This window comes from Nicotiana tabacum, chromosome 10 (genome assembly GCF_000715075.1).
Source record: "Nicotiana tabacum cultivar K326 chromosome 10, ASM71507v2, whole genome shotgun sequence".
NCBI lineage: Eukaryota > Viridiplantae > Streptophyta > Magnoliopsida > Solanales > Solanaceae > Nicotiana > Nicotiana tabacum.
Window position 1 is genome coordinate 10,529,439 of NC_134089.1, and position 72,089 is coordinate 10,601,527.

General features: G+C 39.3%; 1 protein-coding gene across 1 annotated transcript; it reads left to right on the top strand.

The window, feature by feature from the left end:
* Window positions 1-20,883: 20,883 nt before the first annotated feature.
* On the top strand, window positions 20,884-23,444 carry LOC107795161 (uncharacterized). Its single transcript, XM_016617743.2, has 3 exons — window positions 20,884-21,689; window positions 22,073-22,618; window positions 23,125-23,444. The coding sequence occupies exons 1-3, from the start codon at window positions 20,889-20,891 to the stop codon at window positions 23,281-23,283; spliced, it is 1,506 nt and encodes a 501-aa protein (XP_016473229.1). The 5' UTR covers window positions 20,884-20,888; the 3' UTR covers window positions 23,284-23,444.
* Window positions 23,445-72,089: the final 48,645 nt, after the last annotated feature.

Consider the following 72,089-nt stretch of genomic DNA (forward strand, 5'->3'; position numbering starts at 1 on the left):
CCACATGATACGTAGGCAACTCATATCATGTTCGATCACCATTAAAAAAATGAAAAAAAATAAAAAAATGAAAAAAAAAGATGATAATAATAAGGACCAACTGAGTCCATTCTAACATGTTTTGTTTTGAATTGTGAAGAAAGTTAAGGTGGTCGGTTTGTGGTAATCTGAAAACACAAGATCCAAGAAAAAATGATAACTGACATCGAAGCTGTTACAAGTGCTCAAGAGACTCAGGATCAGAGGGTTCAACAAGAGTCTACTGTGTTTGAGAAAAATAGAATACTGAAACAGCAAATGACCGAAATGTGTCAAGCATGGGCTAGTAGTCAAGGACAACCTCGTCATGAGTCACAATTTGCTACACATCAAGAGCAGTACCACTCGTACTCGTTTGATCTTCCTGCAAACATTGAGAAGCCTGCCCGAAAGATGGTACAAGAAGAAATGACCCAAAGAGTGAAAAGCTTAGAACAACGGTTGAAAAACATGCAAGGGTTGGCAGGTCAAAAGAGTGTTGCCTTCAAAGATCTATGTATGTTCCCCGATGTCCACTTGCCGCCTGATTTCAAGACTCCCAAATTTGAAAGGTATGATGGACATGGGACCCCATAGCCCACCTGAAAAGGTATTGCAATCAACTGAGAGGTGCAGGAAGAAACGAAGAATTGTTGATGGCTTATTTTGGGGAAAGCCTTATGGGAGTAGCATCCGAATGGTTTTTGGATTAAGACACATCTCGCTAGTACGTCTGGAATGACATAGCACAGGCCTTTGTCAATCAGTTCCAATACAACATCGACATTGCCCCAGACCGCATTTCCCTTTCAAACCTGAAGAAGAAACCAAGTGAAAGTTTTAGGGAATATGCCATTAAATGGAGAGAGCAAGCAGCTCGAGTTAAGCCACCCATGGATGACCACGAGCTAATCACTGTCTTCCTTCAAGTGCAAGAGCCAGATTACTTTCAAAACTTGATGTCCGCAGTTGGAAAATCCTTCTCGAAAGCAATCAAAATGGGAGAAATAGTAGAGAATGGTCTTAAGACAGGCAAAATTATAAGTCAAGTAGTTTTTAAAGCCGCAACTCAGGCTGTCCGGGTTGAGTCTGATAATTTTAGCGACACAAATGAGAAGGTTGAAGAAATCATGATGACATTAGGGTCGAGAAGAGGTCCCAGAAGAACATCTCGAAGGTATGAGCAGCCTCCTCAAGTTTTCCATGACTCCCCTGAGCAGTATTATCCACCTCAGAACCCTCAATACTCTGTCGCTCCACCTCAGTATGTTGTCCATCCACCAAAACATCCTAGAAGGCAAGCACGAGCATCACGAAATCTCCAATAGCCTCCACAAAATTTTCAGGTGCCCTATAACCCACATCCAATCCAGAGATATAAAGGGGAACAAAGGTTGAAAGATAATTTTACACCAATAGGAGAGTCGTATGCAAGCTTATTTGAGAAGTTAAAGCATTATGACATGATTGCACATATTCCTCCAAATCATGTGGACCCACGTGCGAGAAGCTTTGACCCTTCTAAAAGGTGTGAATACCATTCCAATGCCCAGGGGCACAATGTTGAAAGCTGTCAGGATTTGAAAAGAGAAATAGAAAGGATGATCCAGGAAAACCTGATTGTGATCCAAGGTAGTGACATCCAGAATATTGCGCAGAATCCTTTACCTGCACATAATGATGCACACTTTGTGGGGATGATGCGTAGTGACAAGGAGTATGAGAATCCTCTCGGGAATTTGCTAACTAAAGTTAATGATTTTGAAATTGGAGAAGGCTCTGCTGATTCTGATGAGCAAATTTGTGGCTAAATGACAAGCTTAGCAATTGAAAAGTCATTCCCTCCTCACTAGGAAGGAATCTTGGTAGTTTATTTTGATGTTTTTTCTCTTATCTGGGTTATTTCAGGGTTGGGATCCAGATTTTATTTGTTTTATTGAGTCAAACCCTTCTATCCCTCTATTCTGTTTGTGTGAGTCTTGTCTGTCTGTTCTGTTGCCATTTTCATTATTTGAGTTATTTTAGGGTTGTAACTCGTATTTTAGGTTGCCTGTCTAGTTGTAAAACCCTTTCATCCTTTACTCAATAAAATACAGTTTGTTCTTTTGTGTCATTCTGTTCCTAGTTCTTTTCTCACTAGTTGTAATGACATGACATGCATGCGGAAATTTTGGCCAGATCTTAGGAACTGATTTAATCTGGAATTAGATAACTAAAAAAAATACTTTTGAGGATGAATAAAGAGTTGGAATACTTTGGAACTAAGGTCGAGTAAAATTCACCTTCAAATCATTGTGAAGATCGGGCTTGAGGATGTTTAATTAATTGATGTTTGTTGGAAAGTTTGACACTAAGGGATGAAAAAATGTCTTGTGACCACGGCACACCAAGAAGACAGACATGTTCGTCAATGTTGTGATCACAAAAAGATACCATATTTGACGTTCTTGAGGTTGGGAGGCCCTTTTTCAGCTACCCGAACACTTTATATCCTTTGCTACCCCTTTGAGCCTGTGTTATTTTCTTTGACTACCCTCTTTTGGAATCAAGTTTAGAGTAAAAAAAAATAGAAAAAAATCCATGTCTCAAGAGTACAAACTGGGGCAATTCTTAGAAAGTTAAAAAAAAAGATTTGTCAAAGGTCCATGCCCCAAAAATAGGAGCTGGGGCAACTTGTTTTGAAAACAAAAGAAAAGGAAAGAAAAAAAAAGAAAAAAAGAAAAGAAAGGAAAAAACAACAGAAAGAAAAATGAAAAAAATAGTTAGATCAGATATTTGAACTACGTTCGACCTGATTTCTTAAAAAATAAGGATGCGTAGGCAGCCTCACGGTTCGGTCTAACCAAATAAGAATTTAGAAGAAAAAGAAAAAAATAGAAAAAATAGAAAAATCCAAAAATCCCCAGCATCTGAAACTGGGGCAAAAATTTTATTTCATTTTAAAAAGAGTTGATTCCAAAAGTTGTAAGTATACAACCCTTTTTACTTTGAGTCTATTTTGAGCCTTAATGTCGGCCCTTCTTTCCAACCCTATCCAAAACCTTCCAAATAAAGACCTCCCGATATGCCTTCAAGAATGCCAAGAGAAGCATGCAATGAACAACGGTTGTCACGTGACATAGAACACTGTCAAGTTGCTCACACAAGAAGGCAAAAGAAAAAAGAAGAGAAAAAAATGAGAGAGTCTTACTAGTGAAAACCCTAACAGGCACTGTAAGGCGACAGTAAGCAAAGATAAATAAATGAGAGAGACTTGTTAGTGAAAACTCCTCGGGGAACCACTAGTCGAAAGTGAGTTATGAAGCTGATGCAAAGAAATGGAACGGATAGTCCCGACTTCAAAGATCATAAGAATGGTAAAAGGGAAGATTGGATTAGTTTGATAGATCAGGTCGTTGAGTCCAAAATGCATGTCATGATCATTAAGGCTAGTTATTGAGAAAAAAAATTCTTCCTTCTGTCCTTCTGACAGGGGCATTTCTTTTTAATATTTGTTTCTTTGCGTCATTGTGTCCTTCACCCTAAGTCAGTCCTTCTCAAAACAAGCAAGAAAAGATTTCAAAATCTGCTACCATCTTTTTAGTTGTACAAAGTAAATTTGGCCAGCAAACTCAGTTGTTAATGTCAACATGCCTTGAGGATTCATACAAAGGCTCCCCCAAAAGACTATTGTCAACTTACTTGGCACAAGAAAGATAACTGGTGATTCTCTTTGACAGACAAATTGCTCAAAAAACAGAAAATCATTCAAGATATCGGAAAGGGTCACTTAGGCAAAGATCTCCAGTTGAGATAAAGCTGTTTGAGCTGCAAATACAAAAGGTACTGGGTGTGAAACAATCAGAATTGGTGCAAAACAAAAGTCTCTTGAGACTGACTCAAGCTGATCGAGCAAAAGCCAAGTTGCTCAAGACTCAAGGCCACAAACCGACCACCATTTTCAAAACTGACAAATTTTTCTTTGTATGAAATAGGAACAAAGCTGTGAATGAAACCTGCCCACAGATAAATTTGTCAACAAAGTGATTCTGCCAAGGCAGTTAAGGAGACATATTGCTTCCTTTATGGACCTTGTCCATATGAAGTGCCTAGATAGTAGGAGGCAGAGCAATGGCTCGGGGTTTATAATCCAGATCCTTGATATGGTGGTTTCTGGCAATAAAACTCATGACATACCCAATGTGTTCACACTCAAGAAGTGGGATATTATCACAAGTAAAGATTACATTGGGGCCAACACTTTGATTGACTGTGACTATGAAGTTCTTACTTCTTCCAAAGAACCTAGTTCATCCAAGAGGATGCTCATGAATAGAAAAGTGAGAGCTTTGGAGTGGAGGAGTGAGGCTAAGGATGCTGAGATTGCGAGGCCCAAAAAGAGACTGGTTGAAGTAGAAACGGAGAGGGATGCTCTCAAATCTGAGCTTGCAAGGAGAAAGAGAAGAATAAAGGCATTATTCAAGACATGTTAAAGCTGCTTCAGGCCAGAAACCAAGAACATGGTCCTTTCTAGCCTTAAAACCTTCCTAGCCTAGTTTGTAACCAGTGACCTGGGTGGGATGTTTCTTTTTGTCTTTGACTCATGGTTCCGTAGTTTTATTTCTTTTTATGCTTTGTGGATGAATCTTATCAATGATAATCACTATTTTTGCTCTAATTGTTTGTTGATATTTCTTAGATAGCTAATATCCTTAGATTGATAAGATAAATGTGAATTCATGATTGCATTTGAAGTAGCCACAATGGCCATGAGTAAAATATGGTTATATAACTTAATTATGCAACTTTTTAATGATGCCAAAAAGGGGAAGATAGGTTGTGCTTTCTCTTGTTCTCTGAAAACAAAACACTCACATAAGAGAAGACATTTAGTTTGTGTCATTAAATTTTGTTTCCTAGTGAATCAGAGTTCGACTTGGGGCAATTCGTTTGGTGGGGAGTTCAACAATCTCCGTTGTGCTAAGAGGTACACAATTCGTTGTTCTCACCCTCGATTTAACATAATATTTTAATTTGAAATATAATATTCAAAGTAAACATACTACAATATTTTAAGAGATAAGAGTCTTTCTAAAATAGGAATTTGTTACTATATGGTTCTTTGTTCAAAGGATAGTATGGTCTCTTTCTAGCTTTACTTGGTACGTCGTTATGGAAGTTAGTTTATAGTTTTCTATCTCTACTTGGTGAACAAATTTTTCTCGGAGGAAAAGGCTACCTAAGTTGTCACGTTTCAAATCTCAAGGAAAAACTTATTCCATGACTTGTATAGTGAAAATCGAACTAACAAAAAGTCATTTATTTATTTCATTGGGTGATTCATGATTCTCTAATTTATAAACAGTTTAAATTCTAAGTAACAACTAAATTCTATATACTGATCAATTAAAAAATACACACTTAGATCACTCATTAGGTAATTACGAGTAAATATTTTGATACACATTAATTAATTTATAGCTTGATAAAAATAGTAAGTAGCGCTATCAAATTAAGATTCACGAGTAGTGTTAAAAGATTTGTACACTGTCACACACATAATAAATTTGAGAGATCTTTAGATTGTTTTAGCTTAACAATATGTATCAGAGCCAAATGTTTGACGGGACGAGTATGGAGATGGAAATTGATGGCGTATGGCTGGCCGGCTTAATGCCTTTGCCCGTCTATAGGCCGATTTACTACCTTTACTTGTAGCTTTAAAGACATATACATAGCCGCTTCTCTGGGCTTCAGTGAATATAAATACTCCGATCATTTGGGCGGCACACAGTTAATCTCCAAATAAGCCATAAATGGTAATGAGTTATGTGGGACTTAGTTCAAGAGGAAAATTATTGGTTGTTTGTTGTCACGACCCCAATTTCCTCCATAGGATGTCGTGATGGCACCTAGTCTCTAAAACTAGGTAAGCCGAACACTTACTGAATTAATAGAGAAATCAACCATCAAACAAAGAATATGAGATAAATCTTATACACAATTATAATTTCCAAAATCAGTAGTACAAGTCATAAGCTCTACTGAGTTTGCTAAGAAAATCTATAAGTACAACTGTTCTAAATGGAAATCAAACGATACAAAAATGAAATAAGAGGGTGACTCCGAGGACTGCGAACGCGATGATAGGTTTACCGTGAGTCTCCACAGCTCAATCATCCAGCTAATAATCAACAACAACCGTGGAACTTGGATCTGCACAAAAATGTCCAGAAGCGTACACCACAATGATACCCAATAAGTATCCGACTAACCTCGGTGGAGTAGTGACGAGGGATATTCAAGACACCTATTGGACTAAACAAATTGAACAAGTATGTAGATGAACTAACAAAGACAATTGTGAGCATGTGATTTTTGCCCTATATGAATTACTCTCATAAATTCAAAACAAAATAATTTCTTCAGTGTTGGCAATTTTGTGAATTTTTGTGACATTTTCTGTTAATTGTTTGCATTCGGCTGTGCATGTTTATTTTATTTTAATTAATGAAAAACACAAAAATACGTGGCATTTGCATATAGGATTTAACTTTATATTCTAGGATTAATTAGCAAATTAGTTGTTTTATAAAAATGAAAAATTACAAAAATTGGCTTAATGTTGCATTTTTAGCCTTTTACCTTTAAATTAGTAATTTCCTCTTTTAATTTAGGAGTAATTAATTTCTGTAAATATCATAGTAGATAATTAGCCTAATTTTAAATATTAGATCAATTTAGGGGTTAATTTGGGATTTTAATTAATTATAGAAAAAAAAAGGAATTTGCTCTTGAAAATATGTTGGGCTAAAACCAACCGCAGGCCCAATCGTTAAACCCGCCGAAACCTGACCCAAACCCGCGTCTCAACCCAGTCCAGTCACCCCTTCATCCTAAACGACGTCGTTTCGATATCCTTTAATCTCGACCGTCGAGGTTAGTTTATCTGACGGTCCAGAACTAACCTCATTTTGATATATAAGTGTACAAACAGCCCCCACCCCCTCTCATCTCCTTCACCAGACCTCATCGCTTCCGCCGGAACCGCTTGCCGGAAATTGCCTCCGCCGGCGGCGGTACTCCAATCGACCCCAAATTAACGCCATAAACTCCCTTTCTCCTCCTCTACCCAAATCTCCAAAATCCCTCCCTCGAATCCTAGCAGAACTCTTCAAAACTTGAATCGAAGAGGAAGGCCAAAACTCCAACTCACCCAATCGTCCCCAAATTAACACCACATAGCCACCACGACCCCCTCATGCCAAATCCTCACTTCATTTCCCTCGAATCTTGCCAGAGCTTCTCGAATCCTAAATCTAAGTTCGAGCCCTGAAAGTTCAAAAATCATTTTTTCTATCGGACCTGGTACATGCATGGTCATAAGGCACTATTTCTTCGAGTTCTGAATTGGTAAGCTCCTTTCACCCTTGTCTTTTCTTTCTTTTACTGTCTTATTCTCTTTCTCCTTCCCCTTTCTTTGGCTTAGTTTTCTTATGCTAATCTGGCTGAAACTCGACTAATCTTTCGAGTTTAAATTGGTCTTCTATTCACTATTTTTCTCTTCTTCGTGAAAGCCTGTTTTCTTATTTCTTTAGTCCGTTGTGTTAATAGCATGGCTAATTCTCCGATCTTGCTTTTCTGTTTTAGTCACCCAAGTTAGTTTAATTAGGTTATTTCAACTTAGTTAATTCCCTGCCTAGTTGTGTTAATTGATCAGTAATTTAAGTTGGTTTGCTTTGAAATCATGTCATGTTATCATGGCTTGCAGATTTTCTCTTCAAATAGATAAGTGTTCGTTTGGGCTTTGGGTTGTCTCTGGTCCATTTGGCAAAAAGTAGCTCGTCCAAATTGGTTTGGGTTATTGGGTCAATTCTGACCCATTTTTGGGTCTGGATTTCATAGGTAACAACAGGGTCATTAAGGGGTAATTTGGGTAGTCTATGCTTGGGAATCTTGTATAACTGAACTAGGAAGCTTCCTAGAAGCTGGGGTGAGGGGCTATTTTGAAATTCTGAGGTTTACACTAGGGGCTCTAAGCTAAAATAAAATTTTAGAAGATTTCAAGGGCAATTTTGAACTCATTAAGGCTGCCCTAGTAGCTTGCCTATAAAGGCATTGTTACTTAGAGCTCAAGAAGATTTTTTAAGGGCTGGAAATCCAGAAAATACAAAAACTGAAAACGGTTGAAGAGTTGTCCAAAATTCTTAGTAAATTGGAAATTTCTAATCCTTCCATTAGCTAGAATTCCTTGAAAAACTTCTGAAAATCACAAATTCTCATTCTGGGGTTGAAATGGATTGAATTTGGGATTTGAAAAATTCTGGTTTAAGTTTTGCTGTTTGGTTCACTGCTCCAATGATTTTTCTGAGTGGATTTCATTGTTTTATTGGCTGAATCTGGGCTGATTCTTGCTACTACTTACTGCTGATCCTTCACTTCTTTTGGTTTTGTTCTTTTTCATCATCAGATATGCACTGACTCTTGAAGTAGCATATGCGGTGCAAATATGAAAGGCATGTAATCAAATTGAAGAGATGATGAATGTTAGCTTTTGTTGTCAAGTAGCTGCTCGAGTCCATATTGTGTCCATGTGTTATCTATTCTAGTTGCATTATGTATGTTTTGTTCAAGTTGTTAATGTTGTATTTCACATTAAGGGTTGTATTTGGGTCTGCTTGAATATTGTTTGGGCGTAAGAATGGTCTCAAGTCTATGATGATATGTATAAGTGGAGAATTACTATTTCTTTAGTCTGATTTGGTCAAGCTTTGCTGAACCTTGGATATGTACTTCTTAGTCGTATATGTGCGCTCATCAAACTAGTCTCCATATGTTTCTCTTTAGTCAAATCTGATATACCATGTTTTTCCTTCTATTAGTTCTTCGTATGTAAGGTTACTCTTTTATGGTTTGCATAACAACTCAGTCATCCTTAGATTAGCTTAACTCTTTACTTCTTGTTGTTTTCTTGCTTAAAAATATTGATTATGTTCAGATGTGGGGAGGGGGTTGAATAAAATTTGGGTTCGTATATTTAATAGTCTCATGAGGTTCTGTTAGTTGCTGAAATGAGGTTTGATCAAGTGTGGCATCTCAGTAATTACCGTTAATTGAACCAGCTGAGAATCAATTGAACTCGGGCGATTTTCTTCTCCAATTATTTCGTCCAATTAGTTTTCCTTATGCAATTGGTTCATGTGACAAATTTCAATTAATTAGTATGGTCGAATTATAAGCCCAAGGTCATTAGAATTCCATAAGCTTTCTTTAATTAATGGATCGGGTCTTTGATTAATTGAGGTGTGCTAGTCAAAAACCAATAACAATTCATGGACCTCAAAACTTTAGCTTTGGATTTCCCTTTAAAATTGGAATTGAGGTGTGCCATACCAAATAAAATCTCAAGATGTGTGGCCCTCATTTAATTATTCCTTTTAAATCCTGAGAATTCGAGGCGTGCCATTAGTTGAACTTTCCATGGCCGTCCAAACTTGAAAGCGCGTAGTTGCTTTAGGCGCGATTACCTTCCTAAACTCGAGTGTGAATTTCATGTGACCCAAATCAAAATCTTAAAACGTTAAATAAAATATGTTTAGGATTGCGGGTGCATTTCATGTGGCGCGATCCAAAGACATGTTTTAAACGATGTTGAATCTTCCTAAAAATAATTAAAAATGGCTAATAAGTTAAAAATGTATCATAGGCTAAAAAATGTATTAAAATCAGATAATTAAGCCGAATATAACAGTTGAGCGACCGTGCTAGAACCACGGAACTCGAGAATGCCTAACACCTTCTCCCGGTTAACAGAATTTCTTACCCGGATTTCTGGTTCGCGGACTGTAATACAGAGTCCAGCTTTTCCTCGATTCGGGATTTGAACCGGTAACTTGGGACACCATAAATCTTCCAAGTGGCGACTTTGAATCTTTAACAATAAATCCCGTTTCGATTGTCCTTTAATTGGAAAAACTCCCTTATACCCTTCCGGGAGTGTAGGAAAAAGGAGGTGTGACAACAATATTAATATAAAGCTAGACAGGATAAGGAATACAAAACAATACTTGCAATGATACACTAGTAACAACAATAGGCAACAAGAAGCAGTGAGGTAATAATACTATAAAGTAACTAATCACAATCTAAGTCTGGAGAAAAACCAAATAAAGTGAAAACCAGCAACAACTCAATAAGTACAACTGTTTTCACACCAGATCTGTTCAAGCATTTCCACGAGATACCGAACCTCATAATCACGGGTCCCAATTCTTGAACCCTAATCACTTGAAATATTATGCCCACATATCAACTCATAACCATACGGACGGCTCATGTGCTAAGGGTAAACAACTCTCACACAGAAGGCCAGTAGACAAGGATACACGTAATGGTCAATAACGTCAAGATTCATCTTTTTAAACTGATATAGTTGATTAATCTACGTGTTTTCTTGTGAAAGTGTTCCACCGCGATCCAAGTCAACTAATAAGAACAAAGGACATGAATGGCACATAAGAAATGATCACCATGAAATATATAATGCAAAAAAGATAGCAACGAAGTTTGAAGCAGCAACCAGCACAACAGGATTAGCTACATAGAACTGAGCATATAATGCAATACGGAGGAGAATAATTAATAGTACGCCTTGTAGTCTCAAATCATAAAATGAATCATAATAGCATGGTAGAAACATCATACAAATAATAACAACCGCACGGCAGAAACCTCGTGCAATAATAACGACCGCACAGCAGAAACCTCGTGCAACAATAACGACCGCACAACAGAAACCTTGTGCCACAATAACAATCCGCACGATAGAAACCTCGTGCCACAATTAAATCCGCATGGTAGAAACCTCGTGGCACAATAACCTCTGCATGGAAGAAACCTCGTGCCATAATAACATCCGCACATTATAAACCTCGTGCTACAATAACATTCGCACGGTAGAAACCTCGTGCCGTAATAACATCCGCACGACAGAAACCTCGTGCCACAATAACATCTGCATGGCAGAAACCTTGTGCAAGCATAACATAGAATACCATAGCAACAACGACAATAATACAAGAATACAACAAGTAAATCAACTCAGGAACTCCAGACAAAGAGATGGAAGAACAAGCTCACACGGAAAACACAATAGGAAATAATGGTACAACATAGATATAACTCAATAAGGAAGAGGTACTCTATAACAAAGATTCCACATATGTACAATTCAACGATAAAAGGGATAACGCGAATCAATGGCTTTAATTAAGGGTAAGTCAACAATGATAAGGATAACAAAACTTCAATTAGAGTTGAGCAATTACGGAAGGGATTCAATAAACTCGATCAAGAATAAGCAGATCATGGGAAAGATAATAATAACTTCAATCAAGGATAAGCAATTACGGAAAGGATAACATAGCAAAAAATGAAGCAACAACTTCAGTTAAGGCACATAAGAGTTTAATCGACAACAAGGGTAAAACATGGAGCAATTAATTTCAATTAAGACACGTAAGGTAAATTTCGTAAATGGAAAATTTAACATAACAAAACAACTTTATATCTACTGAACATAAGAACCTAAGAGCCCTAAAAGGTCAAATTTTCACAAATACGTCTGAGCACATACTCGTCACCTCACGTACATGAGCCTCACATGACAGAATTAGCACTAAAGACTTAAATCCTAAGGGATATTTCCCCCACACAAATTTATGCAAGATACTTACCTCAAAGAAGATAGACTGTTACTCTAAAATGAACTTCTCGAGTGAAATTGCCTTCAGACGGCACAAATATAGCCAAAATAACTTCAAATCATAAATAAAACTCATAAGAAACAATTTCGTATAATAAAACTTCAATCTTTAACAAAAACTAAAAAGTCAACTTCCCAGGACCGCACCTTGAAACCTGATAAAATTCACAAAAACATCGATTCCGATACGAGTTCAACCATATCAAAATTATCAAATTCCGATACAATTCGTCCCTCAAATCATCATTATACCTTTTGAAAGATTTCTTCAAAAATTCCCATTTTCCTCAACTCAAAACACTAATTATAAGATAAAAATAAAGATAGAATCACGGAATATATTAAATTTCGAGTGAAGAACACTTACCCCAATTATTTGTTTGAAAAACCCTTGAAGAATCGCTCAAAACTTAGCTCTACCACTCAAGATATGGTAAAAACTGCCAAACCCTCGATTTGGAAGATATATTCTGTTGTCCAGTGATTTGTACATAGCAATCGCAAAACAAAACTACGCAAAAACATGTATTACGCGATTGCTAACTAACTTGTGTGATAGCGAAGAAGTAGCAAATATTGGTGCCATAATGTGCTACGTGAACGCGTAACAGGGGACGCGAACGCGATGATGGAAATTCAAACGTACGCGATCGCGAAAGACTACCTGCGAACGTGAAGAAGAACCATGCCTAGCTCCTACAACACATCTCGATCATGGCAGCATACACGTGATCACATAGAGTACCTGGACCATTAGAATACCAGCAACTCTAAATATGTCGAAATGGCGCGAAGCTCATCCGAAACACACCCGAGGCTCTCGGGACCCCGTCGAAATATACCATCAAGTTCCATAACATAACACAGACCCACTCGAGGTATCAAATCACTTCAACCAACATCGAAACTATGAATCACACCACGAATCGAACTTATGAACTTTCAAATCTTCTAACTTCCAAAACTCGCGCCAAAATCTATCAAATCAACTCAGAATGACGTCAAATTTTGCATGCAAGTTTGAAATGATAAAACAGAGCTAATACAATTCTCAGAATCGTATTCCAACCCCGACATCACTAAATTCAACTCTCGGTTAAACCTCTTAACCTTCAAAAACTTCAACTTCCAAATTTTCGCCGAAATGCTTCAAATTACCCCATGGACCTCCAAATCCAAATCAGGACAAACGCCTTAGTCGAGAATCACCATACTAAGCTATTGGAACCATAAAACCCTATTCCGAAGTTGTTTATATAAAAGTCAAATTCTGGTCAACTCTTACTGTTTAATCTCCTAAAACAAGAATCATTCTTCCAATTTGACCCCGAATTATCTAGAAATCGAGCTCGACCACACACGCAAGTCATAACACATAATACAAAGTTGCTCGAGACATTATGCCGCCAAACGGAATGCTAATTCTCAAAACAATCAGCTAGATCGCTACATCATTCCCCTATTAAACAGGCGTTAGTCCTCGAACGTGTCAGGAACCATTCTGAAGATGTCAAACCACCAAATGCGTTAACCCTACCTACACCAGCGGTTGACGCCATGTCACCCCAATTCACATAAGCCCGACGACGCTATTTTAACTGAAATTATCCCTTCCACCAATACCAATAAGCCTTAGAACCGAAATTCTCACCATGCGATCGTCTCCAAAAGACTTGATTTCTACATTCACACCAGGTATCAGCCTCAACTAGCTGCAACAACTTATGCCTACACCTACAAGGTACAACCACATGACGTAACATATCACATATATGCCCATAACAACATCCCTGATCACAATAGCTGCTCGTTATCAAATCCAGTACCAGCAATTAGCCTCATATCCATTATAACCCTATTTCAAACCTTCACAACACTAACAACTATTCAAGAAACATGAAGACCTCATAACCATTCACCCGAATCAACAAGTCACAACTACACCATCGGGGCACACACATCTCAAGATAAAACTCAATAAGCACAACACGAATATGACCAAATATGTAAGGAGAAACATATAAGAGAACTATCAAACAAGCCCGGTAGGAATGACTCCCTATCAGTACCTTACTACGAACCAATTTAACAAGGAAGAATCAAAGTACATGAACAATTCACAAGGATCTCATCCTGATATAACTTCCACTATGACATGCAGCCTGATTCAAACACATCAAATCACATGAAACCGCAAGCGGCTCACCCTCAACTCTGAATCACAAGTGGAATACACATCATACCAACCGAAACCATCCACTAATTCAATTTCGTCAACAAGAATCACAACACATATTGAACTCCCACACTAGTAGAACATCCAAATGACAAATCGTAACCAACCATCTGAAATCACATCAAAACCAATATAACGAGTAACAAAAATTCACTTATTGTCTCACAACTCTCAATAATGAATAAAATAAAACAATAGACATGGGCTACCACTATAGAATCTCCCGATAGGGGTAAACACATAAACATAGTACAAGATCATGAAACTCACCCACATGTGAAGCAGCATGGGATGACTCACCCTAATAAGAAGAATCGAAACAAACTACAAACAATGTTGCTCTATAACAATTCGAACCTATACCTTTATGACATCATCTAGTGCAGCGGCCTTAGCCCTACTGTAGAAAACACATCAATAGGTCGGGCCTCCCCCTCTTAGGCAACGGCCTTAAGCCTTCTATAAAGAACATATCGACAGACCGAGCCTCCCCCTCTTGGACGCCCTCTACCCACCTGAATACCCCGCTGTGACACATCTATCCAGAGTCTAGGACAATCTCTCACCCTGTGACTGGTATCTCCACACTCGAAGCAACCTCTCTGCTGTCGTGAGTGTGTGAACTGTGTGATACTGGTACTTTGAGACCCATGAGCACCTGAAGTACTATGCGAAGCCTGAAGTGCAAATTGAACTGGCTGACCCACAACACCTCTACCATGCCATACCTTGCCTCCAAAATAGAGACCAATAGATCCTCTAGGTCTACGAGGCCTCATAGCCTCCCTTACTTCTCTCTCTTGCCCTGTATGCCCTCTAATCGGTGTGCAGTCTCTACCACCTGCTGAAATGAAACATTTGATTCGAACTCACGGGCCATGCAGAACCGGATATCATGACTTAGTTCTCCAGTGAACCTACATACTCGCTCCCTAACTATAGGAACCAAAGTAGGCGCATACCTGGACAAATCGCTGAATATAATGGCATACTCTAACATTGATATAGTGCCCTAACGCAGCTTCTCAAACTTCATGCGCCATGCATCCCGAAGGGTCTAGGGAACAAACTCTCTCACAAACACCTATGAGAACTGAACACATGAAAGTGAAGTTGCATCGGCTGGACTACCCAACTCATACGCTCACCATCACTGATATGATGCTTCCTTAAGTTGGACCGTAGTAAAAGCAACCCCACTTATCTCTACAATACCTATAGTGCTGAGAATATGGTAGCACTCCCCTAGGAACCCATGCACATCCTCTGAATCCAAACCACTGAAAGTAGGAGGGTAATACTTTTTGAACCTCACAAATGTAAGTTGTTCTTCCTCACATGTTGCTACCCTAACCACGCTGAACTAAAACAATAATTTGTGTCAGCATGACAATTTGAACCTGACAAACGTGGACTCGCTACTCCAGAGTACGGGCGTGCAGGAGTCTGAGCCCCTCCCCCAATCTTTGAAATAGCTGGTGCAACCAAAATCAACCCCACCAGAGCCAATATACCAAACATGCTCAGGAGCTGTGTTAAAGTATCCCGAAGTCATAGGGTCACAACAGGCGCCTCTGGTGCCTATCCCCTAACTGGAACTAGTGGCGGCTCCCCAACAGCTACTTTGACAGGTGCTCTAGATGTAGCACGTGCTCCTTCTCAGCCTTTACCTCTGCCTTTTCCCCGACCCCTGGCAACACCAGCTCTGGGGCAGTATCATCAATAACTACAACTCATGTCCTCACCAATTGTGAGAGAATGGAATGACAAAGGTTCAAACTCCGAGATCAATAAACTCGCACGATAGGAATGAAGGAAGTGAAACTGTCCTAATATTCTGTAGCATCTCAAAGATAAGTACAGACATCTCTGTACCGATTAGCGACTTTACTAAACTCGCTTATGACTCATAGCACCTATGAACCCAGAGCTCTGATACCAACTTGTCACGACCCTAATTTCCTTCCATAGAATGTTGTGACGACACCTAGTCTCTATAACTAGGTAAGCCTAACACTTACTAAATTAATAGAGAAATCAACCATCAAACGAAGAATATGATAAAAATCTAATACACAATTATAATTCCCAAAATTGATAGTACAAGTCATAAGCTTTACTAAGTTTGCTTAGAAAATCCTTAAGTACAACTATTCTAAATGGAAATCAAACAGTATAAAAAACGGAATGAAAGGGTTACTTTGAGGCCTACGAACGCGACTGCAGGTTTACCTTGAGTCAAAACAACTCGACCAGACAGCTAATAATCAACAACAACTGTGGCACATGGATCTGCACAAAAATATGCAGAAGCGTAGTATGAGTACACCACATCGCTACCCTGTAATTATAAAGACTAATCTAGATTAAGTAGTGACGAGGGACAGTCCTGACACCTACTGGACTAAAAAAACTTGAACAAGTATGCTGATGAACTAACAGAGATAATATTAATATAAAATAAACAAAATAAGGGATACAAAACAATACTTGCAATGATACACTAGTAACAACAATAGGCAACAAGAAGCAGTCAGATAATAATGCTATAAAGTAACTGATCACAGTCTAAGTCCGGGGAGATACAAAATAAAGAGAAAACCAGCAGCAACTCAATAAGTACAACCACTTTCACATCAGATCTGTTCAATCATTTTCACGAGGAACTGAACCTTACAATCACAGCTCATGGGTCCCAATTCTTGAACCCTAATCACTTGGCATCTTGTGCCCATATTTCAATTTATAGCCGCACGGACGACTCACGTGCCAAGCGAAAACAACTCTCACTCGGAAGGCCAGTAGACAAAGATACATGTAATGGTCAATAACGTTAGGATTCATCTTCTTAAACTGATATGGGTGATTAATCTACGTGTATGCTTGTAAAAGTGTTCTACCGCGATCTAAGTCAACAAATAAGAACAAAGGCCATGAATGGCACATAAGAAATGATCATCACAAAATATACAATGCAAATGAGACAACAACGAAGTTTGAAGCAACGACCATCACAACAAGATTAGATACATAGAACTGAGCATATAATGCAACACAGAGGAGAACAATTAATAGTACACTAAGGAAAACAACAGTCCAAGACAAGTGCACAGAAAAGGGGAAATGACAACAGAGCCTTCCCGAGGTACCACCTCGTAGTCTCAAATCGTAAAATGAATAACAATGGCATGGAAGAAACATCATACAAATAGTAACAGCCGCACGACAGAAACCTCGTGCAACAATAACAACCGAATGGCAGAAACCTCATGCCACAATAAAATCCGCACGGCAGAAATCTCGTGCCACAATAACATCTGCATGACAGAAACCTCGTGCCACAATAACATCCGCACGATAGAAACCTCGTGCCATAATAACATCCATATGGTAGAAACCTCGGGCCAAAATAACATCTGTACGGCAGAAACCTCTTGCCACCACAATACTGAATGCCACAACAACAATGACAGAACACAAGAATACAACAAGTAAATCAACACAGGGACTCCAGAATACAAAGAGATGGAAGAACATCTCACAAAAAAAGACACAACAGGAAATAATGATACAACATAGCAATAACTCAAAAAGGAAGAGATGTTGTGCAGAAAATATTCCACATAAGTCTAATTCAACGATAAGAGGGATAACATGAATCAATAACTCCAATTAAGGGTACGTCAACAATGATAAGGAATAACAAAACTTCAATTAGAGTTAATCAATTACTGAAGGGATTCAACAAACTCAATTAAGGATAAGCAGATCATGAGAAAGATAATAATAACTTCAATCAAGGATAAATAATTACAGAAAGGATAGCATAGCAATAAAATAAGCAACAACTTCAGTTAAGGCACATAAGAGTTTAATTAGCAAAAAGGGTAAAACTTGGAGAAATTAATTTCAATTAAGATACATAAGGTGAATTTAGTAAATGTGGAATTTAACATAACAAAACAACTTCATATCTAATGAACATAAGAACTTAAGAGCCCTAAATGGATAAATTTTTACAAATAAGCCCGAGCATGTGCTCATCACCTTGCGTACACGAGCTTTACATGACACAATTAGCACCAAACACTCAAATCGTAAGGGGTAGTTCCCCCATATAAAGTTAAGCAAGATACTTACCTCAAAGAAGATAGATCGTTACTCTAAAATGAACTTCTCGAGTGAAATAACCTTCAGACAACTCAAATCTAGCCAAAATAACTTCAAATCACAAATAAAACTCATAAGAAATAATTCCAGATAATAAAGCTTCAATCTTTAATAAAAGCTAAAAAGTCAACCCCTTGGGCCCACACCTCAATACCCGATAAAATTCATAAAACCCGAACACCCGTTCCGATATGAGTTCAAGCATACCATAATTATAAAATTCCGATACCAATTTGTCCCTCAAATCACCATTTTACATTTTGAAAGATTTTTTCAAAAAATTCCATTTTTCTCAACTCAAAACACTAATTATAAGATATAATCATGAAATATAATAAATTTCGGGTGAAGAACACTTACTCCAATGATTTGAAAACCATCGAAGAATCGCTAAAAATCGAGCTTTACAACTCAAGATATGGTACAAATGATCAATCCTCGATTTGGAAGATATATTCTGTAGCCCAGTGATTTGTACATCGCGATCACAGAACTAAACATGCGATCACGAAGAAGAAACAAAACTGCCCAAAAACATGTATTACGCGATCACTAACTAACTTGTGTGATGGCGAAGAAGAGGCAAATAGCGGTGTCATAATGTGCTACGCGAACGTAACAGGGGACGCGAACACGATGATGGAAAATTCAAACGTAAGCGATCGCGAAATATTACCTACGAACGCGAAGAAGAACCACGCCTAGCTCCCACAACAGGAGATCGTGGCAGCATACATGCGATCTCATAGAGTACCTGGAGCATCACAAAACCAACAACTCTAAACATGATGAATGACACGAAGCCCATCCGAAATACACCCGAGCCCCCCTGGGACCCCGTAGAAATATACCATCAAGTTCCATAATATAACATGGACACGCTCGAGATCTCAAATCATATCAACCAACGTCGAAACTACGAATCGCACCACGAATCGAACTTATGACTTTCAAATCTTCCAACTTCCAAAACTCGTGTCGAAACCTATCAAGTCAACCCGGAATGACGTCAAATTTTGCATGTAAGTTTCAAATGACATAATGGAGCTAATTCAACACTCAAAATCGCATTCTGGCCCTGATACCACTAAAGTCAACTCTTGGTCAAACCTTTTAACCTTCCAAAACTTGAACTTCCAAATTTTCGCCGAAATGCTTCAGATTACCATACAGACCTCGAAATCTAAATCCGGACGCACGTCTAAGTCCAGAATCACCATACAAAACTATTGGAACTGTCAAAACTTCATTCCGGAATCGTTTACATAAAAGTCAAATTCCGGTCAACTCTTATCGCTTATGCTCATAAAACAAGAATCATTCTTCCAATTTGATCCTGAATCATCCAGAAGTCGAACTTGACCACACACACGCCATAACACATAATACGAAGCTGCTCGAGACATTACGCCGCCGAATGGAACGCTAATTCTCAAAACGACTGGCCGAGTCATTATATTTGTGAATAAAGTCCCACATAAAAAGTAGAAAAGAAAAATGATCTACTTATAAAGAGTTGGATATTCTTAATGTTGTGAGGTCTTTTAGGAAAAACCGAGCAAGCTTGGTTCAAAACGGATAATATCACACCATTTAAGAGTATCTTTAGACTGTTTTAGTCCAATCGATGGTAGCTAACACGAGGAGATGACAGAAGTAAAGAGATGAAGTTGGGATTTTATTGGAATGAAGAGTTTTGTGGAGATTATAAAAAATATAAAAGGGATAAAAATGTAAAACAGTACTTGTTCAAATTCAAATAGCCTTTAAGCTAAAATCTATAAGTTGGAGTTGTCCATCTTGTGACTGTTGGCTTATTTCAAAAGTATTTTTAAGCTGATTTAACTAACTTTTAAGCCAATTTAAGCATCCTCTAAATCTGGGCCTGATTCTAAAGATCTATATTAAGCCAGTTGCCGTATATCTTACTTATTAATAGCGTACGCACTTCCTCTATGTAATCGTCATTGTAGATATTGATCCAAAGTTCAAATCTCAATGTATACTTTAAAGGTTGCATGGGTTATCTAACTCATCCAATAAAAATTTCATTAAAGGGGTGACCCAAAATTGTTACTACTGCAACTTGGCTACCATATTGGATTAAATCACCCAATGAAAATAATATTTTCAGGTTAGCTCGAATTGCATAATACAAGTTATTCCTCGAGATTTGAACAGTTGCGCACTAAGTCCTCCGTCTCGAGAAAATTTTATTTACCTAAGTAAGAGACAACGAGCTTAAATTTTTATATGTAAATATTTATACAATAACAACATAACTAGTGTAATTTTACAAGTAGGATCTAGGAGGATAGTAATTGTGTACTTTATCATACCTTGTAAAGTTAGAAAGTTTGTTTCGGATAAGCCTATGGCTCAAGGAAAGCATTTCAAAGCAGTTATGAGCTTATACACTCACATAAAATCACGTTACTCAAATTTTATTTATAAATAACTTTTCATAAAAAGTGAAATTTGTACTTTTAAATAAGAAAAATTATCTACTACAACAAAAAAATAATACTATATAACCTTATAGTATTTTTTTTTTTTGCATGCACATAAATTAAGCTCAAATAAAACGTAAGTATGAAATCTGATTAAAAAAACAAATACCTTAACTACGTAGAAATAAAGCAGCACGAAATAGGATGCAAGCCTTTAGGTTTTAAGTAGAAAACCAAAATCCATTTAACAAAGAGTCATACTCTTTACAAAATGAAGGAGATATCTCCCCGGAAACGTTACGTCCCTTTCCCTAATAACCGCAAATTAGTCCCAAAACTTTGCACCATTTTTATTGTCAAGAGCTTTCTAATTTCCATCTGCTTCGTGGCCTCCATTTATCTAATAGTATCCTTCACTGTTAATTTCTCCGACAGTGAAGAATATATCAGCAAAGAAGAAAAAGAAAAAGAAACAACCATATCCCACATCGTGTTTGGCATCAGAGGGTCCGCTAAAGCATGGAACAACCGCTCACGTTACTCTGAGCTCTGGTGGAGACCAAATGTAACGCGAGGGTTCGTGTGGCTCGATGAAAAGCCCCACGACAACGAGCCATGGTCTGAAACTTTCCCACCTTATAGGGTTTCTCAAGACAAGTCCAAATTCAAGTACACTTGTTGGTTTGGTGACAGGTCAGCTGTGAGGATTGCGAGGATTGTAAAGGAGAGCTTTGAACTAGGTTTAAAGAATGTGAGGTGGTTCGTAATGGGAGATGATGATACTGTGTTTTTTCCAGAGAATTTGGTGACGGTTTTGGCTAAATATGATCACAACCAAATGTATTACATTGGTGGGAATTCCGAAAGCGTAGAGACCGACGTAGTATTTTCCTACAGTATGGCTTACGGCGGTGGCGGCTTTGCTATTAGCTACCCTCTCGCGGCGGATCTCGTGAAGATTTTGGATAGTTGCATTAATCGCTACCATTACCTGTTCAGTTCAGATCAAAAGATAGGTAGTTGTGTAGCTGAGATTGGCGTTTCTCTCACCAAAGAACCCGGTTTCCACCAGGTATAAATACAATCTTTAAAAATAATTTAACTTTTAAACTTTTCAATTTTACCTAATGAAATACTCCTTCCGTTCCGGTCTATGTGAAATTATTTCCTTTTTGGTCTATTCCAAAAAGTGACTCCTTTCTAAATTTGGAAACAATTTAACTTAAATTTGCAATTCTACCCTTAATGAGAAGTTTTATTAACCACATAAATACTCCGGGCTCCTTTTTAACTAGTTTAGGACCACAAATTCCAAAAATCTGCATTTTTCTTAAACTCTGTGCCCAGTCAAACATGTTCACATAAATTGGAACGAAGGGAGTAATTTGTAGCCATACAAATAGCTAAAGCTTTTTTTCGACTACAAATTTTAAAAGTCTTCCTTTCTTTCTTAAGATGGATATACACGGAAGTCCAAGAGGGCTTTTGGCAGCACATCCCGTGGCGCCACTGGTCTCACTGCACCATCTGGACGTGTATGTGTTACAACCTTTGATTCCTTCAATGAGCCGATTTGAGTCAGTGAAGAAGGTGATTGAGGCTTACAACAAGGACCCAAGTCGGACGTTGCAACATAGTTTGTGCTATGACCTAAAGAGAAACTGGTCATTATCAGTGTCATGGGGATTCTCAGTTCAATTATATCCGTGGCTGATGAATGCAAGAGAATTAGAGATGCCAATGCAGACATTCAAGACATGGAAAGGATCTGAAGAACCATTCACATTCAATACTCGGCCAAACAATGTAGAACCATGCAAGAGTCCTATAGAGTACTACTTGGATCAAGTTCTTGACCTTAGCAATGGTGAAACCTTGACCAGTTATAATACCATTACTGGTATTAACAAGCAATGTGAGAATCAAAACTATAGACCAGCTTTAGCAGTTCATATGGTTAATATCACCGCGTCAATGCTATCTCCCGAAGTATGGAGACAGGTAAATTTCTACTTCCCGTATTTCAGTTTATGCGAATCTGTTTGTCTAGGCTTGAGAAAAGAAAGTTTTTTTTTGGAACTCAAGGTCTTTATAAGAGTACTCTCTCTTTATGCGAAATTAAAGTCACGGCCACTATTCTATCTCCTCAAGTATGGAGAAAGGTAAATTTCTACTCAATTAATTCGTTCCAGAGAATCATATTTGAGTAGATACATGAAGTTTAAAAAAGGAAAAAATAATTTTGGAACTTCTGGTCTTAAATATGCTATGTTAAGGTTAAATTGGTCTATTTATTTTTTTGAAGTAGACAAAAATGAAAATAATTTCACGTAAAATGAAACAAAGTGATTAATTTATTTATTTTGATGAAATCTTTCTTAATTATTAATTTTACTAACATAAGATTGACGACTATACATCTATAAATTTTCCATCTCAAATTTATAAACCATTTTTTGGTTTTTGAAGAATTTAATTATGGCGAACTCATTTGTACGAAAAAATAGGCACCACGACGACAATGTTGCGAAGTGATCAATGAAGAAGATGGTATTAGGAGCAGCTTACACATCAGAATCAAAGGTTGCAATAAGTGGGAATCAGTAACGCCGCCCTTTTACGACAAGTATGGAGACTTTGCCTATTTTCAGAGAATGGTTCGATGAATGAAAGTGAAAATTTTCAGTGGCTATATCTGGGAGAGGAAATTGAAATCCTTACTAACCAATTGTATCCTCCCCCTTTATCCATTGTGTTTTAAGATTTTACATGGCGAATCTTTTTGTATTTTCAATGTTATATGCCCTAGACTTTGAATCCGTCAATACATATCAGTCATAACTAATATATTCTCCGTGCATATACTTTGTTATTCTCTAGTGTAGAAACTCGTATACGTATTTTTCCTTGATCGATACTCAAATTTATTATCACCAATATAATAAACATACGCTAACGCTGCAACTGTAAAAACTATTCCGTCCGTAATATCTTTCTATAAGATTTAGCACCTATGATTGTGGAGGATCTATGTGGAGGGCACGGATTCACGTCCATCATGCTCCCCTCCTTATATCATGTATAACAATAAAAGTGTTATATCTCTTCAAAAGTATTTAAATATATATGAGTACTTAAGGTTAAAGACTATATGGTGCAATGTTTATTAGGTATACCTTTACCTTTGTAATTGAGTTGGGGTTTCAATTCCCATTCTCACGTTTGTTTTTTCCTCCCCTTTTTTTAGAATTGGGTTGACCATCCCATGTCTTGTGTCTCTTCTTGCGTTTTTGTAGCTAAGCACTTCTTTTCTTTTTCTTCCTTTCTTTGTTTAGTTTATTGTTTAAAATTTCCAAAGGCTCAGACATTAAAATATTATTCTCCCTTTGTTGCTGCAATGTTTTATAAAATTAAACTAAATATCTATATTGTACAATTGTTTTTTTTAAATGGAACTTTTAATTTTATAAGTATAATAAGTTTAATGGTAAGAATATAAAAAGAAGGGATAAAGACCAGATTTGTTCGTCTACTCTACTAAATTGTTAACGTTTATACCTAGTTCTACTATGTATTCAAATACATCTCTACCTAGTTCTACTATGTATTCAAATACATCTCTACCGTTAAAGAAAGTAAATAAATTTATCCCCAATCCTAACATAGTTCCATCATGGCACTGGGACCTTTCTCTTTTAACCGCCAACTAAGCAAATTTCCAACCCAAATTAAAAAGAACTGTTCCTAACCCGACTATCCAAGAACCCGATTTAATAAATGTGTTTATTAAATACCTTTTGCTGATGGGTAAGATCGCGTGGATCTCACTTTTCCCAACGTGTATAAGGGTTGCCGAACTCCGGCGATCGTCTTTATCAGCATAATTTCTTCATCCTCTCTGGCCATCTTCATTTTCTCAGTTTCTGTGCCACGGTGGATCTCTGTTATGGTTGGGGGCAAATTTATTTACTTTCTTAATGGTAGAGAAGTATTTGGACACATAGTAAAATTAGGTATAAACGTACATAATTTATCAAAGTAGAGGGACAAATTTAGCCTTTAATTTATCCCTAAAAAGAACACTCAAATTTATATTATGGCTCCAATATTAATTTTTGTTTTTGCAATCCTGAATTCGCCCCTGCCTATGATTTAACTAAAATCAGTTTATCTATCATTATTGAAAATCGCACTGGTTGTTCGGCTGGGCACTCCTTGTTTGCATATGTAACCTATCAAAGTAAATTTTAGTTTTTCTTTTATTTTTCTATATACTTGCCACGTGTGCTGCTGGCCTGAAATCACTTTATTTTGGACGAGTTTAACTTATGATCATATTTGACCTATTATCAGTGTTTAAAAAGTGTTTTCGGGGCGAGCTCTGGAGCGAAACATACCAAAAATGCCATGAAGCGATGGTGGGGTAAAAGTCTCTAGAGGCGTACGACGCCAAAATTTGATCACACCCAACTATGTCTCCTAAGAGGACTAGCGGTCATTGCAAATATAATCTGGTTTACTGTCACGATCCAAAAGTCCCTCCGAACCTAGTCTCTAAACTAGGTAAGCCTAACATTAACTTAAATAACATTGATATTTGCCAACTTTAAATTCAATAACTCTTAACAATTTACAATTCCCAAAACCGGTGGTACAAGTCACAAGTCTTTCTAAGAGTAGTTGTACAAAATAAATACATCATTGTTCCGAAAGAAAGGGAACAAATGGAAATAAGTACAATTGAAGGTGACTCCGAGGCTTGTGAACACTGTAGCAGGTTTACCTTGAGTCTCCACCACAACGACTCGCATAACTGCTACCGATCAAATACTTGGATCTGTACACAAAAATGTACAAAAGTGTAGTATGAGCACACCACAACGGTACCCAGTAAGTATCAAGACTAACCTCGGTAGGGTAGTGACATGGAACAGTCAAGGCACCTACTGGTCAAATAAACTGAGCAGGATATAACGATAAACTATTGAGATATGATAACAAGGTAATATCAGCAGTAGGGAGAAAACTCAACCACAAAGAGTAGAAACGATAAAGGGAAACACTGATGGAAACGAAGATAACTAAGTAAGTTAACACCAACATAGTTGGGACACAAACAAGTAAAATGTACTCAAATAAGAAAGGCGATGTCAACTTAATAAATTATATCATTTCGGATGCACAATTCCAGCCATCTCAAACTCGATGTCTCATATCATAACCTCAACTACCAAACCTTTAGCACACCCGACACCTCGTGCCCACATATTTCTATCTCACTTTGCGCAACGACGTTCTCATGTTACTCAGTACATAGGGTCCATAACCAATGCAATTAAGATGTTCAAGGAGTTTCATATACATAACAAAAATAAAGTATGTTTTCTAAACCAACTAGGAACTCAACAAGAGAAGATGGAGTTATTATTAGAAATCATTTGAATAAAGAAGGTACCATTTTCAATTACGATACCACATCGGATGATTTATTACCTTTAACATGGGATTTGATAAATTAATTTTGTTGAAACTCCTCTTAAGTAAAGTACAACCTCAACGGTTTAACGAAATTTGATTGATAAACTAATTGAGTTAAAATATAACAATTATTGAAATTTGAAGTATTGAAATATATATATATATATATATATATATATATATATATATATATATATATATATATACGGCGAGGTATTGTAAACACTATCGATTTCAACACAAAGGATCACAGCAGTAAAGGAATCTAAACAGTTAAAACACTTGAATTGGTAACAACAAATACAATAGAGACAAAATAATCACAGAAGGAGTAAAACTCAACGCAGAGATAACAACCGGGGATCTCCCAGAATACCGTCATGTAGTCCCAGATGTAAATACTCGCGGATCTCTCAGTATCCTCCGTATACGAGCTAGGGATCTCTTGGTATCCTCAATATATGTGCTGGGGATCTCTTGGTATCCCGAGGATCTCTTGGTATCCTCAATATATGTGGTAGGGATATCTTAGTATCCCGAGGATCTTTTAGTATCCTACCTATATAAGTGCTGGGGATCTCTTGGTATCCTGAGGATCTCTTGGTATCCTCAATATAAGTGCTAGGGATCTCTTGGTATCCCGAGGATCTCTTGGTATCCTCAATATAAGTGAAGGGGGATCTCCCGGGATATCATCCCGTAGTCCCAAAGTAAACATGCAGGAGGATCTCCCGGGATATCGTCCCGTAGTCCCAAAGTAAACACACAACAACAACACGAGGAATACTCAAAAACAATCCAACAACCCAATCACAAGGAATTCCACCACCAAGAGTATGAATACACGCCAACAAGAGAATCACGAAAAAACCAATAAGTGCAATACCCTTAACAAAAAAATGAGACACAACAGGCACGTGATACCTACACTGACAACCACAACAATTTGGACTCATACCATATATACAGAGTCATAGAGGAATTTACAATTTAGAGATAACAAAATGATAAGAAGAACAATCGCTTCAACTAAGGCAAATAAGGGAAAGTAACAAGTATGAGTTAGAGGGAAGCTAACAATATCGTATGGAGCATGTAGAGGCAAATTAAGCAATTAGGAAACTCAATCATAACGGAATATTTCCCACATAATGGACATAAGGACCTAAGAACCTTAAAAGAAAATTTTCCACAAATATGTCTGAGCTTACACTCGTCACCTCACGTGCACGGACTACAAATAGCATAGAAGACTCAAAAACCTAAGGGGAAGTCCCCCACACAAGGTTAGGCAAGATACTTACCTCAATTCGGATGATTCAATACTTAATTTAGCTTTTTTTTAGCAATTCTTCAATGCTCGGCTCAATCTAGCCAAAAATGACTTGAATACATCTAACAATGCAAGAGAAAATAATTCCAATTAACAAAACTATGATTCAAAGATCTACAACTTTCGTTTTTGAATAATCTCAAAATTCCCTGTAGATCAAAAAATATAAACTTCCGAAGTAGGACCAGCGATCCTGCAGAACATTTTGATGTGCGGTCGCACACCATTTTGTGCGGTCCGTGATCCGCACTCCCAAAAGTACCAGGACCATCTTAGAGTACCAAAATTCCCGAACTCGCTCAAAATTCACCCTGAAACTCATCCGAGACCCTTGGGACCTCAACCAAATGTACCAACACATCCCATAACATCATCAAAATTTAGTCGAGCCTTCGAATTACTCAAAACAACACCAAAAACCAAATCCACCTCGGGTTCAAGCCTAAGGAATTAGAAACTTTCAAATTCCACAAACAACGCCGAAACCTATCAAATCAAGTCCAATTGACCCCAAATATTTGCACACAAGTCATAAATAATATAATGGAGCTATTCCAACTTCTTGAGTCAGATTTTGATCTCGATATCAAAAGGTCAACCCCTCAGTCAAATTTCCAAACTTCGACTTCTCGTGTTCACCATTTCAAGCCTAATTAAACTACAAACTTCCAAATAATTTTCCGGGCACGCTCCTAAGTCCAAAATCACCATACAGAGCTATTGGAGTTATCAAAAATCCATTCCGAACCCGAACCAATCTCCCCGGAAAGTTACATAAGAATCGTGAAGCATGAATTTAGTGGTAAATGGGGAAACGAGGTTGTACTTATTCAAAATGACTGGTCGGGTCGTTACATTCTCCCCCTCTTAAAACATATGTTCTTCCCCGAACGTACCAAGATTATTCTTGGGTTACCAAATTTGACATTACCGCATTCGACATAAGTCCGACAACACCATTTCAATTGAGATTATTTCCTTTATCTATATTTGTAAACTTTACGACCAAATTTCTTTCACTCTAATCATTTCCATAAAGGTCCGATTTTTCACATCAACACACGATATTAGTATTGACTGGCTATAGCAACTCGTGCCTTTGCACCCATCAAATCTAGGGTGCTACATTCTCCCCCACTTAGGGTCATTCGTCCTCAAATAAGAAGTAGAGTCCGTCCTCAAATACATAATGTAACTTATCTCTTTCTTTGCACATCTCAATGTCCTAAATTTTTCTAACTCCCAAATGTTTCGAAAATTTCGGCAGAGTTTCCCCTGTAATTGGTCATATCCACCTGTCAGAGTAACACCAAAACAACTCCTAACAACACATCCACAACTCAACAAATCACCACAATGTATATATCAATAACACTAATCTCCGCATTACAAGCGTGACATTATCATAAAGATATCTGGACATGAAACACATCATATGTATGACCTTAACCACATCTTTAGTTTTAATAGTTGTACATAATCGATTACAAAATTGCCAATTAACCTCAGGTTAGCAAAATCTCATTTCAAACCTCCACTTTACTAACAACAAGGCATGAGGACTTCATAATTACTTATTCAAATTAATGACTCACATTTAACGCCACCTGGGAACACACCTCGTAGGCTAAAATTTAATAATTACAATACAATTTGGCAAATTATGCATGGAGATATTGTCGCGCCCCCTTTTTCTCACAAAATCGGGTTTATGACATTTAGGAGGACAATTCATTCCTTTTGGGAATTGGGTTTGATTTGAAGAGTCGCCACCTAATTGTTAAAATATATTAGGACACTAGGAAGGGTTTGTTTTGAGTAACTAGAGATTGGGTAAGGGCTCGAAATTATCCCAAGGGGAAGGTGTTAGGCACCCCTCAGGATCCACTAGTGTGGTTCCCGGCCAAACTATTGATGTGACTTAAGTGCAAATAATACATAGGCAAGTAAAGGCTTCAAATAAGAGGGGATTTTCATGTAATGGTTACAAATAAACAAAAGTAAGAAGAAAGAACTAAAAGAGTTGATTTCCTTAAAAGAACTGGGTTTTAATTTTTTTTTTAAATTTAAAAGAAACAAAGAAAACAAAGGGAAGGGGGGTCCTAGGTTTATTAATAATATGGATCACCCCACACAACATTCGGTAATCACTCCTCAGTGAGGGGCTACACGTGATGTTATCGCGTGGTCATCATATCCATATCTACCCTTTCCCACCCCGTTAAGGTATTAAAGCGTGGAATGGTCTCGTTTACTTATTGCATGCTATTACCCGTCCCAATCCTATCAGTCCCGGAGGCATTTGGGACTGCTAATCCTAAAGGGGAGGGATATTGGGCTTACTTGTGGTTTCAAAAGGTAAAAATACTAAGGCGACAAACAAAACACATATAGCAAGTTTGGGGAAGCATATAAACAAATAAAAGGGCTCAAACAGACCTCCTTTAAACCAAAGAAAGCACATAATGTAGCATGACTTGCATGTACTGTTTAGGGTCTGATTAAAACTTAAAAGGTTGAGGCAGACTGATTTATTATATAGTTCAGGATAAGAAGCCCGAATCAGGCCCGCCAGCTGGTTGTAGCACATAAAATCTGATTCAGCTGATAAGCTTTCACCTTATGGCTTGCCTAAGTGTTAGACGAAGACGCTATAGGCATGATATCTACTGATTTCAGAAACAAGGATATGAGCTGATTACATACTGATTTAAGAAAAGTTGTCAATTATTAAAGGAGGGAAAGTTTTAGCAAAAGATCATAAGTTCTGCAACTGGTAATGCATTATTATTGCTGGTTTTAGACTCATAAGCGAGTGAGGCGATTCAGATTTGATTAAAGCTCCTATAGGCATGCTTTCTATGCGTTTGTCGACTTTAGAACACTTTTATAGACATAGAGAAATGCAGAAATCCTACAAACATGATATCTAGGTGTTGTATTTTATATGAACATGATATCTAATTGCAGTTGGTTATTTAAGACCTATAAACATGTTTGCCTAATGAAAAGTGGATATGCAAGATTCATAAAGACCTATAGGCATATTTTCTATATATGCATATGTAGAATTCAGATTTCGAGTAATTATGGACATGATACATGAGAGGATGCATGATTCCTATTGACACGATATCTATATGAGAGTGCAGAAATTCAGGAAATTCTATATATGAGAATGAAGGATTCCTATAGACATGGTATCTATATGGAAGTGTAGAAATCAGAGATTCCTATAGACATGGCTATCTACATGGAAATACAGAAATTCAGAAACTCCTTTAGGCAGGTTATCTACCCCTTTTTGCATACATGGTTACCCCTCCCTTTTTCACTAGCCATCATCGCGAGTTTTCATTACAAGGTTATTACAGCCTAGAAAAATAATGTAAAGTAAAGAAAATACATCAGAAATTAAAAAGTACAATGAAGGAGAGCCTGATTCAAACTTCCTGTCTGAAATATGAAGTAAACCAACTCTAAGAGATCATGTTCCAAAGTCTTTCTCCCATTTGGATGTGTCAAAGTTCCCTAAGAGTCTCATATGAACTCCGAGCAGCACTTACATCCAAATATATTATCGGATTAAGACATAGTGTAGTGTGGAAGGGCCAGGCCTCAGGTGTCCAAGTTTAGAGGGAACTCAAGATCCCAAGGAAAGGCTCACAAAAGGGGGCAGAACTTAGAGACTAAGAGAGAGTGCAAGTGCAGAAATAGAGTGCTGAAAGGGGAAAAGGAAAAGGGAAATAGCTTAAATCAGCACACATAGGGGTGTAGGGGAAGGGGGAATTTGCAAGAGCAAAAGAAAAGTAGGCTGATGGGCACACCCAGCAATCAGAGATGCTGGAACACCCTCCAGCCTGTTTGCTTAGAGGTTAAGACCCCATTGGTTCAAACTTAATTCATGGGAAACAACTCACATTGCCATGCTTTAAGTCACAACTCTCAAACACATAGGGGTAATGGGGATAGGGAGCAAGGATTCACAGCAGAAACAGTACAGAAAGATATGAGCATACTAACTTAAATATTGAACTTTACAGAAATAGTAAAGTAGACATGGATATAAAAGCTGTAAATGAACACATTATGATGATGCTGAAGCTTAAATTAGGACATACCAGTTTCAAAGAAACAAATAGAGAAAATGCAGTAGTCTTGCAAAACAGGCCACAGTGCAGACAAGAAGAGAATATTATTATGAAAGAGTATAAGTTTAGAAGGATTCTCAGTTGATGATGAGTTTGTGAAAGAGTTGTGCATTTATAGTGTAAAAATCAGGCAGAAATAAGGTAAGAAAGCAGTTAAGGAACTAATCATCAATTAGGAATCAATCACACAAGATTTCCTTTAATTAAGGAATTCAGATTCAAACGGGAAAACTATTTAAGGGAAGAAGTCAAATAACTATCTTGTGCAAAGCATGCAATTAGGGGCAAATACATAAAAAGTTATTTAAGGACAGAACTTGAAATACACGGTTGTACAAGTAAGGTAAGAAAATCAATTAGTAGCCAGTAAATCAAAGGGTCTGAGATTTTGCAATTATTGGTCCATAAATGAACCGAGTCAAAAAAGATGAGAAAAGGTTTTTAACTTAAGTTGAATCACAGGGAAATCAGCAAACAATAGAAAGAAATCAGTCAGACCTATTCATTAGGAAGTGTGAACTAATCACAAATTTGAAAACCCCTTTAGAGGGAGGTTCATCACATATAAAGAGCATACAAACATGTTGAGTTGAAAGAAGATTTCGTGCCTACGCAAAAAATCAGTAAGTAATGGTTGTCACATAAGTCAATAATGTAGAAGAGAGATAGCATCTAGTAGCATACAAAAGATCCAATGCAAAAGATCTTAGAAGAGTTTAGCAAAAGGTCAGAATCATATGAAAACAAGGATGTCCAAACTCAGTTCAGAGACTTGAAATTGGTCTGAAAGAGTTGAGGGTTTTTGAAATAAAGCCCTAGTTCAAGCAAGTCACATAGCCAGACTTGGAGGAACCCCCAAATTCTAGGGTTTCCACCATCAGAAAACAATAGAACCTCATGAGAAACATGATAGAAGAGTAACATGCGAAACACAGCAGAAGAGCTCAAAGAAAACATGGTAGAAGAAACTAATACGAAACATACTGGAGATATTGATAAGAACAGTAGGAGAAGCATGTTAAGAAGTATTAGAAGAAACTTAACTAGAACGTAGTATAATGAGATTAGTAAGAAACACTCAAGAACACAGTAGGGGAAAATACAGTAGAAGAAAAACACAAGAACACAGTAGAGGAAAATACAGTAGAAGAAACACGCAAAAGAAAGAGAAAATTCGAGAAAATATCTAAATAATTCAGAAAAACCTTAGATCGAAAAAAGAGATGGTTTCGAAAGTATAATTTTGAAAGAAAATCCAGAAACTCGTTTAAAAACTTAGGGAAAGCATAAATCTGGAACAGATCTAAAGAGATCCGAAAAACCTCAAAACTAGGGTTTTCAGAGGAACCCAAACAATGAGAAAGGCTTGGATCTAAGTAAGAGGAGTCGAGACCAGGCTTCGAAATAGACATAGCTTACCGGAACAGGGCTGTAGATGGCCGTGAACTTGAGTCGACAAAGGTATGAACCCAACTCTTCGTGGTCGAGTCACGCAGCTTCAGTAACCCAACGCGAGGAGCCATAGGTGGCTTTGTGGTGGTGAAACCACCATGAATTCATGTCAGAAAGTGGCCGGAGAAGGTGAACAGAACTCATCGGAGAGGAAGAGAGGGGGAAGGTTCTAGAGAGAACCAGAGGTAGAGATATAGAGACGAGTGAGGAATGAGAGGGGTATTGGGGGGTCGTTAGGTTAAAAAGGGTAAGGACGGATGAGGGCCGTTAATCTTTTTGATCAACGGCCAGGATTTAACAAGGTTCCGGGTCGGGTAGGGGGAATTGGGTCCTGGGTCGGGTAATCTGAAATTGGGGTCCAATTTGGGATTCAGATTTTAGGCTAAAATTGAAACGAATTGGGCTATTACTTAAATAGCCAATTTTTCCCTTTAAAATTATGAACAATAGTAAATTATTTTGTGGAAATAAATTGAAAGCATCAAAATAATTTATAATACATAATTATCAATTAAAAAATATAAAATCTCATTTTATGCATATGAAACGAATTTAAACCTAAAAAGGCTAATATTGTAATTATGAAATTCTATCCTTAAAAAATACCAAAAAATTTTGTAAAAATGTGTAAAAAATATCTTAGCTATATTGTAATATAAACATGAGACCCCAATAAATGAATCATCAAAAATGATAATTTTGGGAATAATTATTGGGTTTTCTTGGTAAAACAGGGCAATAAATTTATTTAAAAATCTTTGAAAAATTAAGAAAAAATAATGTAGTCTTGGAAAATACTCATATATGCTTATACATGCTATTTTGAAAGGTATTTTAAAAAAATATAGGGAAAAAATTGGCTGTCAATAGATATTCATACAATAATTTTCAAATAAGCCTCATAAGCATGACTCCCTATAAGTACTATAATACAATTTTTTTTAATTTCACAAGGGAGAATTTAAACACATAAAATTTTCACCACAAAGGACCTCGCCCTTATATAACATCCACCGCAGCTTGTAGCCCGGTTTATATATTTCATATCATATAAAAATGTGAGATCTCGTCCTCAACTCTAAATCACAAGTATTTTGCACATTGTGCCAACTAAAATTTTCCATTTCCTATCTTCCTTCTTTCAAATAATTTCTGTTAAATAAAATCACAACATACAATGATCACTCATACCGATAGGGCATATAATTCACAACTGAAATCAATTATTTGGAAATTACATCAAACTCACCGAAATGATTAACAAAAGTTACTTTTAGCCTCACAACTATTTTTAGTGACCAACACATAATGATAGACATAGCTATCTCCATATAATCTCCCAAGTCTGGGACAACTTCTCATGATGTTCCTAGTATCACCATATTCATAACCACCAATATGTGGTCAAACTGCTCATACTGAATCTGTGCCAGATAACTAGGATAACCATTGTAGGAATCCCATACCAGTGGTGTATTAAAAGATGACTATCCCACGTGAGTGTTATGATTAACTTAAGCACTACGAGTATAATGAATTATTTCTATAACCCCGTTGATTATGAAATGTAGAATTATTAAGGACGTGGGAATACCAAAAGTCCCATCATCATCCCATTCAAATCCCAGCTCTTAATCATATACAAGTTTCGACAAAACTTTATTACCACATATATACAGCTCAAGCCAAAATTAATATAATACATGATCCCACAATCTGATCGTCGATAATGGACTCCACTCAGTTGGTGTGGGAACATAGGACACATTTCCGACAATCCACAATACTAACCTTCACCGCTCGTACGACACCAATCATAAGACACCTCAAGCCATTTGCTTGGCGGATGTCATCCTCATGACAGTTAAACTCACTTCCTCTAGTGTCTTGGTTGCTAGTTGTACCCTTCGCTAAATAGAAATCTCATATGAACCACATAGTATCTAATACCACCAACTATCTTCAGATCTACATCCACCTCGTGACCCTACCATGATTATGACGATTTGGCAACTAAGTAAACCTTTTTAAGATTGTACTTATCAACCAGATGTCGGAACTTGCTGCACCCTGATATGCACAACTAAAGGATCTCTCAATACTTCCACATCCTCAACCTGGACAACACGTGGTAAGAATGGTTGAGTAACCCTGGCTCCCTTATAACCCTTTGGTAGTATCATAACCCATTGGCGTATAGTTGATACTGAGTGCATAATTTCATACACAAGTAGATGCAAAAGAACATAAGATATATGCTTCAAGCTGAATGAATGTCGCACGATAAGGAACAAAAGAAGTGGAAATTTCCTAACAGTTCTGTAGCCTCTCGAAGATAAGTACAGACGTCTCCGTACCGATCCGCAAGACTCTACTGAACTCGCTTATGACTTGTAGCACCTATGAACCTAGGGCTTTGATACCAACTTGTCACGACCCAAAAATCCCTCCGAAGGAGTCGTGATGGCACCTAGTCTCTAAACTGGGTAAGCCTAACATTAACTGAAATAACATTGATATTTTCCAACTTTAAATTCAATAACTCTTAATAATTTACAATTCCCAAAACCGGTAGTACAAGTCACAAGCCTTTCTAAGAGTAGTTATACAAAATAAATACATCACTATTCCGAAACAAAGGGAACAAATGGAAATAAGTACAATTGAAGGTGACTCCGAGGCCTACGAACGCTGTAGTAGGTTTACCTTGAGTCTCCACCGCAATGACTCGCACAGCCGCCACCAATCAAATACCTGGATCTATACATAAAAATATACAGAAGTGTAGTATGAGCACACCACAGTGGTGCCCAGTAAGTATAAAGACTAACCTAGGTAGGGTAGTGACAAGGAACAGTCAAGGCACCTACTGGTCAAATAAACTGAGCAGAATAAAATGATAAACTATCGAGATACGATAACAAGGTAATATCCGCAGTAGGGATTAAACTCAACCATAAACAGTAGAAACGATAAAGGAAAACACTGATGGAAACGAAGATAACCATATAAGTTAACACCAACATAGTTGGGACATAGATAAGTAAAAGGTACTCAAATAAAAAAGGCGATGTCAACTCAATAAATCATATAATTTCGGATGCACAATTTCAGCCATCTCAAACTCGATGTCTCATATCATAACCTCAACTACCAAACCTTTAGCACACCCGACACCTCGTGCCCACATATTTCTATCTCACTTTGCGCAACGACGTTCTCATGTTACTCAGTACATAGGGTCCATAACCAATGCAATTAAGATGTTCAAGGAGTCTCATATACATAACAAAATTAAAGTACGTTTTCTAAACCAACTAGGAACTCAACAAGAGAAGATGGAGTTATTATTAAAAATCATTTGAATAAAGAAGGTACCATTTTCAATTACTATACAACATCGAAAGATTTATTACCTTTAACATGGGATTTGATAAATTAACTTAGTAGAAACTCCTTCTTAAGTAAAGTACAACCTCAACGGTTTAACGAAATTTGATTGAGAAACTAGTTGAGTTAAAAATGTAACAATTATTGAAATTTGAAGTATTGAAATATATATATATATATATAGATATATATATATATATATATAAATACGGCGAGGTATTGTAAATATTATGGATTCCAACACAAAGGATCACAGCATTAAAGGAATCTAAACAGTTAAAACACTTGAATTGATAACAACAAATACAACGGAGATAAAATAATCGCAGATGGAGTATAGCTCAATGCAGAGATAACAACCGGGATCTCCCAGGATACCGTCCAGTAGTCCCAAATGTAAATACTCAGGGATCTCTCAGTATCCTCCGTATATGAGCTATGTATCTCTTGGTATCCCGAGGATCTCTTGGTATCCTCAATATATGTGCTGGGGATCTCTTGGTATCCTCAATATATGTGGTAGGGATCTCTTGGTATCCCGAGGATCTCTTAGTATCCTCAATATAAGTGTTGGGGATCTCTTGGTATGAGCTGGGGATCTCTTGGTATCCTCAATATAAGTGCTGGGGATCTCTTGGTATCCTCAATATAAATGCTAGGGATCTCTTGGTATCCCGATGATCTCTTAGTATCCTCAATATAAGTGCTAGGGATCTCTTGGTATCCCAAGGATCTCTTGGTATCCTCAATATAAGTGCTAGAGATCTCTTGGTATCCCGAGGATCTCTTAGTATCTTCAATATAAGTGAAGGGGGATATCCTGGGATATCGTCTCGTAGTCCCAAAGTAAACATGCAGGGGGATCTCCCGGGATATCGTCCTGTCGTCCCAAAGTAAACACACAATAGCAATACGAGGATTACTCAAAGATAACAACAACCCAATCACAAAGAATTCCACCACCAATAGTATGAATATACGGCAATAAGAGAATCACGGAGAAACCAAGAAGTGTAATAACCTCAACAAAACAACGAGACACAATAGGAACGTGATACGCACACCCGCAACAACAATAATTTGGGCTTATATCTTATATACACAGAGTCATAGAGGAATTTACAATTTAGAGATAACAAAACGATAAGAAGAACAGTCGATTCAACTAAGGCAAATAAGGGAAAGTAAGAAGTAGGAGTTAGAGGGAAGCTAACAATATCATATGGAGCATATAGAGGTAAATTAAGCAATTAGGAAACTCAATCATAACGAAATATTTCCCACATAATGGACATAAGGACCTAAGAACCTTAAAAGCAAATTTCCCACAAATAAGTCCGAGCTCACACTCTTCACCTTGCGTGCACGAACTACAAATAGCATAGAAGACTCAAAAACCTAAGGGGAAGTCCCCCACACAAGGTTAGGAAAGATACTTACCTCAATTCGTCCGATTCAATACTCAATTTAGCTTTTTCTTTACCAATTCATCAATGCTCGACTTAATCTAGCAAAAAACGACTCGAATACATTTAAAAATGCAAGAGAAAATAATTCCAATTAATAAAACTATGATTCAAAGATCGAGAACTTTCGTTTTTGAATAATCTCAAAATTCCTTGTAGATCAAAAAATATAAGCTTCGGAAGTAGGACCAGCGATCCTGCAGAACATTTTGATGTGCGGCCGCACAACATTTTGTGCGGTCTATACTGAGGTCCGCGATCCGCACTCCCAAAAGTTCCAGAACCATCTCAAAGTACCGAAATGCCCAAAGTCGCTCAAAATTCTCCCTGAAACTCATCCGAGGCCCCTGGGACCTCAACCAAATTTACCAACACATTCTATAACATCATCAAAATTTAGTCGAGCCTTCGAATTACTCAAAACAACACCAAAACACCAAATCCACCTCGTGTTCAAGCCTAAGGAATTAGAAACTTTCAAATTCCACAAACAACACCGAAACCTATCAAATCAAGTCCAATTGACCCCAAATGTTTGCACACAAGTCATAAATAGCATAATGGAGATATTCCAACTTCTTGAGTCAGATTTTGATCTCGATATAAAAAAGTCAACCCCTCGGTCAAACTTCCAAACTTCGACTTCTCGTTTTCACCATTTCAAGCCTAATTAAACTGCAAAGTTCCAAATAATTTTTCGCCCCTGAGTCCAAAATCACCATACGGAGCTATTGGATATCAAAAATCTATTCTGAACCTGAACCAATTTCCCTGGCAAGTTACATAAGAACCGTGAAGCATGAATTTAGCAGTAAATGGGGAAACGAGGGTGTATTTATTCAAAATGACTGGTCGGGTCGTTACATTCTCTTCCTCTTAAAACATATGTTCATCTCCGAACGTACCAAAATTATTCTTGGGTTACCAAATTCGACATTACCGCATTTGACATAAGTCCGACAAAACCATTTCAATTGGGATTATTTCCTTTATCCATATTTGTAAACTTTAAGACCAAATTTCTTACACTCCAATCATTTCCATAAAGGTCCGATTTATCACATCAATACACAATATTAGTCTCGACTGGCTATAACAACTCGTGCCTTTGCACCCATCAAATCTGGGGTGCTACATTCTCCCCCACTTAGGGTCATTCTTCCGCAAATAAGAAGTGGAGTCCGTTCTCAAACACATAATGTAACTTATCTCTTTCTTTGCACATCTCAATGTCCTAAATTTTTCTAAATCCCAAATTTTTCAGAAATTTCGGCAAAGTCTCCCCTGTAATTGGGCCTATCCACCTGTCAGAGTAACACCAAAATAACTCCTAACAACACATCCACAACTCAGCAAATCACTACAATGTATATATCAATAACACTAATCTTCGCGTTACAAGTGTGACATTATCATAAAGATATCTGGACATGAAACACATCATATGTATGACCTTAACCACATCTTTGGTTTTAATAGTTGTACATAATCGATTATAAAATTGCCAATTAACCTCAGGCAAGCAAAATCTCGTTTCAAACCTCCACTTTACTAACAACTAGGTATGAGGACCTCATAATTACTTACGCAAATTAACGACTCATATTTAACGCCACCTGGGCACTCACCTCATAGGCTAAAATTCAATAATTACAATACAATTTGGCAAATTATGCACAGAGATATTCATACAAGAATTTTCAAATAAGCATCATAGGCATGACTCCCTATAAGTACTATAGCACATTTTTTTTTAATTTAACAAGGGAGAATTTAAACACATAAAATTTTCACCACAAGGACCTCGTCCTTATATAACATCTACCGCAGCTTGTAGCCCGGTTTAAATATTTCATATCATATAAAAATGTGAGGATCTCGTCCTCTACTCTGAATCACAAGTATTTTGCACATTGTGCCAACTAAAATTTTCCATTTCCTATCTTCCTTCTTTCAAATAATTTCTGTTAAATAAAATCACAACATACAATGATCCCTCATACCGGTAGGGCATATAATTCATAACTGAAATCAATTATTTGGAAATTACATCAAACTCACCGAAATGATTAACAAAAGTCACTTTTAGCCTAACAACTATTTTTAGAGACCAACACATAATGATAGACATAGCTATCTTCATATAATCTCCCAAGTCTGGGACAATTTCTCATGATGTTCCTACTATCACCATATTCATAACAACCAATCTGCGATCAAACTTCTCATATTGAATATGTACCGGATAACTAGGATAACCATTGTAGGAATCCCATACCAGTGGTGTATTAAAAGATGACTGTCCCACACGAGTGTTATGATTATCTTAAGCACTACGAGTATACTAAAATTATTTACATAACCCCGCTGATTGTTAAATGTAGAATTATTATGGATGCGGGAATACCAAAAGTCCCATCATCATTCCATTCAAATCCCAGCTCTTAAACATATACAAGTTTCGACAAACCTTTTAATACCACTGATCGAGGCCAACCCTGCACTACTATTGAGTAGCGAGAGAGGTCGAAGCAGCTTTTACCCAATTAAGGTCGGGATCGATTTCCATAGGGAGCTAGATATTCGAGTCGGGTGTCTATCTAAATGAGAGATGCGTAATTGCTCCAAATTGCACTTCTACACATTTTTGGTTTTGATTATTATTCTAATTTTATAAAACTACAATGCTCAATTAAACTAAAATAAGCTAAGGTTAAACTATTGCGAGTTGTTCAAATGATTAAAAGGCACTAAGTTAGTGACTTTCGCCTAGGCGGTCAATTGACGGATACTTGAGTCTAAGGCATGATTGTAACACTTGGGGAGTATGATATAACCATTGCCCGATTCTACTCACTCTATACCTCTCGGTAGTTCGAGTGGTTTTGCCCGAATTGACTTTCTCAAGACCAATTGGGTATGCAAATTATCACAAGCAATCAAGGTTCAAGTCGGGTATTACTATTTCTAGGTTTAACCCTTTAATTGGGGCTATTAATCTCTTGAGTATGCCTCAATTACTTGTTGGACCAATTTCAGAGACTTAGACTCTCTTTCTCAAGAAGAGCCAAAGTCAACTAAACACAAACTAGTGTTTGCAACCACTAATTCAGCAATTAAACATGAAATTAGTCCAAATATCAAACACCCATAATCAATCAAGCCCTAAAACACAAGACCCATCAATTACCCACCCTAGGGTTGAGCCACAATCCTAGCTTATGGGTCTAGATACTCATAATTAGAGAAGAAAATAAAGAAATAGATGAAGAAAAACTCATATTAATTAATTTCTAAATTAAACTTGAATATTCAATGTTGAAATAAAACTAAAATTACTCAAAATAGGCAAAATAAATGAAGTCACGAGCACAGCTCTGAGTACAAACTATCTGATGACCTAAAAATGGAAAAAGAAGCTATTTATACTAAGCTAAATAATCTGAACAAAAATACCCCTATGGGGCTAGTGTGGACCGCACAAAAATGAGTGCGGTCGCACTAAGGCTCTGAACTTGAATAATTAGCTCTCTGAACTTAGGCAATGCGGACCGCACAAAATCGAGTGCGATCGTGGTGGCTTTTAGTGCGGTCCGCATGAAATGGAGCGCGGACTGCATTGGGTTTCAATCTTCAAATTGGCAACTCTTTGAACCTTGGTTCTGCGCACCGCACTAAATCGAGTGCGGCAACAGCGAATCCAATGCAGACCGCAGAAAATCCTTTGTGGCCGCATTGCCTTTTAGCCTAAGATGCACACTCTCTGAACTTCACTTGTGCGGACCACACAGAATGGTGTGCCGCCGCACTGGCCCTGTTTGACTGAGCTTTGCCTTGTTTTGGTACTTGTGCAAGTTTCACTCCTTTTTGAGCTGGTTTTTGACATCTTGTCACCTTGTTGACCAAACTTGCAATCAAGCACAACTTGTGAGCTGTTGGGACTATTTTGTACACATTTCTAATCAAAACTTAAGCAAGAAGGAGTTTAAAGTGCATCATATTCCCTAGTTATCAACTCCCCCAGACTTAAACTTTTGCTTGTCCTCAAGAAAACAAAATAAGACCCATCCCTTAAGAGAACATCCAAGAAAATTCAGCTGTTCTAAAGTGACCTCATCTAGCATCAATTGGGAGTAGCAATTGCCTTCAATACAAATGAATCATTAACAACATTTACCCTTTTAAACACCATGGATTAAGTGCGACACAAGAGCATCAAGAGTTGACTCAACACATCAAAGAAACTCTTTCTATTAGTTCGGTCATTGTGGAACCCAAACTCATACATCCTCAACTCTCCCTAAGCCAACCTCACCTTTAAGATAGTGGCACTCAGAACGAGGTTAATCGAAATTCACTCATCTCTCTCAAGGAAAAGTCACAAGTCCGGTTCTAAGTACCATATGCTTGTCCCTTATGTGAGTCACCACTAATGTAAGTTTCATTCAACTCAAGATCATATATGGCTTTTGTGGAGACATAGTGAAGGCTTATGGTTCAGGGTAGGAAATGTTTGGTCTAAGTAGCTTCGATCTTCCCTTAAGTACTTCTTTTGTTTTATTTTGGCACACATTCACTTGACTTTTTAAGTCATTTCACTTCTTTCTAAGGGGTTAGAGAGACACACGATTACTCTTTCTTGTTCATTTCAAATCTTTTCTCCTTTCTCAACTTTCCACACCTTTCATTCTTTGCTTTTCTTGAATCTCTTTTATTCTCTTACACATTGAACATTCTTTTGGTCTTTTTGCTTTTCTTTCTTTTTCAATGCCTTTCCTTTTCTTCATTTTTGTACCTTTTTACCACTTTGTTGCAATCCTCGTCTCTCCCCCCAAATTTATACTTTTGCCATGTGCTAAGGAAAGATCGTGTGCCAAGAGAGGGTATCTTTTAGAACGGGTAAAGGCTTGTATCATTGTTCTTGAAGGAAAAAGGTCTAAGGCTAAAAAGAGTTGACTAGGGATTTTATCATTGGTAGGCTATGGAAGTGTTCAATCTATCATTTGGATCAAGGAGAGCCTATAATCATGTCTCAAGTCAAGTTACAGTTAGGATTTCATCTCGACAAACATTCAAGGTAAATTCTAGACCAATGGCTCGGGACTTGGACTTGTTATGCAATTTCTCACTACACAAGCTATGGGATCGCTAGAGACATAGAGTCGGGGGCCAATGATAACTAGGGATTTTGACGCATTTTATACTCTTTCTTACTTACGCTTTGATTATAACTTCATAAAAAATAGTCCCAAAAGGCTCATAAGTTGTGCTTGATTGCAGGTTTGATCAATAAAGTGACAAGATATCAAGGATCAGCTCAAAAGGAGTGAAACTTTCACAAGTACCAAATATAAGACAAACTCAGGAAAAATAGGCCTAGCGCGGCCGCACTACACTTTGTGCGGACCGCACTAGGGAGATTCAGAGAGCTGGTACTTCAGGCATTAAGGCAGTGCGGCCGCAGAAGGTTTTGTGCGGTCCGCACTGAAGGCAATGCAGCCGCACTACCATTCTATGCGGTCCGCAGAGCCAAGGTTCAAAGAGGGTGAAGTTGGAGCTTTCAAGCCTGTGCGGTCCACGGTCCAGTTTGTGCGGACCGCACTAGAAGCCTCTGCGGCCGCGGTCCATTCTGTGCGGTCCGCGGAGCCTGAGTTCAGAGAGCCAAGTTTTCAAGTTTAAGAGGCTAGTGCGGCCGCACACCATTTTATGTGGTCCGCACTGACCCCGGAGGAGCATTTTTATCCAGTTTTTCCAGCTTAGTATAAATAATTTTTTTTTCCATTTTTAGGGTATCAAACATTTTATAATAGCTGTTGCACTTGTGGGACCGTATCTTGTAGCCATTTTTGGCATTTTTACTTACTTTTTATTATTGAATCTTTGTGTTTAGCTTAGCAATTAATTAATATGTGTTCATCTTCATCTATTTCTCTATTTTTCTCTTCAAGTATGAGTAGCTAGACCCTTTAGCTAGGGTTATGGCTTAACCCTAGTGTGGGTAATTGATGGGGGTTGCAATTTAGGGCTAGATTGACTATGGGTGTTTGCTATTTGGGTCAATTTCATGGTTTAATTACTGAATTAGTGGTTGCAAACACTAGTTTGTGCTAAGTTGACTTGGGCTCTTCTTGAGAAAGAGAGCCTAAGTCTCCGAAATTGATCCAACAAGGAATTGGGATGGACTCAAGAGAATTGATAGTCCCAATTAAAGGGTTAAACCTCGAGAGAGTAATACCCGACTTGAACCCTAGTTGCTTGAGCAAATATGCATACCCAATTGGTCTTTAGAAAGTCAATTGGGCAAAATCATTCTTTCTGCCAAGAGGTGTGAGAGTGGGTAATATCGAACAACAGTTATAACATATTCCCCAATCATGTCAATCGTGTCTTAGATGCAATTACCCGTCAATTGGCCACCTAGGTGAAAGTCACTGCCCTCGTGCCTTTTACAGTATTTGAACAACTTGTAGCATTTTACTCTTAGCTTAATCTAGTTGCAATTATAATTTGTAGTTTGATAATAGTAGAATTATAAAAGAAAACCCAAAAATTAATAGAAGTGCAATTTGGAACGAATATGCAATCCCAACCTAAATAGATACTCAACTCCCTTTCTAGCTCTCTCTGGAAATCAATCCCGACCCAAAATCGAGTAAAAGCTATTGCGACCCTCTGTTGCTATTTTTAGTGGTGCGGAGTAGGATGCGATCACTTTTTGGCGCTGTTGCCGGAGAGCTAACGGTTTTGGCTATCTATTTAGTTAGTTTTGTGTATTGTTCTTCTTTCCTTCTTTGTTACTTCCTTGTTTGTGTCACTATTCAGGTATCAATATGGCTTTAAACAACGCTAATGACCCTCTTGGAAACGTGATTGCGGGAGAGAAGGTAGATGATGTTGAGCAAAATGAGGTGCCTCTTGTACCTCAAGGACAACGTAGAGGCCACAATGCCAATGCTAATCCAAATGACAATATTCCAGACCCTACTCTGTCACCTCCAAGAGTAGCTCCCATAGTACTTCCGAACTAGGGTTATGCAAGTGCTATTGTCCCACCCAGAATCCGGATGGGCAACTTTCAGATAACCAATATAATGTTGACCTTACTTGAGTAGCGTGGGTACTTCACGGGCGCTACAGATCAAAATGCCTACAAATATCTCAAGGGGTTTGTGGATACATGCTGAGGGAGCAAACAGACGAATGTGTCCGAGGATGATCTTAGGTTGAGACTTTTCCCATTCTCACTTCGGGAGAAACATTAGATTGGCTCGAGAGACTCCCCAACCATTCCATCACAACTTGGGATGAGTTGGTGGATAAATTCATTTCTAAATTCTTTTCACCCGTGCATATGGCGGCACTTCGAGATGAGATATTGGCTTTCAAGTAAGAGCCCACGAAACATTTGCATGAGATTTGGAAGTGGTATAGAACGATGGTGAAGGAATGCCCCAATAATGATATGACCGACGCTATGATCTAACAAACTTTCTACCAAGGCATCAATACAACAAATCAATGCATAGTGAACCAACTTGCCAGGGGCAACTTTATGAAGCTGTCGTATGATGAGGCATGTGATGTACTTGACGAGATGGCTAACAATTCTTCTGCATGGCAAATTAGAGCCAATGTGCCTCAAGGTGACCCTACGGTTATTTATTTACATAAGGAATTACATGACCATGGGCAAGCTATAGCGGAGTTGACAACTACTATGAATCAATTGGCTAAGGAACAGTTACAACAAGTCCAAAATCCTCATCAAGTGAATGTCATGGAGGGTGTTAATATGCTTGTCAACAAGAGAAGGCAAAGAAGGCAACAAAACCAAGGGAACTCTCAACAATTTGATGATGCATGTGATGTTTTCAAAATGATGGTTATGATGACCAAAGTGAAGAGGTTCAATATGTAAACAACTATCAAGGACAACGAGGAAACTCTTCCAACCAACAACAGTGGAGACCTCAAGGCAATTGGGGCAATCAACAACAAAACAGTGGCAATTGGGGGAACAACAAATGGGGCAATCAGAACAACAATCAAGGCAACCAAGGGAATTGGAATGGTAATAACAATAATTGGGATGGTAATAATAATCAAGGAGGATGGAACAATGGAAACCAAGGAAATCGGGGACAAGGCTTTCAAAGGCCCCCAATGTACCAACAACCGAACAATCCACCACCATTTCCATCTCAAGGTCCTAGTTATTCAGGTAATGATATGGGTAGAATTGAAATGATGTTCGAGCAGATGATGAAGAAGAATGCGGATTCTGATGCACAGTTAGCCTAACAAGAAGTGGTAGAGGCGGTAGTGAACCCAAAGGGTGGGAACAATTATGTTATGGTGGTTACAACAAGAAGTGGGAGAGGCGGTGATGTGAATGCCTCTAAGCAAAAGAAAGTCATGGATGATAATGTTGAGTTGCAAGATGACGAAGTCCCTTTGGTAGTTGAATATGTGGTTGATGAAAATATGAACAATGAAGTGAGGATTGATATTCAAGAAGTCGAGGTGGAAACTCAAAATGATGCGAACCCATCTAGGGAACACATTATTAACATGCCGGAGCCGGTTGTGCCAAAAACCAAGGCTCCTTTGCCAAGGCCACCTCCACCTTATAATCAAAGGCTCGCGAAGCAGAAGAATGATAATCAGTTTAAAAAGTTCATTGATATGATGAAGAGCTTATCTATTAATGTGCCTTTGGTGGAGGCATTTGAACAAATGTCGGGTTATGTAAAATTCATGAAAGACTTGGTTACAAAGAAGCGTTCTATGGATTGTGAAACTATAAAGATGACTCACCAAGTTAGTGCTATAGTGCATTCAATGGCCCCGAAGCTTGAAGATCCCGATGCTTTCACCATTCCTTGCACCATTGGGAGTGCATATTTTGCCAAGGCTCTATATGACTTGGGAGCTAGTACCAATTTGATACCCTACTCGGTTTTCAAAACTTTGGGTATCGGTCAACCTAGGCCAACCTCAATGAGACTTAAAATGGCGGATAGATCGATGAAGCAACCTTTAGGCATTATTGATGACGTGCTTGTCCAAGTGGACAAATTCATATTGCCGGTTGACTTTGTGATTTTGGATTATGAGGTGGACTATAAAGTTCCTATTATCTTGGGAAGGCCTTTCCTTGCAACAGGGAAGGCATTGGTTGATGTTGAAGCGGGTGAGCTCACTTTCCGAGTGGGAGATGAAAAGGTCGTCTTTCATGTGTGCAAATCTATGAAGCATCCCAACAGTACCGAGGTGTGTTCTTTTGTTGACTTCGTCACAGTAGTGATAATTGATGATACCAGTGCAATGATCAATGTGGAGGACCCATTGGAAACCGTATTGTTAAATCTTGATGTCAATGAGGATGCAAGCCGAGTGGAGTGCATGAATGCTTTACATGGAATGGGCTCTTATTCCTATGAGCCTAGAAAATTGTCTTTGGATTTTGAAAACTGGAAAACGCCACCAATAAAACCATCAATTGAGGAGCCACCAGTGTTGGAGTTGAAACCACTTCCTCCACACCTTAGGTATGAGTTCTTGGGCTCAAATTCTACTTTACCAGTTATTCTTTCTTCTTGCCTTACTAACATGTAGGTTGAGGCTACTTTGGCGGTGCTTCAAAAGCGGAAAAGGTCAATTGGACGGACTTTGACTGACATTAGGGGAATAATCCCCGCATTCTGTATGCACAAAATTATCTTGGAGGATGATACAAATCCTTCCTTGGAGCATCAAAGAAGATTGAACGAGGCAATGCAAAAAGTGGTGAAGAAAGAAGTGATCAAGTGGTTGGATGTCGGTGTTGTGTACCCCATTTCCGATAGCTCATGGACTTCTCCGGTGCAATGTGTACCGAAAAAGGGTAGTATGACTGTGGTAACAAATGACAACAATAAACGTATTCCCGCTCAGACAGTTACCGGATGGAGGGTATGTATGGACTATCGGAAGCTAAACAAGGTGACCCGAAAGGATCATTTCCCATTGCCATTCCTTGACCAAATGCTTGATCGTCTTGCAGGGCGTGCTTTTCATTGCTTTTTGGATGGATACTCTGGGTATAATCAAATCTTAATTGCCCCAGAGGACCAGGAGAAGACCACATTTACCTATTCATATGGAACCTTCGCTTTCTCTCGGATGCCGTTCGGGTTGTGTAATGCTCCGACAATCTTCCAATGATGCATGATGGCTATTTTCACTGACATGGTGGAAGATATCTTGGAGGTCTTCATGGATGATTTAAGTGTGGTTGGTGATTCCTTTGAAGAGTGTTTGAGAAATTTGGATAGAGTATTAGCCCGATATGAAGACACCAATCTCGTGCTTAATTGGGAAAAATGCCACTTCATGGTGGAGGAAGGCATAGTGTTGGGCCATAAGATTTCAAAGCGTGGAATTGAAGTTGACAAAGCCAAGATAGAGGTGATTTTAAGGCTTCCTCCTCCCATTTCCATCAAGGGGGTGAGGGGTTTTCTTGGGCACGCGGGGTTCTACCGGAGATTAATAAAAGATTTTTCAAAGGTGGTAAACCCCTTGTGCAAGCTACTAGAAAAGGATGCAAAGTTTGTGTTCGATGAGAGATGTATGCAAACATTTGAGCTTCTCAAGCTTAAGTTGACCACTACCCCAATCATTACCGCACCAAATTGGAGCTTACCTTTCGAGCTCATGTGTGACGCAAGTGACATTGCGGTTGGGGCTATCTTGGGTCAAAAGGTTAACAAGATGTTTCATCCGGTGTACTACGCAAGCAAGACCACGAATGAGGCTCTAAGGAGCTACACAATTACTGAGAAAGAGTTGTTAGCTATAGTATTTGCAATGGAAAAGTTTTGGTCGTATCTTATGGGGGACAAAGTCATAGTGCACACCGATCATGCTGCTCTTAGGTACTTGATGACAAAGAAAGACTCCAATGCAAGATTGATGCGATGGGTGCTATTACTTCAAGAATTTGATCTAGAAATTGTGGACCGGAAGGGTAGTGAGAACCAAGTGGTGAACCACTCATCCCGTTTGGAGGAGGAGGGGAGGTCTTGTGATGGCCTTGAGATCAATGATTCATTTCCCAACGAACAACTCCTTGTTGTGTCAATGAATTATATGCCATGGTTTGTCGATGTTGCTAATTACCTTGTGACCAAAATAATCCCACGTGATCTATCTTCTAACCAAAGGAAGAAGCTCAAGCGGGATAGTTTGGATTTTTATTGGTATGAGCCATACTTGTTCAAGATTTGCACGGATGGTGTGATATGAATGTGTGTCCCGGAGGAGGAGCAATTGAGTATCTTGGAGGCATGTCATTCCTCTCCCTATGGTGGCCATCATGGCGGGGTGAGGACGCCTTCTAAAGTTCTTAGTTGTGGGTTTTATTGGCCAACTTTGTTCAAAGATGCGGGTGAGCTTGTGAAGAGATGCGACGAATGCCAAAGAGCCGGTGGAATTTTGAAGAAAGATGAGATGCCTCTCAATACCATCCTCGAGGTTGATATTTTTGATGTGTGGGGCATTGATTTCATGGTCCCATTTTTTAGCTCTTGTGGGAACACTTACATTCTTGTGGCGGTTGACTATGTCTCAAAATGGGTTGAAGCCGTGGCTTTGACTAACAATGAAGCCCGGAGTGTTATTGCATATCTCAAGAAGAGCATTTTCACAAGGTTTAGCGCTCCTCGTGCGATTATTAGTGATGGGGGTCTCACTTTTGCAATAGAGCTTTCGACACATTACTTTCTAAGTACGGTGTCAATCACAAAGTTTCTATCCCCTATCATCCTTAAGCAAGTGGTCAAGTGGAAGTCTCCAACAGGGAAATCAAAAGTATATTGTCAAAGACGGTCAATGCTAATAGGACTGATTGGTCGAAGAAGTTGGATGACGCTCTATGGGCTTATCGGACGTCTTACAAAACTCCAATTGGTATGTCTTCGTATCGGTTGGTGTTTGGGAAAGCTTTCCATATTCCGGTTGAATTAGAGCACAAGGCCATGTGGGCTTTGAGGAAGTTAAATCTTGAATGGGATGTTGCAGCCAATCTTCGTGTAGAGCAGCCCAATGAACTTGATGAATTTAGATTCCATGCCTACTCCAGCTCGTCCTTGTATAAGGACAAGATGAAGTACCTTCATGATAAATATGCTCGTGGAAAGGAGTTCAAAGTAGGTGATTTAGTTCTCTTGTTCAACTCTCGGTTACGTCTGTTTTTGGGAAAGCTTAAATAAAAATGGAGTGGGCCGTTTGAAGTTATGTTTGTGACCCCTTTTGCTGCTCTTGATTTGAAAAATAAAAATGGTGAAGTCTTTAGTGTTAACGGGTACCGGGTCAAGCATTATCTTTGGAAAATTGATGACAGCCACATGGTGGCACTTCTTCACTTCAAATGATGTGATGGTAACCTACGTCGTGCCGCGACGTTAAATCAGGCGCTTCTTGGGAGGCAACCCATGTGTTTTTCTCCTTATTTCTTTGATTTTCTTTGTAGTATAGGACTGATTTTTAGACTAACTGGTTGTGAGATGTTACAGGGTTGTGTTGATGTAGTGTAAGACAAAGTGGAAAAATGCACAGGTCTCTGAAGTTGCAGTGCGACCGCACTACATTTTGTGTGGTCCGCACTAGTAAAGGGTGAATTGAGACCTCTTTGAAGTTTGTCAGTATGAACGCATTACATTTTGTGCGGTCCGCACTGGACCTCTGTGGCCGCAGTTCATTCTATGCGGACCGTAGAGCATTGCCTTCTCAGGCTTGAACAAAACATTGCAGTGCAGATCGCGGTCCATTTTGTGTGGTCAACACTGGTTGGTGAGAATAGCCCCCAGGGTTTTTCTATAAATAGACCCTGAGGGACCACTTTTACTCTTTTCACAAAATTTGAACCTCAGAGCTTATAAACACGGTTCATTCGTATCTCTGCTCGTAATTAACTGCTTAGGATCATCATTCCTCAATTCATCTCATAACTGGTAACTTTGAAATCATTTTTTTCCCTTGTTAATTTTGTAATTTCGTTTAATTTTTGTTTTTCTTAGCTTCTTTTTTTCTTCCTCCCGTATTCATTTCAATTGCCTAGGCTAGAGTAGTTAAATTTTGAATTCATGAGGACTTTGTTAGTTTAATGGACTGGAAAATGATTTAGGGACACTAATTAGGTGGAAAATTGGACTTTAAGGCAAAATTTCATGAACCCCAATTTAGTGCCGTTTTTGGGCACTCAGTGCGGACCGTGGTCGTTTTTGTGCGGTCCACGATGCCCATGTGCGGTCAGCAGTACCATTTTGTGCGGACCGCACTGAAGAACTTCTGGGAAGCTGAACTTTGGGCAGTGCAGCCGCACTACATTTTGTGCGGTCCGCACTGGCCCTTGTACGGCCGCACTACCATTTTGTGCGGTCCGCACTGCCTAGATATAGAGGGTGGGTAGTCTGAACCCCATACCTATGCAGACCGCAGTCCATTTTGTACAGTCCGCACTGGCCCCTGTGCGGCCGCACTACCATTTTGTGCGGTCCGCACTGGGTATCTTCTGAGAACTGTCTGCAACATTTTACCTCTGTTCAACAATTCTTTCTACAACAATAATCTGAACTGCTTCTATTGATACTAACAAATGTATTGAATGATGTTTGCAGACAATGGTGAAACAACGAGGGAAAGGCTCTAAACAACTTGGTCGAGGAGAATCCTCCCGGGGAGGGAAACAGAAAATGGTCAAAATCACTCCCCAAACTAGGCAAAACATCAAAAACATGATGAAAGCCATAAAAGCAGCTGACAGAGCCATTGACATGTCGAGGAGTGAGTACGAGCCCTCTCAGGAGATCTCTTCGGACTCAATCCCAGAATACATCCTGTATCCGGAAAGGGCCAGACATAGAGACACTCCTCTCCTATCACCCACTGCCCAAGCACCAACTAATGTTTCTTTTGGGTCGTCTGAGGGCTCAGCAGCCGGTAGTGGGCAATACTCCACCTCTCCCACAGCTTCATTATCCGGGGAGGGTGCAGAAGGAGGTGAGGAGGAAGTACAGGGAAATGAGGAGGTAGCTGAAGGAGGTGAGCCTCAGGTAAGAGGCGTTGCTAGAACTAGGAAGCCCGAATCTTGGGAGGATAGATTTGTGAGTGAGGTGGCATACCATAAGTTTCGGGAGTGGTGGCCGGTGAGAAAATTGATTTTGGAGAGGAGCTTCATATATAGAGACCTACTACCCCACAACCCCAACGTGCAGAGACAGTTTAGGACTAGAGTGGGTTGGGAGCATTTTATAGATAACTGTGTGGACGCCAACGAACACTTGATTAAGGAATTTTATTGCAATGTATCCCACATGAAAAAAAGGCCTCCAAAGTGACCAAGGTTCGAAACTTGAAGGTGCTATTTGATGGGAAGTTGATAAATGAGTATCTGGGATTCAATGAGGAGGATGAGACATTGTATATGGCGAAGTTGGAAATGGGAGAGGAGGTCCATCCATGGATAGCACAGTACTTGGCAATCCTAGTTACCGTCCCCGACTGGTTAACTGTTGGAGTCAAAATATTGAGAAGGAGCTTGAACTTTGAGGCGAGGGGATGGGAGACTTTTGTTTGCAGCCGGTTGGACCTTACCACTCATGACAATACCCTCCCTCTCCACCGGGCTGTGTTAGTGGCTTCTATCATGGAAGGGTACCCCATCAACATGGGGAATGTGAGGTCCTGGATTATCACTATAGTGGGAGCGGAGCATGATCAGAACTACCCTTTTCCCAGCTTCCTCATAATGTACTTTCAGGACTTAGAGATGGACAAGAGACCCTATGACATCAAGGTCAAGATGACAGCCCCATTTTCTTGGTATAGCATGAAGGGGGATGACAACCCCAAGAGCAAGAACTACAAAGCTCCTACTTCTACTCCAACTGGCCAATCTGAAGAGCCACTTGTGGTAGAGGTCCCTGTTGAGCCTACATCCACTTTTACTGACATCCCTCCCGGACTTTCCACATCCACAACTATTGCTGCCGGTCCATCAACATCAGTGGGCCCGGAGGTCCCATATTCCTGGGCCCATCATATTACCGCCCACCATCTGAGCCAGGCACTTTTGAGTATCAACAACTGGATGCAGACTGCCTCATCCAAGTTGTCCATCTTGACTACCACTGTAGAAGCTCAGTCGGTTCCCCCAGCTCCACAGATGACACAGTCGATAGAGGATGCGCTCAAGGAGATACTTGACAATCAGAAGAAGATCCTCGACACTCAGACTGCGCTCTCAAAGGTAGTTGGTTCACATAGCAATGCTCTCAAGGAGCTTGCTCGGGAGCACAACAAGTTGCGGAAGACACGGGCCTCCAAGGAGTCCGTGAAGGAGCTGCGTGCAGATGTTGATACACTGAAGGCAGATTAGCTACCATTAGACTTATTGCTCGAGGACCCAGTCCCAGCAGCTCAGCCATAACAGGAGCAGACACAGAGGCCTCCGAAGAGGAGGAGGATGATTCCTAGAGCTGATGATGCTATCATCCAGTTGGCGGACCCACCGGAGACTTCCTCCAGTCAGCCATAGGATGTACTAGTTCCAGAGCCTGTCGAGGTCTAGGCCCAGATCCCAGTAGCAGAGGAGCAGACCACCGGGAACTAGTTTGAGGTTCCTGAGCACACAGAGGACCCAGGGACCACTCATGATCCTATGCATACAGACAGGGCTTAGGGAGTCTTCTATATCCTTTTTCCTCTTATCCTTTTGATGCTTTAATCAGATTAGTTGGCATTGGGGACAATGCCAGCTTTCATTTGAGGGGGTAGGCCCTACATTTTGGATAACTATATATATATTGATATATTTTTATGTTTTCTTGATTTTTCATCTTTGGTCTGTATATAATTTGATATTTAGTTACATTTATCGCACTTTTATTTTACTTTAAGTCTGTATATAAAGTTACGTTTCATTGTACATATTCATCCCATCTATTGTATATTCAAATCCCCTCTTGTATATATTCATTTTGTTTTCCGAAAAATGTTTCATTTTTAGCTTCTTATTTATGTTCGTAGCCTTTTGTTTTATTTTGGACGTTTTCAATAAGCCTTTGGTTTTCTTAATGTCATGGTTCTTTCCAAAGGTGGAGTGTTGTGTGAACCAGGTAGCTCTTCCCAATGATGGATGGCGTGATAACCTTCTTAAGGGTTTGAGTCCGTTTTTCTTTTTGTTTTTAATAGCTAGTAGTTAAGGGTGCCTCAAGCGAAGCTTCACTTGGGCCTAGCACATTTGCCTTTGATCTCATGATCAAAAATAAATTGTTGTATTTAGGATGGTGAAAGTCGTGACCTTGAGACTCTTGTGTTGACCGATAATGATCAAGTGATTTTTCGGGACCATTGTGTGCTCAAATCATATCTAAGGTCATTGTGGGCCTCTAACTTTATGTCTTTAGAAATCCCTTAGCTTGTGTGGTACGTAATTGAATTGCAAGTCTGAGTCCCGAGCCATTGGTCTAGAACTTGCCCCGAATGTTTGTTGAGGCGAAATCATAAGTGAATTTTGACTTGAGGCATGGTTATAGGCTTTCCTTAATCCAAATGATAGTTTGAACAATTCCATAGCCTACCAATGATATGATCCCTAGTTAACCTTTTTGAGCCTTAGACCTTTTTCTTTCAAGAACCATGATTCAAGCCTATACCCATCCTGAAAGATATCCTCTCTAGGCACTCGATCTTTCCTTTAGCACATGGAAAAAGTATAAGTTTGGGGGGAGAGATGAGGATTGCAACAAAGTGGTAAAAGGGCACAAAAATTAAGAAAAGGCAATGAAAAAGAAAGAAAAGCAAAAAGACAAAAAGAATGTTCAAAGTGAAAAAGAATAAAAAGAGATTCAAGAAAAAGCAAAGAATGAAAGGTGTGGAAAGTTGAGAAAGGAGAAAAAGGTTTGAAATGCATAAGATAGAGTGACAACATGTCTCTCTAACCCCTTAGAAAGAAGTGAAATGACTTAAAGAGTTAAGAGAATGTGTGCCAAATGAATCAAAAGAAGTGCTTAAGGGAAGATGGAACCTACTTAGACCAAATCATGTCCTACCCTGAACCAAAAGCCTTCACAATATCTCTACAAAAGCCATATATGATCTTGAGTTGAATGAAGCTTACATTAGTGTATACTCACATAAGGGGCAAGCATATGGTACTTAGAGTCGGACTTGTGACTTTTTTTTAGAGAGATGAGTGAATTTCCATTATCCTCGTTTTACGCGCCAATATTCTAAAGGTGAGGTTTGCTTAGGGAGAGTTGAGGATGTGTGAGTTTTGGTTCTACAATGACCAAAGTAACTGAGAGAGTTCTTAGATGTGTTGAGTTAACTCTTGAAGCTCTTGTGTCGCACTTGATCCATGGTTTTTCAAAGGTTAAATATTGTTAAGGACTCACTTGTATTGAGGGCAATTGTTAGTCCCAATTGATGATAGTGAGGTTGCTTTAGGACAACTAAAAATTTCTTGGAGTTTCCCTTAAGGGGTGGGTCTTATTTTGTTTGCTTGAGGACAAACAAAAGCTTAAGTTTGGGGGAGTTGATAACTAGGGATTTTGAATTATTTTATACTCAATCTTGCTTACGCTTTAATTAGAAATTAATACAAAATAGTCCCAAAAGGCTCATAAGTTGTGCTTGATTGCAAGTTAGATCAATAAAGTGATAAGATGTCAAAGATCAGCTCAAAATGAGTGAAACTTGCACAAGTACCAAAGACCAGACAAACTCAGGAAAAACAGGCCTAGTGCGGCCGCACTACACTTTGTGTGGACCACACTAGGGAGATTCAGAGAGCTGGTACTTCAGACGTTAAGACAGTGCAGCCACAGAAGGTTTTGTGCGGTCCGCACTGAAGACAATGCGGCCGCACTACAATTCTGTGCGGTCCGCAGAGCCAAGGTTCAGAGAGGGTGAAGTTGGAGCTTTTAAGCCTGTGCGGTCCGCGCTAGAAGCCTTCACGGCCGAGGTCCATTCTGTACGGTCCGCGGAGCCTGAGTTCAGAGAGCCAAGTTTTCAAGAGTCTAGTGCGGCCGCACACCATTTTGTACGGTCCGCACTAACCCTGCATGGGCATTTTTGTCCAGTTTTTCCAGCTTAGTATAACTAGAATCTTTTTCCATTTTTAGGGTATCAGACATTTTAGAATAGTTGTTGCGCTTGTGGGAACGTATCGTGTAGCCATCTTGGGAATTTTTACTTACTTTTTATCATTGAATCTTTGTATTTAGCTTAGCAATTAATAAATATGCGTTCATCTTCATCTATTTCTCTATTTTTCTCTTCAAGTATGAGTAGCTAGACCCTTTAGCTAGGGTTGTGGCTCAATCCTAGTGTGGGTAATTGATGTAGGTTGCAATTAGGGCTAGATTGACTATGGGTGTTTGCTATTTGGGTTAATTTCATGGTTTAATTACTGAATTAGTGGTTGCAAACACTAGTTTGTGCTAAGTTGACTTGGGCTCTTCTTGAGAAAGAGAGCCTAAGTCTCCAAAATTGATTCAACAAGGAATTGGGATGGACTCAAGAGAGTTGATAGTTCCAATTAAAGTTTTAAACCTCGAGAGAGTAATAACCGACTTGAACCCTAGTTGCTTGAGCAAATATGCATACCCAACTGGTCTTGAGAAAGTCGATTAGGCAAAATCATTCTTTATGCCGAGAGGTGCGAGAGTGGGTAATATCAAGCAACGGTTATAACATATTCCCCAATCATTTCAATTGTGTCTTAGATGCAATTACCCATCAATTGACCACCTAGATGAAAGTCACTACCCTAGTGCCTTTTAGAATATTTGAACAACTTGTAGCATTTTACTCTTAGCTTAATCTAGTTGCAATTATAATTTGTAGTTTGATAATGGTAGAATTATAAAAGAAAACCCAAAAATGAATAGAAGTGCAATTTGTAACCAATACGCAATCCCAACCTAAATAGATACTCAACTCCCTTTCTAGCTCTCTGTGGAAATCGATACCGACCCAAAATCGGGTAAAATCTATTGCGACCCTCTCTCGCTACTTTTTAGTGGTGTGGAGTAGGCTGCGATCAGCCCACAACGACCTTAGATTAGATTTCCCGAAAAATCACTTGATGATTATCGGTTAACACAAGAGTCTCAAGGTCACAACTTTCAACATCCTAAACACAATAATTTGTTTTTGACCATGAGATCAAAAGCAAATGTGCTAGGCCCAAGTGAAGCTTTGCTTGAGGCACCCTTACCACTAACTACTAAAAAGCAAAAAGAAAAAAGGACTCAAACCCTTAAGAAGGTTGCCACGCCATCCATCATTCGGAAGAGCCACCCGGTTCACACAAACTCCACCTTTGGAAAGAACCGTGGCATTAAGAAAACCAAAGGCTTATTGCAAAAATCCAAAACATGAAGCTACGAACACAAATAAGAAGCTAAGAAAGAAAAGTTGCGGAAAGTAAAATGAATATATACAAGAGGGGATTTAATCAAATATACAATAAAGGGGATGAATATATAGAATGTAGCATAAATTTTATATACATACCCAAAGTAAAAAAGCACAAAAAATGTGTGAAGTGCTAAAATTATATACATACCAAAGATAAAAGAAAAGAAAGAAATCAAAAAATCTGTCAAATATATACAGTCATCCAACAAATCAAATAGGGCCTACCCCCTCAAATGAAAGTTGGCATTGTCCTCAATGCTAACTAAACAAAATAAGCAGCAAAAATAAAGGGAAGAGGATACAGAAACTCCCTATGGGCCGTTTGTCTGCATAGGGTCCTGAGTGGTCCCAGGGTCCTCAATATGCTCGGGAACCTGAGACTGGCTCCCTGTGACCTGTGGCTCTGCTGCTGGGACCTGGGCCTGGACCTGGACAGGCTCCTGGGTTACATCCTGTGGCTGACTGGAGGAGGTCTCCAGTAGGTCTGCCAACTGGATGACTCCATCATCTGCACGGGGAATCACCCTCTTCCTCTTTGGAGGCCTCTCTGATTGCACTAGCTGGGGATGGGCTGCCAGATTTGGGTCATGTAGCAGTAAATCCAAAGGCAGGTGATCTGCCTTCAACCTGTCAACCTCAACCCTCAACTCCTTCACGGACTCCTTGGAAGCCCGCGTCTTCCTAGCAATCCAAAGGCATGTGATCTTCTTGGTCTCCCTAGCAAGATCCTTGAGAGCTTTCCCATGAGAATCCACAGCGTCCGTAAGAACTTTCTGAGTGTCAAGGATTTTCTTCTGGTTGTCCAGAATATCCTTGAGGGCATCCTCAATAGATTGTGGGACCTGTGGAGGTGGAGGTACCGACTGAGATGCCACTGTAGAAGTAAAGACAGACAACTTAGAGTAAGTTGTCTTTATCCAGTTGTTGATACTAAGAAGGTCCTAACTCAGACGGTGGGCAATCACTGGGTAGGTCGGGGTAGAGGGTATGTTTAGAACTGCTGAAGTGTATGGACCAGGGGGCATGTCCGCTGAGGTGGAAGAAGGCTGAGTAGGAGCCACTACCACTACTGGCTCTTCAGACTGGTCAGTTGAAGCAGTGGCTATTCCCTTGTAGTTCTTGCCTTTTGAGTTGTCATCACCATACATGATGTACCATCAGAACGGGGCCTTTGCTTTCACTTTGATATCAAATGGCCGCTTCTCTACCTTTAGGTCCCTGAAGTACATGGTTAAGAAGCTGGGGAAGGGGTAGTTTTTGTCACCTTTACTGACTACCTGCGTAATCACCCAAGACAACACATTCCCGACGTTAATCGGGTACCCCTCCATAATTGATGCTACCAGTACTGCCCGGTGAAGAGGGAGTGAGTTGTCCTGCACACGAATGTTTCCCACTCCTTAGCCTCGAAATTCAAACTTCTCTTTAAGATCTTCACTCCAGCATTCAACCAATCGGGGCGGTACCTGGGATTGCCAGATACTGTGCCAACCAAGGACAGACCTCCTCACCTAATTCCATCTTTGCCAGATACAGTCTTTCATCCTCTTCATCGAAACCCAAGTAATCATTTATTGCTTTCCCGTCAAATAGTACTTTTAAATTTCGCACCTTGGTCACTTTGGTGCCCTTCTTGATGTGGGCAACATTGGTGCAGAATTCCTTGACCAGGTGCTCGTTTTCATCCTCACAGGTGTTTAAGAAGTACTCCCAGCCCATCTCTCTCTAAGCTGCCTTCTCACATTGGGGTTGTGAGGCAAGAGGTCTCTATCCACAAAGCTTCGCTCCAGAATCAATTTCCTCACAGGCCACCATTCTCTGAACTTATGGTAGGCCACTTCATTGGCAAAATGGTCTTGCCATACCTCCGATTTTCTTGTTCGTTCTACCCCGCCAACCTGAGGCTCACCCTCTACCACTTTTCCCTGTCATCTGGTACTGCACCCTCTCCAGATAATGAAGTTGTGGGAGAGGTGTACTCCTCATTTCCACTAGCGGCAGCTGAGCCCTCAGACAACTCAGAAGAAACTCGTACTGAAGCTTGGGCAGTGGGAGAAGTTGGAGGTGAAGGTGTATCTCTCAATCTGTTTCTCTCCGGCCAGTCTTCGACATATTCTGGAATGGAGTCTGAAGATATATCCCAAGAGGGTTGATACTCACTCCTCGATTGGTCAATGGCCCTATCTACCGCTCTGATAATTTTCCTTGTGTTCTTTATGTTTTGGCAGACCTGTGGGGTTACCCTTACCGAGTATGGACCGCACAAAATGCAGTGCGGCTGCATAGAGACCAATGAGGACTGCACAAAATGGCACCGCGGTCCGTACAGAGGTGGGGTTCAGACTACCCACTCTCTAAAGAAATGCACTGTGGACCGCACAAAATGGTAATGCGGTCCGCATTGAGGCACCGCGGACCGCACAAAATGCAATGCGGCCACGATCCTCAATGATCAGGTTTCAGAGTTTCTTCAATGCGGTCCGCACAAAATGCCATTGCGGACCGCACAAATTCCACGTGGTCCGCACTGAGTGCCCAGAAGTAGCACTAACTTAGGGTTCATGATATCTTGACTTTAAGTCTAATTTTACACCTAATAACGGGTCCCTAAGTGTTTGCCGAATGTATTAACTACCTAATCTAACTTTGAACAAGAATTAACTAACCTAATCTACATTACTAAAAGAAATACGAGTAGGGCAAGAGGAAGAAACAAGAAAAAACCAAAATTAGAAGAAAATAACAAAATCAAACAATTAAAAAGAAGTTACAGTTACCAGATGTGGGAAGTACTGAAGATTAATCAAGCCTAGGCAAATGAATTACGAGCAAGAAGGAAGATGAACAGTAAAATTTTGAGCTCTGAGACTGAAAAGTTCGAAAAGTGTAAAAAAAGGGCCTCAGGCCCTATTTATAGAAAAGGCCCTGAGGCCCAGCTTACCAACCCAATGCGGGTCATGAAAAATGGCAATGCGATCCGCACTGCTTCAAAGTCATAGGATTCAGACAAGGTAGCCACTGCGGTCCACACAAAATGCACTGCGGCCGCAGTGGACCATCGCGGACCGCACAAAATGCAATGTGGCCGCGGTGGTAAACTTCAGAGAGCCTATACTTTTGCTAATGCATCAGTGCGGTCCGCATTGATTTTATGCCCCCGCACTAAGTTCTTTGCGGCCTCAGAAAATGTAGTGAGGTCCGCATTGGAAACTTTAGAGACTTGAACAATTTTTTTCCACTTTGTCTTGCACTGCATCAACACAATCCTGTAGCATCTCATGACCAGTCATTCCAAAAATAAATCCTATACTACAATGAATATCAAAGAAAAATAAGAATAAGAACACATGGGTTGCCTCCCAAGAAGCGCCTGATTTAACGTCGCGGCACGACGCAGGTTACCATCAAATCAGTTGAGATGAAGAAATGCAACCACGTGGCTGTCATCAATTTTTCCTAAGTAGTGCTTGACCCTATGGCCATTCACTCTGAAAACTTCCCCATTTTTGTTTTTCAAATCAAGAGCACCAAACGGGGTCATACACACCACTTCAAAAGGTCCACTCCATCTTGAGTTAAGCTTTCCCGAAAACAGACGTAACCGAGAGTTGAACAAGAGAACCAAATCACCCACTTTGAACTCCTTGCTACGAGCATATTTAACATGAAGGTACTTCATCTTGTAATTGTACAAGGAAGAACTGGAGTAGGCATGGAATCGGAATTCATCAAGTTCATTAAGCTACTCCACCTGAAGATTGGCTGCAACATCCCATTCAAGATTTAGCTTCCTCAAAGCCTACGTGGCCTTGTGCTCTAACTCAATCGGTAGATGGAAAGCTTTCCCAAACACCAACCGATATGGAGACATACCAATCAGAGTCATGTAAGCAGTCCTATAAGCCCATAGAGCATCATCCAACTTCTTTGACCAATCGGTCCTATTTGCATTGACCATCTTTGACAATATACTCTTGATTTCCCTGTTTGAGACTTCAACTTGGCCACTCGCTTGAGGATGGTAGGAAGTAGAAACTTTGTGATTGACACCATACTTTGCAAGCAAAGTATCAAAAGCTCTATTGAAAAAATGAGACCCCCCATCACTTATGATTGCATGAGGAGTACCAAACCTTGTAAAAATGCTCTTTTTGAGAAATGCAACAACACTCCGGGCCTCATTGTTAGGTAAAGCCATGACTTCAACCCAATTTGAAACATAGTCCACCGCCACAAGAATGTATGTGTTACCACACGAGTTAAAAAACGGACGCATAAAATCAATGCCCCATACATCAAAAATATCAACCTCAAGAATGGTATTGAGAGGCATCTCATCTTTCTTCGAAATTCCACCCACTCTTTGACATTCATCACACCTCTTCACTAGTTCACTTGCATCTTTGTACAAAGTTGGCCAATAAAACCCACAACTAAGAACTTTGGAAGTCGTCCTCGCCCTGCCATAATGGCAACCATAGGGAGAGGAATGACAAGCCTCCAAGATACTCAATTGCTCTTCCTCCGGGACACATCTTCGGATTACACCATCTATGCAAATCTTAAACAAGTACGGCTTATCCTAATAGAAATCCAAACTATCCCATTTGAGCTTCTTCTTTTGGTTAGAAGAGAGATCACACGGGATTATACCAGTCACAAGGAAATTAGCAACATCCATAAACCATGGCATACCATTCATCGAAACTGAAAGGAGTTGTTCATCGGGAAATGAATCATTGATCTCTAGGCCATCACGAGGCCTCCCCTCCTCCTCCAAGTGGGACAAGTGGTCCGCCACTTGGTTCTCACTACCCTTCCAGTCCACAATCTCCAAATCAAACTCTTGAAGTAACAAGACCCATCGCATCCGTCTAGTTTTGGAATCCTTCTTCGTCATCAAGTATCGGAGTGAGGCATGGTCAGTATGGATTATGACCTTGGCACCCATAAGATACAGCCGAAATTTCTCCATTGCGAACACAATAGCCAAAAGTTCTCTCTCGGTCACCGTGTAGTTCACTTGAGCATCATTCATTGTCTTGATCGCATAGTACACCGAATGAAACATGTTTTTCATTCTTTGACCCAAAACCGCCCTAACCGCAACATCATTCGCATCACATATGAGCTCAAAGGGTAAGCTCTTATTAGGTGCGGTAATGATAGGAGTGGTGGTCAACTTATGCTTGAGAATTTCAAAGGCTTGCATATATTTGTCATCAAACACGAACTTGGCATCCTTTTCCAACAACTTGTACAAAGGATCCACTACCTTCGAAAAGTCTTTGATAAATCTCCGGTAGAACCCCGCATGCCCAAGAAAACTTCAAACTTCCTTGACGGATGTAGGGGAGGGAGCCTTGAAATCACATCAATTTTTTCTTTGTCTACCTCAATACCATATTTTGAAATTTTATGCCCAAGAACTATGCCCTCTTCCACCATAAAGTGGCATTTCTCCCAATTGAGAACAACATTGGTTTCTTTACAACGGGCCAAGACTCTATCAAGAATTTTCAAGCACTCATCAAATAAATATCCCACAACACTAAAGTCTTCCATGAACATCTCGAAAATTTCTTCCACCATATCGGTGAAAATGGCCATCATACACCGCTGGAATGTAGCCAGTGCATTGCACAACCCAAAAGGCATCCTAGAAAAGGCAAAGGTACCATATGGACAAGTGAATGTGGTCTTCTCCTGAGCTTCCGGAGCAATCAAGATTTGGTTGTACCTAGAATACCCATCCAAGAAATAGAAGAAGGCACGCCTAGCAAGTCTACATCTGATCAAGAATAGGCAAAGGAAAGTGATCCTTGCGAGTCACTTTATTCAACTTGCGGTAGTCCATGCATACCCTCCAACCGGTGATGGTTCCGGTAGGAATCAACTCATTTTGTGAATTTGCAACCACGGTCATGCCACCCTTCTTCGTTACACATTGCACCGGTGAAGTCCAAAAGCTATCAGAGATGGGGTACACAACCCCGACATCTAACCACTTGATCACCTCCTTTTTCACAACTTCTTGCATTGCCTCGTTCAACCTCTTTTGATGTTCCAAAGAGGGTTTTGTATCATCTTCTAGAATAATCTTGTGCATACAGAATGTGGGGCTTATCCCTTGAATATTAGCTAAAGTCCATCCAATTGCCTTTTTCCGCTTTTGAAGCATCGCCAATGTGGCATCAACCTGCATGTTAGTAAGACAAGAGGAAAGAATATCTGGCAATGTAGAACTAGGGCCTAAGAACTCATACCTGAGGTGTGGAGGCAACGGCTTCAACTCCAACACCGGAGGCTCCTCAATTGAAGGCTTTGTTGGTGGAGTCTTCCTATTCTCGAGATCGAAAGAGAGTTTTCTAGGCTGATAAGAGTAAGAGCTCATTCCATGTAAGGCATTCACATACTCCATTCGGCCCTCATCATCATTAATATCAATATTCAACAATACGGCCTCCAAAGGGTCATTCACATTGATCATTGCACTGGTATCATCAACTATCACTGCTGTGACAAGGTCCACAAAAGAGCACACTTCGGTACTATTGGGCTGCTTCATTTACTTGCACACATGAAAGACCACTTTTTCATAACCTACCCAGAAGGTGAGTTCCCCTGCTTTCACATCAACTAAGGCCTTCCACGTAGCAAGGAAAGGTTTCCCCAATCTGATCGGAACTTCATAATCCACCTCACAATCCAAAATCACAAAGTCAGCTGGCAAGATAAATTTGTCCACCTGAACAATCACATCATCAATAATACTCAATGGTCTCGTCATCATTCTACCCACCATTTGTAATCTCATGGAAGTCGGCCTAGGTTGCCCAATACTCAAAGTCTTCAAAACTGAGTAGGGCATCAAATTGATACTAGCTCCTAAATCACATAGAGCCTTAGCAAAGTCCACACTCCCAATGGTGCAAGGAATGGTGAAAGCATCGGTATCTTCAAGCTTTGGGGCCATTGAATGCACTATTGCACTAACTTGGTAAGTCATATTTATAGTTTCACAATCCATAGACCGCTTCTTTGTCACCAAGTCCTCAATGAATTTAGCATAGCTCGGAATTTTTCAAGAGCCTCCACTAAAGGCACATTAATGGATAAGCTCTTCATCATGTCAATGAACTTTTTAAACTGATTCTCATTGTTTTGCTTCGTGAGCCTTTAAGGATTAGGTGGAGGTGGCCTTGGAAAAGGAGCCTTGGTTTTAGGCACAACTGGTTCCAGCATGTCTATTATGTGTTCCCTAGACGGGTTCACATCATTTTGAGTTTCCATCCCGGCATCTTGAATATCAATCCTCACTTCTTCATTTACATTGTCATCAATCACATTTTCAACCACCAAAGGAACTTCATCTTCTTGAAACTCAACATCATCACTCAAAATTTGCTTTTGTTTGGAGGCATTCACATCACCCCCTCGTCCACTCCTTGTAGTTACCGCCATAACATGATTGTTCCCACCCTTCGGGTTCACTATCATATCACTTGTTAGAGCATCCTTATGGCGAGTATTCAAGGATTGTGATATTTGGCCCAACTGAACCTCCAAATTTCGAATCGAAGTATTGTGGGAAGACAACTGAGCATCAGAATCCGCACTCTTTTTCATCATCTATTCAACATCATTTCAATTCTCCCCATATCATTGCTAGAAGAACTGGGACCTTGAGATGGAAATAGGGGTGGATTGTTCGGTTGTTGATATATTGGGAGCATTTGAAAGTCTTTCCCCCGGTTTACTTTGTTTCCATTGTTCCATCCACCTTGATTGTTGTTACCACCCCAATTGTTGTTACCATTCCAATTTCCTTGATTGTTTTGATTGTTGTTCTGATTTTCCCAATTGTTGTTTTGGTTGTTGTTCTCCCAATTACCATTGCCTTGTTGTTGTTGATTGCCCCAAGTACCTTGGGGTCTCCATTGTTGTTGGTTGGAAGAATTGCCCCTTTGACCTAAATAATTATTCACGTACTACACCTCTTCACTCTGTCCATCAAAACCATCTTGAAATCCACCACAATCATTGTCAAATTGCATCAAATTTCCTTGGTTCTGTTGACCTCTTTGTTTTCTATTGTTGACAAGCATGTTAACACCCTCTATGGCATTCATTTGGCGAGGATTTTGAACTTGTTGCAATTGTGCCTTTGCTAGTTGGTTCATAGTAGGTTGTCAACTCAGCTATAGTCTGCCCATGATCATGTAACTCCTTGTGCAAATGAGTGACCCCGGGGTCACCCTAGGGCACATTGTCTCTACTTTGCCATGCAGAAGAAGTGTCAGCCATCTCGTCAAGAATGACACAAGCCTCATCATAAGACAGCTTTATAAAATTGCCCCCAGCAAGTTGGTTCACTATGCATTGGTTTATTGTGTTAATGCCTCGGTAAAAGGTTTGTTAGATCATCGCCTCGGTCATATCATTGTTAGATCATTCCCTTACCATTGTTCTATAACGCTCCAAAATCTCACGCAAAGATTCCGTGGGCTCTTGCTTGAATGCCAAGATCTCATCCTTCAATGCAGCCATATGCCCTGGTGAGAAAATTTTTGCAATGAACTTATCCGCTGACTCATCCCAAGTAGTGATGGAATGGTCTCAAGCCAATTAAGTGCTTTCCCTCTAAGTGAAAATGGGAAGAGTTTCAACCACAATGCATCCTCGAACACATTAGTTTGCTTGCTCCCCCAACAGGTATCCACGAACCCCTTGAGATATTTGTAAGCATTTTGATTTGCAGTGCCCGTGAAATACCTACGCTGCTCCAGCAATGTCATCATCACATTGGTAATTTGAAAATTGCTCGCCGAATCCGGGGCGGGACAATTGCACTTGCATAGCCTTGGTTTGGAAGCACTCGAGGAGCCACTCTTGGAGGTGGCAGGGGAGGGTCTGGAATATTATCATTGGCATGACGGCCTCTCCTTTGTTGTTGAGGCACAATAGGGACCTCATCTTCAACATTGTCATCTACTTCCTCCCCCGACGGAAGATCTCTAAGAGGTGCATTGCTTAAGTTTGCTGCCATTTTATTCCTGAAGTTGTGACACAAACAAATTAGTAACACAGAAGGAAAGAAGAACAATATACAAAACTATTTAGATAGATAGCCAAAATCGTTAACTCCCCGGCAACGGCGCCAAAAAGTAATCGAGGCCAACCCTACACTACTATTGAGTAGCGAGAGAGGTCGAAGCAACTTTTACCCGATTAAGGTCAGGATCGATTTCCACAGGGAGCTAGATATTAGAGTCAGGTGTCTATCTAAATGAGAGATGCATAATTGCTCCAAATTGCACTTCTACACATTTTTGGTTTTGATTATGATTCTAATTTTATAAAACTACAATGCTCAATTAAACTAAAATAAGCTAAGGTTAAACTATTGCGAGTTCTTCAAATGATTAAAAGGCACTAGGGTAGTGACTTTCTCCTAGGTGGTCAATTAACGGATTCTTGAGTCTAAAACTAGATTGTTACATTTGGAGAGTATGATATAACCATTGCACGATTCTACTCACTCTATACCTCTCGGTAGTTCGAGTGATTTTGCCCGAATTGACTTTCTCAAGACCAATTGGGTATGCAAATTTGCACAAGCAATCAAGGTTCAAGTTGGGTATTACTATTTCTAGGTTTAACCCTTTAATTTGGGCTATCAATCTCTTGAGTACGCCCCAATTCCTTGTTGGACCAATTTGAGAGACTTAGGCTCTCTTTCTCAAGAAGAGCCAAAGTCAACTAAACACAAATTAGTGTTTGCAACTACTAATTCAGTAATCAAACATAAAATTAGTCCAAATATCAAACACCCATAGACAATCAAGCATTAAAATACAGGACCCATCAATTACCCACACTAGGGTTGAGCCACAACCCTAGCTTATGGGTCTAGCTACTCATAATTAGAGAAGAAAACAAAGAAATAGATGAAGAAAAACTCATATTAATTAATTACTAAATTAAACTTGAAGATTCAATGTTGAAATGAAGCTAAAATTACTCAAAATAGGCAAAATAAACGAAGTCACGAGTGCAACTCTCTATCTAATGACCTAAAATGGAAAAAGAAGCTATTTATACTAAGCTGAAAATCTGGAAAATACCCCTGCGGGGCTAGTGCGGACCGCACAAAAACTAGTGCGGCCGTACTAAGGCTCTGAACTTGAATAATTAGCTCTCTAAACTTGGGCAATATGGACCGCACAAAATTGAGTGCAGTTGCGGTGGCTTCTAGTGCTTTCCGCATGAAATGGAGTGCGGACCGCATTGGGCTTCAATCTTCAAACTGGCAACTCTTTGAACCTTGGCTCTGTGGACCGCACTAAATCGAGTGCGGTCGCAATGAATCCAATGTGGACCCCAGAAAATTCTTTGCGGCCGCATTGCCTTTTGGCCTGAGATGCACACTCTCTGAACTTCACTTGTGCGGACCGCACAGAATAGTGTGCGGCCGTACTAGTCCTGTTTGACTGAGCTTTGCCTTATTTTGGTACTTGTGCAAGTTTCACTCCTTTTTGAGTTGTTTTTTACATCTTGTCACCTTGTTGACCAAACCTGCAATCAAGAACAACTTGTAAGCTTTTGGGACTATTTTGTACACATTTCTAATCAAAACATAAGCAAGAAGGAGTGTAAAGTGCATCATATTCCCTAGTTATCAACCATATTTATACAACTCAAGCCAAAATTAATATAACACATAACCCCGCAATCTGATCATCGATAGTGGACTCCATTCACTTGGTGCGGGAACATAGGACACATTTCCGACAATCCACAATACTAACCTTCACCGCTCGTACGACACCAATCATAAGACACCTCAAGCTATTTGCTTGGCGCATGTCATCCTCATGACAGTTAAACTCACTTCCTCTAGTGTCTCGGTTGCTAGTTGTACCCTTCGCTAAATAGAAATCTCATATGAACCACAGTCTCTAATACCACCAACTATCTTCAGATCTACATCCACCTCGTGACCCTACCATGATTGTGATGATTTGGCAATTAAGTAAACCTTTTTAAGATTGTACTTATCAATCAGATGTCAGAACTTGTTGCACCCTGATATGCGCAACTAAAGGATATCTCAATACTTCCACATCCTCGACCTGGACAACACTTGGTAAGAATGGTTGAGTAACCCCGGCTCCCTTATAACCCTTTGGTAGTATCACAACCCATTGGAGCATAGTTGATACCGAGTGCGTAATTTCATACACAAGTGGATGCAAAAGAACATAAGATATATGCTTCAAGCTGAATGAATGTCACACGATAAGGAACAAAAGAAGTGGAAATTTCCTAACAGTTATGTAGCCTCTCGAAGATAAGTACAGACGTCTCCGTACCGATCTGCAAGACTCTACTAAACTCGCTTATGACTTGTAGCACCTATGAACCTCGGGCTCTAATACCAACTTGTCACGACCCAAAAATCTCTCCGAAGAAGTCGTGATGACACTTAGTCTCTAAACTAGGTAAGCCTAACATTAACTAAAATAACATTGATATTTGCCAACTTTAAATTCAATAACTCTTAACAATTTACAATTCCCAAAATTGGTGGTACAAGTCACAAGCCTTTCTAAGAGTAGTTATACAAAATAAATACATCACTGTTCCGAAACAAAGGGAATAAATGGAAATAAGTACAATTGAAGGTGACTTTGAGGCTTGCAAACGCTGTAGCAGGTTTACCTTGAGTCTCCACCGCAACGACCCGCACAGCTACTACCGATCAAATACCTGGATCTGTACACAAAAATATACAGAAGTGTAGTATGAGCACACCACAACGGTGCCCAGTAAGTATCAAGACTAACCTCGGTAAAGTAGTGACAAGGAACAGTCAAGGCACCTACTGGTCAAATAAACTGAGCAGGATATAACGATAAACTATCGAGATACGATAACAAGGTAATATCAACAGCAGGGAGAAAACTCAACCATAAACAGTAGAAACGATAAAGGGAAACACTGATGAAAACGAAGATAACCAAGTAAGTTAACACGAACATAGCTGGGACACAGACAAGTAAAAGGTACTCAAATAAGAAAGGCGATGTCAACTCAATAAATCATATCATTTCGGATGCACAATTTCAGCCATCTCAAACTCGATGTCTCATATCATAACCTCAACTACCAAACCTTTAGCACACCCGGCACCTCGTGCCCACATATTTCTTATCACTTTGTGCAACGACGTTCTCATGTTACTCAGTACATATGGTCCATAACCAATGCAATTAAGATGTTCAAGGAGTCTCATATACATAACAAAAGTAAAGTACGTTTTCTAAACCAACTAGGAACTCAACAAGAGAAGATGGAGTTATTATTAGAAATCATTTGAATAAAGAAGGTATCATTTTCAATTACGATACCACATCGGATGATTTATTACCTTTAACATGGGATTTGATAAATTAACTTAGTAGAAACTCCTTCTTAAGTAAAGTACAACCTCAACGGTTTAACGAAATTTGATTGAGAAACTAGTTGAGTTAAAAATGTAACAATTATTGAAATATGAAGTATTGAAATATATATATATATATATATATATATATATATATATATATATATATATATATATATAAATACGGCGATGTATTGTAAACTCTATCGATTCCAACACAAAGGATCATAGCAGTAAAGGAATATAAACAGTTAAAACACTTGAATTGGTAACAACAAATACAACGGAGATAAAATAATCACAAAAAGAGTACAACTTAATACAGAGATAACAACCTGGGATCTCCCAAGATACCGTCCTGTAGTTCCAAATGTAAATACTAGGGGATCTCTCAGTATCCTCTATATATGAGCTAGGGATCTCTTGGTATCCCGAGGATCTCTTGGTATCCTCAATATATGTGTTGGGGATCTCTTGATATCCCGAGGATCTCTGGGTATCCTCAATATATGTGGTAGGGATCTCTTGGTATCCCGAAGATCTCTTAGTATCTTCAATATAAGTGTTGGGGATCTCTCGGTATTCTGAGGATCTCTTGGTATCCTCAATATAAGTGCTGGGATCTCTTGGTATCTCGAGGATCTTTTGGTATCCTCAATATAAATGCTAGGGATCTCTTGATATCCCGAGGATCTCTTGGTATCCTCAATATAAGTGCTAGGGATCTCTTGGTATCCTTAATATAAGTGCTACAGATCTCTTGGTATCCCGAAGATCTCTTAGTATCCTCAATATAAGTGCAGCGGGATCTCCCGGAATATCGTCCCATATTCCCAAATGAAACATGCAGTGGGATCTCCCGGGATATCGTCTCGTAGTCCCAAAGTAAACACACAGCAGTAACATGAGGAATACTCAAAAACAATACAACAACCCAATCACAAGGAATTCCACCACCAAGAGTATGAATACACGGCAACAAGAGAATCACGGAAAAACCAAGAAGTGTAATAACCTTAACCAAACAACGAGACACAACAGACACGTGATACCTAAACCGGCAACCACAACAATTTGGACTCATAGCATATATACACGGAGTCATAGAGGAATTTACAATTTAGAGATAACAAAATGATAAGAAGAACAATCGATTTAACTAAGAAAAATAAGGGAATGTAATAAGTAGGAGTTAGAGGGAAGCTAACAACATCGTATGGAGCATATAAAGGTAAATTAAGCAATTAGAAAACTCAATCATAATAGAATATTTCCCACATAATGGACATAAGGATTTAAGAACCTTAAAAGCGAATTTTCCACAAATAAGTCCAAACACACACTCGTCACCTCGCGTGCACGGACTACAAATAGCATAGAAGACTCAAAAACCTAAGGGGAAGTTCCCCACACAAGGTTAGGCAAGATACTTACCTCAATCCGTCCGATTCAATACTCAATTTAGTTTTTCCTTTACCAATTCATCAATGCTCGACTCAATCTAGCCAAAACGGCTTGAATACATCTAAGAATGCAAGAGAAAATAATTCTAATTAACAAAACTATGACTCAAAGATCTACAACTTTCGTTTTTGAATCATCTCAAACTTTCTTGTAGATCAAAAGATATAAGCTTCCGAAGTAAGACTAGCGATCCTGCAGAACATTTTGATGTGCGACGCACACCATTTTGTGCGGTCCGCATTGAGGTCCGCGATCCACAAATATTTGGTGCAGTCCGCACTCCCAAAAGTGCCAGAACCTTCTCAGAGTACCGAAATGCCCGGACTCGCTCAAAATTCACCCCAGAACTCATCCGAGGCCCCCGGGACCTCAACCAAATGTACCAACACATCCCATAACATCATCAAAATTTAGTCGAGCCTTCGAATTACTCAAAACAACACCAAAACACCAAATCCACCTCGAGTTCAAGCCTAAGGAATTAGAAACTTTCAAATTCCACAAACAACACCGAAACTTATCAAATCAAGTCCGATTGACCCCAAATTTTTGCACACAAGTCATAATGACATAATGGAGCTATTCCAACTTCTTGAGTCCGATTTTGATCTCGATATCAAAAAATTAACCCCTCGGTCAAACTTCCAAACTTCGACTTCTCGTTTTCACCATTTCAAGCCTAATTAAACTACAAACTTCCAAATAATTTTCCGGGCATGCTCCTAAGTCCAAAATCATCATACTGAGCTATTAGAATTATCAAAAATCCATTCCGAACCCAAACCAATTTCCCTGGCAAGTTACATAAGAACTATGAAGCATG

Bases quoted from the DNA above. Each gene is read 5' to 3' on its own strand.
- LOC107795161 (XM_016617743.2), top strand. From the start codon at position 20,889: ATGAAGGAGATATCTCCCCGGAAACGTTACGTCCCTTTCCCTAATAAC. The intron at 21,690-22,072 runs GTATAAATACAA...TTCTTTCTTAAG, and splicing joins AAGAACCCGGTTTCCACCAG to ATGGATATACACGGAAGTCC. The intron at 22,619-23,124 runs GTAAATTTCTAC...ACGAAAAAATAG, and splicing joins CTCCCGAAGTATGGAGACAG to GCACCACGACGACAATGTTG.